General features: G+C 38.8%; 3 protein-coding genes across 3 annotated transcripts in view; 1 reads left to right on the top strand and 2 right to left on the bottom strand.

Annotated features, from left to right (window-relative positions):
* The window catches only part of AGPS (alkylglycerone phosphate synthase), a 73,552-nt gene extending 71,832 nt beyond the window's left edge, over positions 1-1,720 (bottom strand). The window contains exon 1 of the mRNA XM_089494730.1: positions 1,563-1,720. Within this exon, the coding sequence (XP_089350856.1) occupies positions 1,563-1,720 (158 nt within the window). The remainder of the gene's footprint in view (positions 1-1,562) is intronic.
* A 40,307-nt stretch (positions 1,721-42,027) lies between these two features.
* Positions 42,028-52,008, top strand: LOC149285992 (nuclear factor erythroid 2-related factor 2-like). Its single transcript, XM_089494681.1, has 5 exons — positions 42,028-42,069; positions 48,578-48,850; positions 48,941-49,033; positions 50,011-50,190; positions 50,830-52,008. The coding sequence occupies exons 1-5, from the start codon at positions 42,028-42,030 to the stop codon at positions 52,006-52,008; spliced, it is 1,767 nt and encodes a 588-aa protein (XP_089350807.1).
* An 8,479-nt stretch (positions 52,009-60,487) lies between these two features.
* Positions 60,488-64,570, bottom strand: LOC149285991 (heterogeneous nuclear ribonucleoprotein A3 homolog 1-like). Its single transcript, XM_089494696.1, has 11 exons — positions 64,550-64,570; positions 63,746-63,769; positions 63,334-63,456; positions 63,022-63,168; positions 62,731-62,941; positions 62,017-62,106; positions 61,833-61,925; positions 61,334-61,405; positions 61,102-61,246; positions 60,616-60,728; positions 60,488-60,537 (listed from the first exon to the last, which is right to left on the bottom strand). The coding sequence occupies exons 1-11, from the start codon at positions 64,568-64,570 to the stop codon at positions 60,488-60,490; spliced, it is 1,089 nt and encodes a 362-aa protein (XP_089350822.1).
* Positions 64,571-72,089: the final 7,519 nt, after the last annotated feature.

Genomic DNA, 72,089 nt, shown 5'->3' with positions numbered 1-72,089 from the left:
AAGGAATCCTGAGGGAACGCATGAGACCTTCTTGCACAAGAAGCTCATTGTGGTTGTCCCTTAATAATGCATGAAGTAATGCATGAAATGTCTCATTTCATCTTAAACCATCTGCAAACAAAGGCTTTATAAAACTATATAATATATACACACACAATACATAATGTAACACTACCATTGCTACTATTACACTATAATGAATTGGATGGTTCTCCATAAATGGTGACCGTCGATATGGTTTTCATTTTGGGTTTATTCACAACAGGAAGAGTTGTGTTTTCAGTTCCTTCGCTTTACTTTTATAAAAGGCCACCACAGGCAAGAAGTGCTGAGCTGGCCCTGCATAATGTACAATTTAATAGGTGAGAAGATTAAAGCAAGGGAGAACCCATTAAACAAAACACATAAGTTATGCCATATTTTCATTATATGCAAGGTGTGCCAAGGTTTAATGTTGTTTGCTTAAAGGCAAAAGACGACCTGTTCATAGGGTAACGTATCACTGTAAAAACACTTGGTTTTTGTCTGAAACGTTACTATCATTTACCACCTACACAGAGGGATTATTACATCTCCGAACCCCTGAAACCACACGTGGGCAATCATTTGGAACGACAAAGCAGCTCTTAACATATAATATCGCCCTGAGTGTTTGTCAAACCACAAAATCTACAATCAAAACACTGGGCAGGCAATTAAACAATGTGTCTGTTTCAATGTCAATCAATAAACGAAATGTCTCAGAATCACTTAAAAAGAGGACAAAAAACCTTTATACTGCCTATTAAAGAGATACCAAGATACAAAAAGAAACACGCTAAATTGTTAATAAATAAATGGTGCAGGCGTCCTAGAAAGCGGTTCTCGGACAGCTCAATCCGTTGGGATAACGTTTGCTAATTCAAACGTCTAATGACTGTAATAAAATTAATGGAATCTCAAAGAAATAATTGCTCTGAGATTAGGACCCCGTTTTTACACTTTCTTGTTTTTTTCCATACTCTCACACATGCCCGTTACACGGTTATTTTTACACACATGGAACCTTATTACACATGCTTAAAAAAATTGACACTTAGTAGCAAAACGCTTACTGATGATATGTCAATAGGGCGTAAACGTGTGCTAAACATCTGAGGGACGGGTATTCAGCGAGCGCCGTTACTTTGAAAAACTCCCTTTAATATAAAACAATAATTATGTCATAAATAAGTGTGAAGTGGCAGCAGCTGATGGGGTCAATGTTTCCTTCCAGAGTAACATTATAATTTAGTGAAACTGTTCACTCAGATTGTCACTGAGCATGGCTGTTCTGCTATGGTGGATGTGACACTCATTAGAGATGTTTGTGTGGAGCCAGAGGTTCGGACCTGAAAGTTGACAGTTCCCTGCACGTTACAGTAGAGCCTCCGTGTGCATGACGTTGTATGACCACAAGGCAGTCTCGGGCGGTACATCTTGCCGGTGCAACCTGATGCTCATGTGGGTCAGATACCACCTCTGCCCAGAACCGCACCCAGACCCCTTGCCCCACACCCAGCTGCCCATATTGCGCCACCTACCGCTTCTTAGGGATGGCGCCTGAAGCAACGGGTGCTTTCGGGGCCTTGCACTCGTTGGAAGTGAGGTTGGCCGCGGCTTCAGGCTGCAAATGACCAGTGATAATCCTCAGCCTTCGCTGTGAACAAATGGACATCGGGGAACCCTGGGCAGCCGCCATGCTTCCGTGTTATGAGGCAGAGGGGGGCCTGAGGGAGAGGTCACAACGTGGGTATTCTGCTGCGTCCCGGCATGCACCGCGACCCCATTACCTAGCAACCGGAGAACGCTGCTTCTCTCTGCTCTTCCTAGTTCACCTGCTCCGAGGCAAGGAGGGTTTTGTGGATGCGTCCCCCTGATGGATTTACTCTAGAATATAGCAAATAACAGTTCCGTTCGGTGCACTGCTTCAAAAACACGCAGTCGTTTCGTTCCGATACCATATTATTATATAAATGTAAAAAAACTCCATTTTTTTGGAATGTCTGTGATGATGTGACAGCTTCCTTTAAACACACTTAAAGGCGCGTAAATCTTTGACACACCTTAACCACTTCTCCAACGGTCTGGCCATCGCAGTCATTATACAATTTAAACAACTTTTATAAATATTACAAGCGAAAACCACAGATAATTACAATATTATGTTTAGTAGACAACCTCAAGAAATACCTGCCAAAAAACGAAAAATGGCTTGGGTTATGCAATGGAATAATGATTGCTTTGTAAACATGCAAAAAGCTGCAGTCCCAAAACACCGTTAGCCAGCCTTTAACCTCTTCAGTACTGGGGTTTCAGAACCAAAGGACCGAAATATTTTCATCATTTTTACCATATGTTTGTTAAAGCATGATTCCGCTTTTCCAAAATAGTGCCTCTTTTACAATAATAGCAATACATAAAACATAATAATTATTAGTGATAATAGATTTTAAAAACAAGCAATAGTAAAACAGTATAAGTCCATGCTTTACGTTATTTTTACTTATAGTGGAAGTGGTAAAGAGCACTTTTGAAGGGAAAAAAATATATATTTGTTTCTCTTTATTTTATTTAACATTTTTTTTTGCACTGTTCCCAATGCAGTATGGTTCAAGGTCCCTTTGGGGATCTCTCATATATTTTTCATGCCCCATCCACTGGAACGCTCTTCTCCGCTTATCAAACTCCTCTGTGTCTCTAGTCCTTCAAAAAGACCCACTTTTTCAGGGATGCCCATCACCTGACAGGTAAACTTCCATCCACCCACCTACCACTGCCTTATCTTCAAAGCCTCAGTCCTGCTATCAGTCTAGACACTCTGAGGAAGCCTATTTAGTTTGCAGGCCCAAGACATAATGCCGCCTGGGGCGAAGTTTAAAATCCCCCCCCCATTATCTACCCTTCCTCTGCTGCCCCCCCATTATCTACCCTTCCTCTTAGGCCCCCCCGTTATCTACCCTTCCCCTGCCGGCCCCCGTTATCTACCCTTCCTCTGCCGACCCCTGTTATCTACCCTTCTTCTCCCTCCCTATTATCTACCCTTACTCCCCCCCCCTTTGTACTTACCTTTCAGCAGTCCTGCGGCGAGTCTCCCTGCTCGGTCTCGGTGCCGGCTTGTAATGCTGAGTGTCGGAAATGACGTCATCTTCCGGCGCTCTGCATTACAAGCCGGCACCGAGACCGAGCTAGAGGGCTCACAGAGGAGAGAGGGGCGCCGAGCGGGTACTGACAACTTGGTAAGCGAAAACCACTCGGCGCCCCCTCTCGCTCTTCCGCTTTAAAAAAGGGCTTGGGGCCGCAAAGTGCCGCCCCTTCAAAAGTGCCGCCTGGAGCAATTGCCCCACTCTGCTCCATTGTAGGGCCGGCCCTGTTAGTAGGTGAAACGCGTATGTATATATATATATTTTTACTGACCTTTTAATGGTTTTTAACCAGAAAGCTGAAAATAAATAAGTTTTTTTAAAACATCTGACCTGGGATCACTATATCCTTGGTGGGGATCATTCCACCTACGCCAGAAGGTGTGAGCAATCCATTTATAGGTCACCATATTGCAAGCGCATAGTGAACTGTTTTTATTTTTTTTCATTCATTTTATATATACAGAAGGCACTATGTCTATTTCTGTTTAACTTTTCATGTGCACCTCATGCTGAGAACAAAAGAAAGAACAGCACAGGACTGCTGTTAAAGACATTCCCAGGCGAGGATTGTATCGCCCATACAAGTATTGTGGGACTAATTGCTAAAGTCCCTGAAAAATGCGAGTACCCATTCTTTAACTCTTTACCACACGGTGCCAGCCACATATTATACTACTGTGATTTTCAAGTTATTTATCAAGCCAAGAAGAGGAAACCTTGGCGAGTGGGCTGCTGCTATTTATAGGACTTTGATTTCACTAAAGTGCACTTTAGGACATTTTATTTTGTCCAAGTGTACTTAAGGACATTTTATTTACTGTTCTTAGCGCTCTTACCTTCTTATTTTTTGCTGCTATCAGTCTATACTTATGACCAGCGATATTATTTATTTCATTAGTGATTACAACAAGATACATTAGGTGGCTAGTCTATCATAAACGTTGGCACTTTTACCTCTTGTTTAATATACCCCATCTAGATTGCTAGACTATAAACGTGTTTGAGCAGGTCCCTCTTACCTTTTATTACTGTAAATCCAAATTGTTATATTCTGCACTACTTGATGTGTGCTGGTTACCCATTGTACAGTGCTGTAGGATGGCACTATATAAATCAATAAATAATAATAATCCGCAAAGTTCAGAAAATTATCTAAGAGACAAAAACAACGACCAATACCAGAATGGCTTAACACCATATAACTTCCTTAAGGTGTTTTTATTTGAAATCCTGAGCATACCAGGTTATGAGGTGCAGGTGGTTATTGTCACCGTAACCCCCTGAGGCTGAGAACACATGAGGACTATTCCCGACGCTGAACCCTCCATTGGTACCCCGGGATTGATGCCGTTCCCTCGGGATCACCCCGAAATAGTGACTCTTTGTTAGGTGGGCATTGCTGGCCAAAGAACTATATGGAGGCACCTGGCTGTCTGGTAGTTGATGGGATTAGACCCCTAATCCTATCATGTTGGGTGCAGAAATATCTGTTCTGTCTTCAATAAACCGAGTTCTGTTTGTACCCTAAACTAAGTCTTGGCTAGCAGAGCTACTCGGTACGAGTACAACTAATAGTCCACTCTTTCACTATATCCAAATCGCAAGGTACAAAATGGAAAGTCCAAAATACAAGTTTCAATAGACAAGGAAAAAGTCCCACACACTTACAGGACAGCAATTTAAATTGGTAAAAAGCAGTTTCCCAAAAAACATGGCAACCTTTATTACATCATATATGCCGAAAAAAGTGATTGCTGGTAGGGGTCCTCAGGTTCTTTCGTTAGCAAGCAAGTACATACAGGAGTGGGGTAAAGTTTTCATAGGGAACTTAAGGATATGCTTATGTTCAGTAGATAATGAATCCATAATAATGTATTATTTTATTATTTAAAAGTATGATGTAATTAATATAAAAAATTAAAATAAATGGCTGCATAGAAATAATGTACCTGTCTCCAGGATCAGTAACTGTCAACCAACAGGTGTCAGCTTTTCTCTACCTATTGTATTTCTTTAACCTGGGGAAATGTCCAACTTGTTTAAGCACGGATCCTTATTGTAACATGTCTAAAATAACATTAAATGAAATGCCTCTTATATGTCTTTACTATCAGTAGTCCAAGCAACAAAAACAACATAATGACCGCTTTAAATGTAACAGTTTCACTGACATTCACATTAAGACCGATTGCAGCCACTATCACCAACCTTCCCATTTATACATCTGGTAACTATCAACAGATTATAGACTTTTGAGAAGCCATAACAGTATGTAAAATCATATATAAAAGTAGCGGTTTTAAAAACCAATGGTATTTCAAAGTGACCCCAAACTTTTGAATGGCAATGTGTAAATATAGATATATAAATATAAAAACAATGTCATTGTTATGCCAGTCTTAAGCTATGCAATATTAAAATATTAAAGTATAAAATTGATTAATGTTGCTTGGATGGCTTCAAAATGTCATGGTATTCACTCAGAATAGTTGTTGTCTACACCAATTTTTCATGGTTATGGTCATTTCCCTTTTAAGTTATACCATCCATTCTTTGCTTTCTGTTGCTATCCTGTTTATCGTAAATAGTATGGTACAGATGTTTTCTATCTGCTAATGCCTTAACATTAAAGATTCATAAGTACATATATTAAAAGAAAGTATGTTTATTTGATGCACTTCTTTTTATTCCATTGGCTGTAGTTCGTAACAGCTGAGTTCTAAGTATTGCTAAAGGGCCCACCAGGGTGACATAAAACTTTTTTATACCTACACTTAATATTGCAGTTCTGTAGCTTGGTAAATAGCTTGTATCTTAATTTCATATTAATTATAGATCATGCTTTCATGTTTATTACATATGGTTCATTGTTTAAATCCATGTGTGTTTCCCTTTCACCATTTTATTTCATGACTGGTTTACAAGAATATTTATGTACTGTAAACAATGGCATATTTTAGTGCTGTAGGTCCAGAGATGGACCCCTCTGCCACGTTATATGAAACAGTCCTCCATAGTTTCCTTTAGCCCACCGCTGCATCCCATTAAAAGTGTCATATCCTGGTGCCAAATAGTAAGAGTAGGGTTGGTAGGTGGCACTGCTTTGCCTTAAGGGAAGCTCCAAAGATAAATACCCCACTGACGATAACGTTGTAGGGAATGAGACACAACAGACCTAAATAAATAGGTTGGCAATTTTAGCTTTGACATATTGTTATGGTGCATTTTCCTTAACTCATCATGTGTTTGCAGCATCTTTGCAAATCACTTCCAATTGGGTGTATTCATAGAAGCAGGAGTTTGCATGAGACTTGAACATTTGACCCAGAGCTCTCCCTCTTCCGGTGAGTGGCTTCATGGAGTCGTGGGTCAGTCGTGTGTTTAGGGGCTAACCCCAGTGTTTAGAAGGGAACTGTGTGTGGTGTCGGTGGAAAGTAGGGAGGGGGAGTAGGTGGACCAAACAATTTCCCAGCTGGGAAAAAGCAAGCAGGACTTTACCCTGGCCTCCTAGTCGAACCTAGAGAATTCCAAGGTATGACTATAAAGGGCCATCCCTAGCATACTTATAATGAATGAGTGGTTGACATGGCTTAATACATCTTGAACTATGCATTACACAGCTCAGCTCTTCTTTCAGGATAAATGTGTCTGGTTCCCAATTTATAGTGTATAATGGAGTGAACAGAGTGGCCCATGGAGCAGTGGGCTGATTCCCTACTGGAACTGCCATCCTATACACAATTATCCTAGGCCAGAGTATGCCACTGGCCTGGTAGGTGAGTAGGAGAATTGTTCTTTCATCTCTTTGCCATCACTTTACATTCTGATGGGCCAACTCCAGTGAGCTTTAGCTTCAAGAATATTTTGGATAGCCTTGTATAAGGCATATTTAAATCAGAATCAACTGGTGGACTTTTCATTTACACGCTTCAAGCACTTTGGGTGCATGGACCAAATGTGAGTGCATTCTTTACTGGTGACATTAATTCTTTACCCGGATATTGCACTATTTTAAGTTTATTTTTTAGAGTCAACGAAGATTATTAAAGACATTATTGCATTCAACTTGGATGGTTCTGAATCATCTATTCCACTTGTGAGTGCAACACTTTACCCTTTTTTTTTTCCTTATATGTACCTGCGCCCCATAATTTTTTGGTTGGTTTATATTTAAATCAGTGAGAGATATTAAATGTCACCCCCATCAGGAAATGTGGAAAATTAGCTGAATTTGGTTGTCTACAGAGTTGTTACTTTCATCTAAAAAATACTACCACTGAAAAGATATCTGCATATATTAAAATACCACTGTTTATGGGACATTGGCTGTGTGACTAATTTTACTAATCCCAGGGATTATTTAAGGATGGAAAGTATTCAAATAACAGATGCTGCTCTATATTTTTTGTTATTTGAACATTTGTTCTAAATCTAAATTCTAAGTCTTAAAAGCTGTGGAGAGTGCATACAATTTAAGACTCTCCTCTTCAAAGACGCCAATATTTATGTGGGAAAAAATTAAGAAATTGAATAGCAGCCCATCTGTTGGGGTCTTTTAAGAAACATCCACATAAATTTGAAGTATGAGACTATTTTCGGATATTGTAAACTGTAAATCATAATTTCTCCAAGGATAATGAATGATATCACATTTATTATGTTTTAAGTTAAATGTAAAACAGTTGAAGAAAGGGAAGCGTTGCTCGTTTCTCGAAAATCCTGCATTAGATCCTGTGTCTAGTTTCAGCAACTGTCATGTGATATGAGCAGCACAGCAAAGCCTGATCTGTTCTGGTCTTTAGAGTGAGCTGTTGGTAGCTGTTTTATTAGAAAGATTTTTTTTAAAAGGGCAAAAAAACAATATTTAGTTAGATGGCCTGTATTTAGATACACTTATGTATACAGGCAGACAATCTTTAATGTATATATTTAATTGAAAACTATTAATAAAAGTGGCACGCTATATAATTAATATTAGGCATATTATTATCGTCCAGATGTTTTATTCAGGGATCAGTATTGTGGACTGTTTGCTTTACTGATCCCTGCTTTAACTCTGTTGGCCCACTTGCCTTAGGCCTGTCTTGCAGGCCTCCTCAATTGGGCTTGTCACCCTACCTCCACAGCCCTCCTGCCTTTGGCCTGTCTGCCTGGCTGGCGGCGGCGGCAGAAGGAGAGATTGCAACTAGGCATGTCCTGGACAGATCATGTGTGGACAATCTTCATGATGTATGCTCCAGATCAGAAAGTATTCTATCAATTCCTTTGGAAGTTTGAGACATTCTGAATTGAAGATTTCCCAGTATCCCTAACAGAATGAGAATTATGTGTCCTGCCTGAAGAAGATTCAAGAGCTCAGACAATTTCTCAGCAGAGACTCTGTTCTTCTGTGGAGTCTGTATATGGCCATTTCCCTTCAAGTAGTCAAGGTCCGACATGTGCTGGACATACAGTAGATTAGATGATATTTGTGCTAATCTAAGCTTGTTGTACTGATCAACATTGACAACATCTCAAATGTTTCTGTCAAATATCAGATGTCCTTCAGAAGAGCTTTGAATAGGTCTTTACCCAGCTACCCTGAAGATACAGATACTACACTAGTGCCTTTTCCAGAGACCATGCTAGTATTACATGTTTAAGAAGTGGCTTTCTCTAGGAATTTGTTGAACGCAACCTAGAAGAACTATTTTGTTCTGTCTCAGCTAACCTCGACACCATTTGAATCTCTGATTTTCTTAAGACTTTACTCCTAGCTCTCATTCTGGCTAGGAGAGTAGGATGATTTCTAGCCCTCTCCATTAAGAACGGTACTTCCTGGTGGTTATGTCTCAAGTATTCCATTCTCTACCTGAATCAGATTATTTACCAATATTGTCCCATTCCATGGATTGAGAAGGAATTCCACTGTTAGATGTGTGCCCTAGTTAAGGACCACTATTGCCAGTTGTATTATGTTGATGATTCCAAAGCTTACACAGACTGGAAAGTAACCTCCTCCTGAACGATGTGCTGACTGAAATCTTGACTGGTTTGGTAAAGCAGTTCTTTTGGAAGAATCTGCTAGACTCTTTTGGCCAGAGTTTTCTCTGGCAGAAGTTTCCTGTTTGGTTTGAGTTCTGCTGTCAGTGATTTTGTTCCTTCCCTGGTGCTTTGTTTTATCTCCTACTAAATGCTACTGGGAATGGAAATAGAAATTCTTACCTGAGAATTTATTTTCCTTGTAATTTCCCGGTAGAACAACAAAGTTTTGTATTGAAGTTCTGAGTTTGGCTTTCTTATTCACTGAGGCTAAGGGAGGCTTTAGAATTTCCTGCTCTACCTGGATAGGTGGCGCTATCTCCTATTACATGCTATTGGAAGGTAAGAATTTTTGGTTCTCAATATAATATTTTACACATATTCAGATGCATGGCTGTATGGTCACAAGAGACTGGCCCGCTTCTCCTTCTTACCAGTATTATTATTTGATTGTAGAAAAGCTGATGAACCTCTAGAAAAAAACATAACAATAATGTAATAATATAATAACATAGATCAGCTGGTGCACAGTGTACGGAAATTGGTATACAAACTAAACTGTAGAAAAAAAAAATATTGTTCTTTTTGTATGTGCCATAATCAGTTGTATAAACAGCTATAAATATGCTACAACTTAGCATAAAAAGTCAGGATACAACCCCACTCCTAGCCACACCTCTTACCAAACCGACACAAACAAAAGTGTTTGACATTCCAGAGTTATGAATTTACCTGGTAACTGTGGCTTCAACCAGTAGATCTGACCCCAGGGCATAACAGTATATAGGCTTATAAATATAACTTACAGCTGGGTCAGAGCAGAGCAGGGCAAGTTGTGCATCCCAACACTAGTACACATGCAAAAAACTTGCACTTCAAAACTGTACTTACTAAAAAATCCCTGTGACAAGTCTGAAGGAGCAGGACCAAAGGTGCCGTAATCAAATAGTGAGCAGAGCTATCCTACAAGAGCATCAAGGACATCAAGGTACATAACAAGAACACTTGGCAAAATGCACCACAATGACCAGAAACGAGATGGCGTGCAGTATTAAAAAAATTGACGCTGCTGATACAAAGAGAATATGAACATTAACTGCAAGTGGTAAAATTTGCTTGTTACTTTGTAGATCTTTGTGTGGATACCCAAAATGCTTTTTTTAACCAATAGTTCTAGCTGGAAACATGGTGGATAAATTCAAATATAGAATGCAAATACATACAGTGGTAAGATTGTCATCATGCAACTGTGATCGGTCACAAATGTCTTTCACGTTTGTCCTGCACCTTTAAATAGAAATTGGTCAGCTTATCACTGGAACAATCACCTCCAATGACCTCGATCAGTCAGGGAAAGTTGTGACCACAAATAAACTTTGAACACAAAAACATGTTCAAGCTGGTTTCAAACATCTGAAACAGTGCTACAAGGATAAAGCTTACCTCAATGAGGGAGGTAAATGATTGCTATAGGAGGATAATGCCAGCTGGATTTCTTTTTTTGTTTGTATAACTTTTTGAGGTGCGGCTTTCAGAAACATAATTGAGGGTTGCCGAGCCATTCCTTCACTTTGCAAAGTTAAAAAAAATATGGGAAAAACCACACCTTCAAAAATACCTTCTTATGTACAGTTAATCTGCATTTTAATTACATCTTGAATAAAAGCATCTAACTTGTGCCAACAAATATTTTGGATCATGTGGAAAATTAGATATATACCAAGGTGGCATCTGAAGTTGAAAACCCACAAGCAAACATATAATGACTGAGACAATTACTAGTTAGATAAATATACATTGTTAGCTGCTTTACATATCATTTACTTCTGTAAACAGTCTGGTTACATCACCTATTAACTAGTTCAAGCATGAGCTAAAGAGTTTGATAATAATATATATATGAATATGATCTGAAAAATCAAAATTCTTGCATGATCAATCAATTAGGATATTTATTTTATACTAATTACACTCCAGCAGTTTGTCACTCAGTATATGTTTTATTGAGGTGCATATATTGCTAATTACTTTTTGTTTTCTTTATCTTGGGATCTAATATAGGCATTTAACAGGTAGTCTGTATTTCATTTAATTTTTTTAAACATTTGAATTGCTCAGAACAGCGCCTTTTTATGTTCAAAGAATTGGTACAGGGGTGGCTGCGGGAGGCGGGGCTTGCTGGGCGCCAGATTTAAAATTCAGAACTTCTCAGCGGAGGCACCCTGTTGTGGTCCTGGTATTCTGTGTTTGGAATTAGAAATTTGTGTTTTCTGATATTGACCCTTGGCTACCCTGCCTACTCTTCTGCCTAGTGATTCTGTTCCTGTATTACCCTACCTACGTACTGTAGCTGGCTTGTCTGACTACCTGCGCTGTGTACCATCCGCTGGCTTGTGCGACAGCTGTGTCTGACCATCCTTTCCGCATTAACCCCTGGCATACTGTGTTCTCCATCAGTGATTCCAGCCTGCTTGTTACCTACACAGGTTTCTGGATCTCTCTTTGCATTGCACTCAGTACTGAACTCTAACTCTCTCTCTCAGGGTTACATGGAAACACGGTTAAAATCTGGTAGGTCTCATAGCAAAATCACGCATTTAAATGTATGCAAAGATGGCTAGGAGCATGTTAGAGTATTTCTCTTTACATTGTTGATGTGTTGGTTGAGATTTGTTTATTGTTTTTGCCTAGCTGTGCTCCATTGTGGTTTATGATTTCATGAGCCAGACAGTAAAAGCTGAGCTTACTGAGCTGTTCTGGAGTTAAACGAGTTTCTATTTCTGCTCTCAAACTGGAGTGTGGGGCAGGGGTGCCTAATATTTCATAGAAATTGTGATGTAAACTAAACAAAACTAGTGGGCCATGTATACTAAGTCCAAAAGATTCAGAAGTAAAATTATACTTTTTAAGCAGTCAGCAGAACATGTGAAATTAGAAGAGAAAAGGTTAATCCTGGAGTAATAAAAATGGTTCTTATTAATAAATTGTTCCAAAAGAACTACTACTATCTGTAGATCCTGACCTGGAGAGGCACTGTACTCAGAAGGATGGGCTGTTACAGTAGGTTGGCATTACACAAACCTGGTGTTCGATGTAACAACCAGGCAAATAGAGCTAGTTACATTTCAAAAAGGTGAAACTAATCAAAATTGTATGTTTGTATGTATATTTTAAATATAAAACAGGGGAGTTAATATAAAAAATATAAAACACTGCGCCCATGTAGAAAAGCAGCACAAGCTTCACTAGTGCCCCTCAAATAGGAGAAAAATATACAAAATGGAAAAGTGAAAATGTGCGTTAAAAATATGCTCAGTAAATAATGTCCAACAGTAAAAACATTCTATGCAAAATATAAAGTAGACACAAGATGAAACATGTTGTGGGAGAGCATCAGGGACATTCTATTCCGAATTCTAGTACTGTTTGCTCTATACTGAGATGGCTTGAAGGACTTAGGAGTAGGGACCTGGGTGACCCATTGTTTTTAAATGAAGCAAGACTGGTGTAGTGTGACATCTCATATTTGATACATAAACTGAGACGTGATCAAAGGGGAAGGGATATTGTGAGCAGAGTGAGTGCAATACATATTTTCTTAATAAATGCCAATTTTTATACAGACCATACTACAATATGTACTTTATTCTGTTTTTGCTTATGAGATTCTGATCCTTAGTCAAGGAGAACTGATTTTGCTACAAAAGCTGAGATAAGTTTGAAGTGTCTAATATATATATTTCGCACGGAGTGGTTATACTGTTTGACATTTTTTATTTTCCATTAAGTATATTATAAATATAATTCAGAAGGCAAAAATGCATACAAATATGTAAAATTGACATTGGTTTCCCTCACTATAAATGCTTCTTGTAGGTTAAAAGTGAAGTATGGTGACATGTAGTACCAATAGCCCTTGGGCAAATCTTTGCATGAGGAAGAAGGACCGCAAACTCTTTTTTTAGAACAGACTGAGGCATGTAAAATTGCTTAAATACACTGTAGATTTAACATAATTTAATATACTTGAAAAATGTAATTCTATTATACAAAATCGACAGACATGGTCTAACTTCAAACTTTCTTGGAATGGCATGATTGCCGACTTTTAAAATTAGGACCTTCCTGAAAATTCACTTATATTTTCAAAACAATCCCCTTTAAAATCCCTACACTCGTGTAAATTCAATTTCAAACTAACATTCATTAGTTTACTCTTTTGAGGCAACACAATAGGGTGGTAGATTACTAGTCCACTGTCCTTGATCAAATAGTTTTTTAACATAGTAGACAGGAAACAATCTGATGGGTTGATTTATAAAATTCTATGATTTTTCTAGCCAGTATAGATGACATTTTTTGGACTGCTAAGCATGTATATCTAAGCCTGTATTAGCCACTTCAGAGCCACTCCCAAGGTTACCATATAACTCAGTACAAAGAGCTGAGACACCTCACACCTAATGTTTCTCTTCCCCATTGGCATTTGGGTTCAAGACCTTAGGGGACCTATTCCAAGACACTTCAAACTAATATCCTAATGTATTGGTTTAGTTTTTTTTCATTATTTATATAAACACTGTTGTTTGTCCCAGAATTCATATCTTCCTATAATAACCTGCGGTGGTTTAGGAACTTTGTACGCAGGTTCCTTGTATTTCACAAGTTATATTCCCCTGTTGTAGTTAATTTCACAAAGGATGAAGAAGCTCTCCTTATATGGTTGCATGGGAAAAAAGAGATACAAATGACAGTTGTTTAGGAAGATTGGGTGGATTCCATATACAAATGATCAAAGGTCTTTTAAACCAGAGTTTAACTAGAGTTAGATAACCAAATACTCTTAACGTTAAACCATACTCCAGATAGACTCCATGTCTATTTTTTCTATAATTTCCAAAATACTCTGGATAGGAAGGTGGTCAAAAGAAAACACTTGTACGCATATTTTGTCCATGCTTGAAGATTCGACCTCTCTGGAAGTCAGTGACCAATTTGATAATTTAGTTATCTAAAATCCAAGTTGCTTCTAAACCAGAGATAGGATTACTACCAGACCACATCGATAAGAAAATTTTCTAACTGATAGGATATATATATTGTTAGCAACTAAGATTACAATTGCCCTTCCATGAAGACAAGCCCTAAACCCCACAGAAGTCAGAGAGATAATCACCAACATAAAACAAGTAAGCACTTATGATAAAGTACATGTAGAGTGCTTTGGCAAATGTAAGTAACGTCATATAATATCAGAGCTAGTGGCTGAGAGCCCTTATTTAGAGACTTAAAAACCTTTAAGGACAAAGGCTTTAACATATATCATTGTTATTTTTTGTTATACCCTAGATGATTATTTTCATTATCTTGATGCTATTTTGTTTTCTCTGGATATATATATATATACAGTATATAGTATAGAGTTACCTTCTATATTATACCATATGAGATGTGTTCTGTGTTAAACGAAGGTTTATGAAATGTGTACACTACAGTATATCAAACTGTAGGCTTAGAGTACAGTTTTTATTGCCGCATATATTGCCCATTTTAACCTATTGTATAAGTGCATCTTGATCTTTATTGACTTGAAAACTGAAAAAGTAAAATGATTTAAAAAAAAAATAATTGTGACTTCTGGTTCACTTATTTTGGCCTAAATAACCTCCAATCCCTCCACCACTTTGAACTTGTGGCAGGATGAGGGGTCCCTAACAGTACTTAGGTCCTGGAAACTTTCCTTTTTTTTTACTATGTAGAAAAGACAGAGATTAATCTTAATGGTTAGTATGGTTTGTTTTTAGGTGTTACTGATTTGATTCAGTTTCCTAGTATTTTAATGACCACGGCACAACAAAGCTTGACAGGAAGCTGATGCAATGGTGGCAACAAAGGGCTAAAGTTAAAGTGTAAGCTATGCAAACCTTTGAAACTCGTGAGTTAATCGCCATAAAAACATTTACTGTAAAACATTATCTACTCTTTACCATTCAGTGTTAACAATTGTGTAGTCCTTATTAGCTCAGTAACACTAGACTTTGATTCTTACAGCTTGTGCAATGACAACAAAGTAATTAATTATACCTACTAAAGGTAATAGTTCCTTACAGACTAATTTGTATATACTTTTTAAGGATATTTATCTTATAGAATTTCATTTTTTATTTAGATGTAGTCCATGAAACTAGTACAGGCTGTCCATCAATGCTTTTATTCATTAGATGACATTAAGCGTCCCATTAAGCTTTATTGGCTGCCTGCACACTGCATGTGTTACATGACCCCGTTGCATTCCCCTTTTTTTTAAGAAGTTTGGATCGGTACTACAGGCACTCTCTTCCCCACAAACATAGACTTTGAAATTGCAGCTTAATTAAATAAGATTTTATACAGTGCACAAACAAAGCTTGCTTGCAATACTGAGACTCCCTAGAGCTACTGTTCACATTCCTTGATAGTCTAACAAAATGACCATTGTGGTATTCCCATGCCATGGCCTCCAGTCATTGAGAATCTGGAACCACGCAGGAACACAAGGAAAGAATGATCTTTGACATCTATAATAAGTTCATCAATAGCCACTTTTCTCTCTTTAAAATCTTTCCACCCACTCAGCCTCTTCCTTATCTAAGGTGACTTAGTAATAACATTAGGATTGCCTCAGAACAGCAATGTTTACTTCATAAGTTTTGTTTTTTGTCACTGGGCATTCCATTAAACCTAAGTTAACATGTATTTTGTCTTTGTTTTTTTTACTGATTGTCTTACAATCTCGGCAGACCAATAGATATCATCTTAACGATTGTTGATGTTTGACTCAATCGCTTGTATATATTGCTCATCTCTGATATCTGGTTTGGTCTCTGGCCACACATCACATTAGGCTCAACATTTAAGTAGAATGGCAAAGCAGCAATGACCTTCCAGTTCCTTGCATCTAGACACAGAGTGCTCTGATCTCCCTCTACTCACCATATGTGAAATATGGATAGAGAAGGAAAGAACAGAAAACAAGAAGCGGCAAGTCCTAATATATTTGGTCATGGGATCCTCAGAGATTTTACTCTGTTACTAAAGTCAAATGTTTCCCAGTTTCTGACTCTGAAGCTGCGTTAAACAGTGAACAACTTTGGAATAGGTCCACATAATTTTCTTACCTCAATAAAATATAGAGATCGATTTAGTTTAATTATTAACTTTTTGAATGCTTGTTTTTTAACATGTACAATATTAAAACTTGGTAAACCATATTGACCATATTAAATCTGTACAATGTGATTATAAAGTACAAGTTTATAAATCAGCAATCTAAAACTCAGGTGAACTTTGATGACCTGTTGTTCTAGGCTGAACCATATGCTCAAAGAGTAGAATTGCAACATTGTAGCACAACTAGTAATTCCATTATGACATAATAGATTTAATCTTCATCTTTTTGAGCCTTATAAAGTTATTGTATTGTCCTGATGGAAGGCTACTCTTTTTCCCTTGTGCATTCATGCTAATCTAGTGTGCTTCTCCTCAATGTGCCAGTTACAAGATAGTTCTCTGATCTCCCCACCAAAAAAAACAACCCGGTGGGTTTAGTGTGCATATCTAAATTAGGTCCTTCATTAATTTGTTAATTACTCATTCATGTTTATGTAGTTGTGTGACTAAGTGTTTTTTTTTGTTCTAAAAGTCAATCAAAACCCTCCATTATTTACAAAATTATATATGTTATGATCGTTAATAATAAATGTTGGGACAGAATTTCAAATGAATGATCTCCTGTGCAGCATCAGGAAGATGCCCCTGCATCAAGTCAAGATGTACAGTTATGTCCTGAAATATTTTTTATGGAAGTACCTGAAAACAGCTTGGCTAGATTCAGCAGTATCATAATAAATACTGCATGTAAAGAGTATAATTTTGGATTATTTCATTATTTGTAAAATGTTAGGCTTTACAGTATGTTTATTACTTTTTTCTATTTTGGGGCCACTGTAAATGGAATAGGCTGAGTCTATAAAAAAGCCTCACGCTTAATTAATACACTTAGAACTTAACATGACTATTTAGCATTATTTTAATGGGGAAAAATGTTGGTGTCCTCTACTGACCCCATTTACTTATTTCCAAGTAACAAGCAGTTTAGTGAATAGACCTCTCAATCCACAACTCTCATTTACAATAGTTTATCAAAAGGGCTGGGCCTCCACATTTACAGTAATGTCTTCCACCCAATGCTACCCCTGTAAACTTACCTGGGGTCCATAGTTGTGCTCCATAGTCTGTGTTGTGCACAGCAGGAGATCTTCTCATCACATATTTGTCTTCCCTACCCATGGTATTTCAACCTATTCCATCATGTCCTTTCTATGAGTGAAGGCACCACAGCATCATGTCATTAAGGCCTTAACTAGCCATCAAACACAAGGTAAATCCTTGTTGGACAGTGCCCTTTTGTGTCTCCCATTTATTATTGCTACTTATGGCAAATCCATTTAATGAGAGCAGCAATAAAGCAGCCAACGCATATTTGGCAAACAACATTCAAAATGTAATTTTACTTTACAAAAATACCATTTTCCATAAACTAGAATCTCCATTTTTATGTATTGCAGAAGAAGGAAAGTGGTGCAAGATTTTACATGAGATATGAGATTTACATACGAGATGAATAGTGGAAAAAGTCTACATGCCTTGAGGAAATGTAATGCACTGCTTTATGTATTACATGTTAAGAACATTAACACACCCATGTTTACCTAATACATTAATGTTGTAGATAACCGTAGATAATAAAACCATAGATAGTAGCACTGCCTTGATTTGCTGTTTATTGTAGGCAGCCTTGCTAGATAAAATTAGTTACAGCCTAAGGGTAGTTGTAGGTTATGATTTTGACTTTAACAGGAAATGAGAAAAGGGTTGGAGGGGGAAATATATCAAAGAAAATTTGATCACAGTTGGCAGTCGGCCTATTTTGGACAATATATGAATGTTCTCACTCCATCTATGCACATGATGAAGTCTGTGACTAGTTGACACAGGCACTGAAATTTTAAAGGGTGGCATCTCCAATGTGCAGGAACCTATATTTGTTCTAGGCTTTATTGCTGATTAAAGCAAAACTACTCACATCAAATGCCAATAGCTACCCTCCCTACCTGAAGAGCTTGCCCTGACATATAGTAAAAAGCTGAGATAGCTGAAGACCGGATATGCACAACGTACATTGAATTCACTTGTACAAAGCAATAATATTTAGGTGCTTGCTTTTTTTCTATCAGGTATGTTAAACAAATAGCCTTTAGAAGGTCATCTGAAGGTTTCACAAAAACAACACAAAGACTAAAGGCAAAAACCTGTCTTTGTGTGACATGCCCCTTGTGAGTTCCTGGCCCAAAAAATGTTAATGATGCAAAATGTACATAATTAAATATTTTTAGAAAAGGTTTGGGCATTCATACTGCCAGAGCCGGCCTTGGGTGTTCTGGCGCCCTGTGCGGACTACTCCTCTGGCGCCCCCCCCATCCCAAAAAAAGAAAGGAGTAAAAACTTGTAACAAAACTCCCCTTTCTCACTATCTATCCCCCTGTATCACTATCTACCACCTCTGCCCATTCTCACTGCCCCCTCCTCTGCCCCTTCCCCTTACCTTGTTGAGTCCTGCGGTGGGAGCGGGAGGCGTCCGTCTTCCCGTGGTGCGTGCTTCACAGCTGAGCGCTGGAATATTCTGGCGCTGAGCATGAAACACAGTACCGCGATGGAGTCACGGAGAGTGAGGGTCGCCGAGCAGTTGCTGAAAACTTCACAAGCGACCGCTCGGCGCCCCTGCCCTGGACATAAATGAAAACATTGGGGGTTTTTTTGTTTGTTTTAACTTTATTTAACATCCTCCATGTTAAATAAAGTTAAACATTTTTTATTTAACATGGAGGATGTTAAATAAAGTAAAAAAAAACAAAACAAAAAACCCCCCCGATGTTTTAATTTAGGTACAGAGGGGGCGGCAGCGGACCCAGCGGCGGCGGACCGCGGGGCGGCGCCCCCTGGAGTGTGGCGCCCTGTGTAAGAAATTATGACCCTCTTACAGGGTTATTCTTTTAGGGAATGTGTGACGAATAAAGCACAAATACAAGCGCATAGAAAAATGTATATTGATATTGAACTAGGCTACTGTTACAGGTTATAAAACATATAACATACAGAAAACATTTGATAATAATACAAAACAAAAGGGATACTTAAGCACATTCTTGGGAAACCTCTCTCAGCTCACAGGCTTCTCCCGAACGCCATCTTGCGCAGCTTCGTTCTGAGTCTCCTGACCCAGGACATTTCTGTTTGCTGCGCTCTCCTTTCTCAGACTCTCTTTTCTCCCTCTTCTTTCTCTCTTACTCTTCTTTCTCCGACTCTTCTTTCTCTCAGACTCTCCTTTTCTCAGACTGCTCCTTTCTCTCTTACTCAGACTCTTCTTTCTATTGCAGCCCCTAACTAGTCATCCCAGAATTCCTTGTACCTCCCAGAAAGTGGTTCACCCAACCCCTCTTTTCAGACATTTCCTGTATGACCCAATTATGGAGGAGACAGGTAGTCTATGCAAACATGCACACAGTTATGTTAATATACATCGGCTTCAGTTGTCTGACCCCCTGTGGGGTATCCCACCTCTGTTGGAGCCTTTGTTCCAAACCCTTTGTAATGCATTACTATGCAAATTACCTTACATTGTAAAACCAGATATCTCACCTTATAGAAACCCAAATCGTCCCCAAAACATTATGCAATAAATGTAATGTCCCATTTTAAAGGCACCCTTCATTTCTTACAGTCCCCACCTAGAGGGCGAATGACTCACATAGAAAATGAGCCCTCTCAAATAAATAAATGAGTACATTTACCACGTGTGGTTTGAAAGATTGTATGTTTTCACTGAGACACGAGTGACCTGACTACCACAGATATTTAAAATTTAGGGTACTGTAAGGCATATTTTATCCAAATCATAGAGGCACTCACAGTTATCATTTTTCACTAATAGTTTGAATTCCTTCAGCCATATCTTTAACCTTCCATTACCCTCTCAGACTTGGCATCACTGCAACCATTTGTGTTCACTCCCATCACTCTCAGGTACCTGTGCCACCAACACTGCTCCCACCATAGCTTCCTTTAACCCTCGAATTGCATGCCTTGTTCTAGGCCTCTGACCTCTGCCCACCGTGACATCTGGTGTATTTTCACACCAACAGCATTCCCTTTGCTGTTCACTTACACAGTGTATTGAAGAGACCACACCAGAGAGAAACTCTGTTTATTGAATGCGTGTAGAGGTGATACTCGTGAAGGTGTTTGCGCACGTTTACTGAAACCTGTATAACTGGAGTGGGTTTGTGCTTCAGCCCTTGAAGGTGTTTGATAATTTGTTAATTCGCCCATGGCTTCTGGAAATTAAAAGATAATCTACACAGAAAGTGTGTATTGTTATCTTGCCCAAATTACTAGTGGTTCTCTTATCCTTCTTGTCTCAGCATTAATATCTGGCTTTACAGATCTAAAACATTGTAAACACATAAAATACACAAAACATACAGTACATACAGTACATAACAGATACTAAAATACTAAGACTTCCTCACAACAACAGTAACCATGTGGTATCTTCAGCATCCACTTTGAGAATGTTAATTTTAAACAATCTCTATGAAGATGGAGAGAGAACAAAAAGGAGATTGAATGTTACCATTACATTCACAATGTCTTGGCAGAATGCAATCTATATAAAATAAAATATAAAAAGTCTGTTGCCATTCAGAAATATGAATAAAAATCAGATTGAGGCTATATTTTGTTTGTAACCAAAAATTAAAACAAAACAAAAATCTAGAGCAGCAAAAATATATACTGCTGAAGACCAACAATAATGTTACATAATCACATCTCTCCACTGTGATCAAAACATAAACCCCATATTGGCAACAATTCACCTAATCTATGATTTTAAATGTATTTAATCCAGCAACAAACAAAAATTAAGGTATCTGTAGCTGGCAGTGCAGGCGTCCTAAACTAATAAAACAAAAATCATTTGAAATTTTGCCCACCTGACTGTACTGAACAAATTTAGAGGCTTATCCTTAAGAAAAATAAAAATAGATATTAAGGTCCTCTATTAATATTTTGAATTTCCTGCAAGAAATCACACGTGTTAATGTCCCGATCTCCTCACAGGTTTGTCTCCTTTCTTTTTTCCTTTTTCATTTAGTATCGTCTCTTTGTCTGAAAAACAAAACTTTAAACAAATAGATTAGCATCAACAACAAATAGAATGTTACAACAACAAATCTAGAAGAGCACACTAGTTTTCTTCTGATTTAGCTATCTTTTTGTTTCCTAGCATTTCTTTTATTCTGGACACTTCTGTCTTTACAATGTCCAGTTCCTTCATATACACCGTTACTTTACACTGTAGCTCATTTTTCTCTTTTTCTACTCTTTCTTTCTGTGCCTTAATAACATGGTAGGGAACCCAGGGCTTCATGTAGTCTTTTCTAACACCATTACCTCTTCCCTGAGATCCCCACCTAGTATAATTAAAACAATTCTTATCTCCCTGCCTCCAGCTATCAACCATGGGTCTTTCCTGAACATGGTGTTCTTTGGCAGAGCGAGAGTGGCAATTTCTGGCAAAATGTCCTACTTTACCACAAGCAAAACATTTAAAGGCTTCCCTTTTACCTATGGGTCCTTGATTGTTTTGGAGCCTCGTTTGATATAACTGTCTCTGAAGCGATGGGCTTAATACAGACACAGGCTTTGCAATCATTTTGCTGTGATTTCGGATGACTTTATGATTAGCATTATTGTGCTTCTCATCTAAACCTTGCCCATCTATTTCATTCACATCATCATTTTTTAACACTTTGACTGCAGCCACAACATCATTTCTTTTCTGTAGCTGTACATTTAAGGTGTTACCATTAGCTGTGCAATGCACACGATCAGCCTCCCTCTTACTGCAAGTTGCCAGGGTCCTAATCTCCCCCTCTGCATCCCTCAGCCTCTGAGTAAGCCGCTCATTTGCACTACGCAATTCCTCATTTTCCTGCAAAGTCTGCTGGTTGCTTACACATAAAGCTGCAGCATTCTGTGCAAAAATCTTATACTTTTCAAGTTCAATGTTCAAACTTACAACTTTTGCTTCCAAAAGTTCTTTTTGCTCTTTCATTGATTTGTACTGCTCCGCTATCCAACGGGCAGCAAAATCCAGAACAGTTTTCCCCTTTGATTTGGATAATTTCTTTTCATAAATTGCCTTGGCCACATACTCCTGAGCTTGGAACCATGGATCTGAGGTTCCTACTATATACTGAATAATACCATCGGGGTTTGTGGCCCTAGCAACCTTTTTCAATAAACCCTCCATCATTAACAAAGCAGAATTCACTGAAATTTGTATATGCAAAACCCGAACACTATCCCAATTCAACACACAATATATACACTTATAAATATACTCATAAATCACACTAAATCCCTCCTGGCTGGCTCGCCAATATGTAAGAAATTATGACCCTCTTACAGGGTTATTCTTTTAGGGAATGTGTGACGAATAAAGCACAAATACAAGCGCATAGAAAAATGTATATTGATATTGAACTAGGCTACTGTTACAGGTTATAAAACATATAACATACAGAAAACATTTGATAATAATACAAAACAAAAGGGATACTTAAGCACATTCTTGGGAAACCTCTCTCAGCTCACAGGCTTCTCCCGAACGCCATCTTGCGCAGCTTCGTTCTGAGTCTCCTGACCCAGGACATTTCTGTTTGCTGCGCTCTCCTTTCTCAGACTCTCTTTTCTCCCTCTTCTTTCTCTCTTACTCTTCTTTCTCCGACTCTTCTTTCTCTCAGACTCTCCTTTTCTCAGACTGCTCCTTTCTCTCTTACTCAGACTCTTCTTTCTATTGCAGCCCCTAACTAGTCATCCCAGAATTCCTTGTACCTCCCAGAAAGTGGTTCACCCAACCCCTCTTTTCAGACATTTCCTGTATGACCCAATTATGGAGGAGACAGGTAGTCTATGCAAACATGCACACAGTTATGTTAATATACATCGGCTTCAGTTGTCTGACCCCCTGTGGGGTATCCCACCTCTGTTGGAGCCTTTGTTCCAAACCCTTTGTAATGCATTACTATGGAAATTACCTTACATTGTAAAACCAGATATCTCACCTTATAGAAACCCAAATCGTCCCCAAAACATTATGCAATAAATGTAATGTCCCATTTTAAAGGCACCCTTAATTTCTTACACCTGTGCGGTCGCACAGGTCGCACACCCCAAAGACCGGCCCGGCATACTGCATTAAACTACAAAAGGGTTCAATTCGGCAGAGGCCGGTCTTTGAGGTTTAAGTATAAATATTCATCACAGTGAGAAAAAAATTTGATTTGAAGAATTTAAAAATTTTTTATATAAAAATAGGACTGTTTAGAGCAGTGTAGGCAGTTGAGACAGGACTGGTGATATTTATCTCCCCTGAGGTAGATGGCCGTCACGGTATCCAACTGGTCGTGCTCAGGGATTAACTAGACGTGTGCTGGCTCCATGATCAGGACCTCTGCAGCTTGTGCCTCACTTTTGCTGTTTTATCTACCTCTACCTTGTTTTACTGCCTGCAAGTTAAATCTTAATTTGAAAATATAAACAACACTAAAACCTTTTGGGGTTTAAATAATGACATTATTCTAACTGTAAGACATATTTGTGCCTAAACATACAATTTATACTAATTTTAATACAAACAACATTTTTTTTTAATTAAATGTTACTATGTAAGGAGAAAATGCTAATGAAATTGTACATATTCATCTGCAATAGTATCTTGATTGCAGTGGCGACTCTAGAAACAATATATAGGGGGGGCACACAAGATACCACAGTCAAACTGGGGGGGCATTAATAATTTCCACCATTAAATCATACCACTGAAAAAACACACACACACACATATATATATATATATATATATATTGCCAAACTTAATGTGCTATGGAATGATACTTTTGTTATTGGACAATACAATACTTGATCATTCAACATGGGAAGCCCGAAGCCACAATTTAGTACGACTAATCCTTGAAATCCTTTAAACAACACAATACCTTAACTTTTCCACTAAATGATTTCAGGGCCTAATATTAGTCCCTGCTGCCGATATATATATAAATTACCCTTCTGCCGATAGCAGGCATAGATCAACACATTAACACACAAACCCATCTTTGCATGTATAGATCAATTGAAATTCACTTGTGATCTCAGCACTGAAGGTATATATCAAATAAACAGAATCAGACATACAAATCCTGTATTTGCAGGTATACAATAATAATATATGAAATGTAGCATTGCAGGTATAGATCAAATCAATACATGGAAACAGCATTGCAGGTATTAATCAACTGAACAAGACATACAAACCCTGTATTTGCAGGTATACATAAATAATGTATGGAAACAAAGCATAGCAGATATGGATCTACAGAAGAACACACAAACCAAGCTTTGCAGGTACAGATCAATTGGAATTCACAAACACATTAACTCATGCTCTCCCTCATTCAGACAATTCATCCATTTTAAGAAACTACACCCCTTGGAGCTTCAAATGAGGGGCTACATGTATTTCTAGGACAAAAGTTGAGTGCACAAATAATGATGGAATATGTCGCTTTGGCTTGAAAATATGTTTTTTCTAACCATAACGACATGTTCATTTGTGTCTTGCGCACTCCAGGTTTGTACTAGAAACACATGCAGCCCCTCATTTGATGCGCCAAGGGATGTCGTTTTTGCAAATGTGTACTTTTTGTGCCATAATTTAACTTCCTACATGAGCAGTAATGCCATGTCAAGGCTTCAACCCTAATTACTGATCATTCACACGCCTTTCATATCTCCATTCACTCACAGAAGCACACGCCATTCTTTCCATACATTTACTCACAGTAGCACACACCATTCTTTCCCCTTACAATCCCAAAGAAATGATGGTAAAAGGAGAAAAAAAAATCACTTTTACAGCAAAAATAAGTTTTGCCGTAAAAATGCAAGGCGCTCCAGGGATGATATGGTTACTCACGTACCGCACAGGCTAAATGGCTGATTTTAATAATATTTGCAGTTCATCAGGATTTCAAAAATTGCCTCCGTCTACCGTTGGCTAAATTTAACCCCATGATCAAAGGGATCATAGGATTAAAAATTAGTATCGGCCATTTTTAAAAAGGGAATGTGACTTTTTATAGCTATATGATCGCTGTGGTAACATTGGCTACCACAGTGATCATTTAGCTAGAATACTTAAACTTTTTTTTTTTTAAAGTTAAACTACTTTATGTTTAAATCATTTAATTTGGGGGTCTCTAGGCAATTTTGATCTTTTTTTATCTGCCTTAAGAGACCCCCAAATCATTTTTTTTAAATTTGTATTTTTTTTAACTTAATATTTTTTATTCTTTTTTTACAATCTATATACCGTTGGAAAGGTGAGGCGATTACCTTTCCAATGGTACATGTTGGGGGTATGTAGCTGCTTAGATGCCTGAGATACAGGCATCTAAGCAGCATGCCCCCATACCTCTTTAACTGACAATTGTCAGTTGTTAATAAAGTTGCGCGGTGACGTCATCGCGTCATTGCGCGAGACGTCACCGGGCAGATCGGGTGGCCCCGGTGATGCCCTTCAGTGTGAGGGGCAGATCGCCGGGGTAGGTGGTGATGGAGGTCCACAGACCTCCATCAAGGTAAGATAGTGCTAGTGACGGCATGGTGCCGTCGTTAGCACCTGACTGGGACTGCTAGCGACTGCACCATGCCGTCGTTAGCAGTCAAGGACTGTCCTGGGTGGTTTCAAATTCGGCGGGGGGGCAACAGGGGGGGCAAGGAATAACCTAGGGGGGGCAATTGCCCCCCCTTGCCTCCCTGTAGCGACGCCACTGCTTGATTGTCAACTCAGCTCATAGCCACTGGTAGAATGCAATCATAATTCCTCTTACAGGATCAAGAGCATATTCTTTGAGCAGCCATAAGGGATAAATGACATTTGAAGCGTGATGTAAGAAGGCAGGATGTGAGGTGTGTAATTATAAATCTAGTCTGTCAGCTCACTATTGAATGATAGCAAGCATGCTGCAATGTGATGTGTTTACTTGTGAATGATTTATAATATTTATCTTTAGAGCAAAGATAAGAAATCATATAACTGCTGAACCTAGCCAAGCTGTGTTCAAGTCTATTTACTCTAAAGAATGTGTTTGGTAAGCACAATGATAACGCAAGCCAACCTTGAAAGGAGAAAAGAGAAATCTGCTAATATCAATGTGAACTTTGACATGCAGGTAAACTGGTTTGTGAAAGGTGTTGCAACAATCTGTACCTTAAACTGCAGTTAAAGTTAAAGCGGTTGTTGCAAAATATTAATTGCACTCTTTAGTATGTTGAGGAAAAAACCTTATAGAATGTGTCGTGTAGTTCTTTCCTGAATGCTTAATTACATAAAAATAGCAGAGAAACTTTTAAGAAGCTATTTCTGTTTCTATGGAAGCAACCTGTCAGGGCTTACCTTTGTGTTATGTGACAATGAGGTTCTCAGCAAAAATCATGAATTTTACTTCACTAAGAATTGTTTCTGGGAAGGGACTGGACATCAACCGTAATTAGGACTTTATTATTAATTCAATAATTTCCCCAGGTGGCACTTTTGACCGGCTGTTTGTTTGGGATAGATTCCGCAAATCCATCTGCACTGTTCTTGCCTCCTGGTTTTTTTTCCATTTCTCTGTGAACCTGGCCTCCCAGTGCACTTCTGCATAAAGGCTGAGCCACAGCGACAGCAGGGGCTCAAAGCAGAAATTTTGGGGCCCTTATAGAACAAATCGTCTGGGCCCCCATACCACCAGGATTTTCTCTTCTACTCTATTTTAGTGTCAAAGATGGCACAGACAGGCTGTTTGGGGGGCAAATAGGACACATGGAGGCTGTCTGGGGGCACAGAACATCTGTTTGGGGGCAATGGTGGCACAGACAAGATGTTTGTATAATTAATCATTATATAGCAAAATGGATGTGGCGTGGGTTGGGTAGGTGTGGTTTTGGTGGGAGGAGGCAGCATTTCATTCTTGGACTCAAGCCGCATAATGTCTTCAGCCAGCCCTGGATAGAACATTGAAATAGTTGTATGTATCAACATTTGCCTAACACCGTGCAACAGATGTGTTAAAAAGTTGTTTGTATATGCAATCCTTACTTCCTCCATTATGAGCAGGTTCATGGTACAAAAATATTAACAATATGCTTTATTAAAGGACTTATCGCTCAGTAGCTGGTTAAATGCTCACATTTGCAGCCAACATTAGATTTGATAAGAATCATGTTATAATAAGTTGTAATTAAATTAAACCTCGTCAAAATATTTCCTTCAATAGTGAATATTTTAAATTATATATATATATATATATATATATTTATATATATATATATATAAAACCAAAAGGATATGGATACCTGGCCATCACACCTAAATGAGCCTGTTGCACGTTCCATTCCAAAACCATGGACATTAACATGGAGTTGCCTTCCCCCTCCTTTTGTGGTTATAACAGCCTCCACTCTTCTGGGAAGGCTTTTCTCAAGATTTTGGAGTGTCTCTGTGGGAATTTGTGGCCATTCACCTAAAAGAGCAATCATGAGGTCAGGCACTCATATTGGGGAAAAAAAGGTCTGGCTTGTAGCCCACATTTAAATTAATCCCAAAGATTTTCAATTGGGTTAAGGTCACTGCTCTGTGCAGGCCACTTGAGTTCCTCCTCAGCAAATTCATCAAACCATGTTTATTGACCTTGCTTTTTACACAGTAGCACAATACTTCTGGAACAGGAACTTGCCTTCCCTAAACTAGTGCCACAAAGTTAGAAGTATACAATTGTGTTAAAGGTCTTTGTATACTGTAGCATTAACATTACCCTTCACTGTAACTAAGAAGCCCAAACCCTGAAAACCCACATTTGTCCATCAGACTTCCAGATAGTGAAGCGTGATTCATTACTCCAGAGAACACGTTTCACTGTGGTGTGACTTAAGTCCAGTGGGGGTGTGCTTCGGCTTGTGTGCAGCTGCTTAGCCATGGAAACCCTTTCATGAAGCTCAGCCCATCTTTCAACTGATGGCCTTTTAAATTATATAGTGAATTCAGGGAGTTGAAAAGACAATCATCCTTGCCAACCCCTGCTTTAGTGAAAACAATGCAATCTCTGGGCTGCTCAGGTCCATACCTGAGAACCCATTAGGGTTAGGGATTTCCCAAATGAGTCTCAGTCTGAATGACCAGATTCTTTAGCGCACACAGTCTGGAGATGATTAATTCATTTATATGATCTGATTTAAGGATAACTGAGCATTCAATCTCCTGCTTTCCTTGTTGGCGGATCACAGTTGAAATCAATTCTTTAATGGAGTTTACTTAATTCATAATATATTTACTTCCTGGTGAATACGTTTTTAGGATGATTTGGTTATCACTCATTAAAATATAATCTTGTGATTTTCATTAAAATGGGTAATATTTGAAGAAGTACCGTATTTGCTCGATTATAAGACAAGGTTTTTTCCAGAGCAAATGCTCTGAAAAACACCCTCATCTTATAATCGGGGTCGTCTTATAATCAGACTTCAAATAGGTCTGACTATGAGACTAAGATCCAGATCCCCCGCAGCGCTGCAGGGGACCTGGATCCTCCCATCTTATGCCCCCCCCAACTCACCGGTGCTTCTGAGTCCCCGGTGTGTTGTCCGGGCAGCGGGTAGATGTCAACGCGATTCGCGTACACAACTTCCGCTGCAGCCGGAAGGAGGTACAGTTAGCAGCGGGGGTTGTCTGCGTCCATCACGCAGACCTTCCCCGGCTGTCAGAGATCAGAGTTCCCCGTGATTCCAGGTGTGCCAACAAGGAACATTTGGAAAGTATACCAGATGTGCCTTTCTTTCTCAATCACATATTTTTATTTCTTAATGTTAAAGGAAGAGAGAGTTATAAAGAGAGAGATGTAAAATCAGATTACAAACTACCAAATTGTGACATATATTTCAACACAGCAGTAATTAGACATACAAATGTATTAAAATGAGCAATTTCATAATACAAAACAATTTATTTCATAAGATTAACAGTAACTTTAATAAAATAACCACCCATTTTCTGCCACCTTTCATTGTAGAGGAAGATTGGTTACAAATATTTTTTCAATGGACAAGACCTAGCAATGTTTCTACAAACTATATTGAAAAACAACACTGTGCAATATTGTGTAGTATACATCACCATGTTCTTGTTTTGTATTCTGCCTTTTCAGATCCTATCATGTTAAATGTACTAAGAGTATATAGTATCTGATTGGTAGAAAGCTGAATGCCTTGAGCATCTGCGGTTATAATGGATCTTCAGTGATTATGCTGAACCACTGACCCTGAATCATGTTTTCCAGAAACCAAGTCTTACTTCAGATTTGCTTAGTTTTATTACTCAATGTCAGGGTAAATAAAATCAATAAAATGAACTTGTCTTGTCCATCTGCATAACCATTTCGGCAGTATTAAACTGCATATGTTTTATTATTTTCAATTATATATTGTACAGCCTGTAACACTTTTCATATTTTTCACGTTTCAGTGTTTTATAAATGCTTACTACATGTGTTTTCCCTATAAAGACTAAGCAATTTGATTTTTTCTTTGAATCCCACAAATTTCTCCACATTGACTTTTTGGTACGTCATTACCACAGCTTTACTTTTTTATTTCCATTGAGGCTATGTAGTTCTCAATGTTATTTCAATATTGATAGCAAGCGACCTGTGCTTTTCTGGTTTCTCTCATTATCTTTTAATTAGGTTACCAGCAGATGGACTCCATCCTCACTACGCAGCCAGGATAATGTCTATAATGAGTGCTAAACCAGTTTTGTTCTACGTTCACATAATGTATATTCACATTCCCTGTCTTAGATTATATAGAAAAGTTGAATGTAAGGGAAATTACCCATTGTTTTTTAATTTACATTAAATAAATGCATCATTGTAATACATGACTTGCCATATCTTTGAAATGATACTTTCTATAGAATTTAGTGTTTATATATCATTTGTCTAGGTCTAGCTGAGTTACAGATGGTGTTAACGGTATGAGTGTGGCATGGTTAATAAAGAAGAAACCTGTATTGGTTGGATGAACTGCATAGAAGCTTCCAAACACCCATTGATCTTTCTTCAGGAATATCTTAAAATTCAAAATAACCAGTATAGGATGGCTAAATAACTACAGTGATTTTGAACTGATTTGATATGGCATTTAGGGAAATACACATTGGCATTCTAAAATAATCAATGTATGATGTAACAAGCTTATATGTTTGCGGACATGTTTGTTACTTTGAAGGTGTTCAAGTGTTTAGAAAGATACTATGGATATTTCACTAACTATTCCTGCATATGCCAAAGAAAAACCCAGTGGTGGCTGGTTCCTGCATCCAGAAGAAATATGCCTCACATTTCAGACCCATATTGCAGCCAATCAGAGGGGCCACAGCCTCCCTGCTCCCTTACTGAGCCCAGTACACCAGTAGTAACCCCCTGAGGGTGGCCCGGGGCTGTGATGCGGGCACTATTAATAATATACCATGTCGAGGCCAGTGTTTTTCCTCCCCTAGTGGGGAGTGGACATAATAGTGCCTGCTTTGTGCGTAAATGCTGGATTACAAGGAACCAGCTGTGGCAGGTTGTTCAAACTGTGCTTGAGATTGTACAAATATGATTAAACATACTTGTTTGTAATATAAACATTATAAAAAAGTAAAATTAAGTAAGATATTTCATAAACATATTTAATGGTACTTAGCAATTTAAACTGTATATACGTATATATAGTACTGTGCAAAAGTTTTAGTTAGGTGTCGAAAAATACTGTTTCGAAAAACAAGACATGTGAATAGAATGCAAAGTGAGTGGACAGAGAAAAATCTAAATCTTCTAGGTACACTTGCACACATTTTTAAGGAACTTGGCAGGTAGGTAGTTTCAAACATCTTGGCGAACTAACCATAGTTCCTCTGTAGGTTTAGGCACCTTAGTTGCTTCTCTCTCTTCATATAATCCCTGACAGACTCGATAATGTTGAGATTAGGGCTCTGTGGAGGTCATCATTAAAGCTGATGACATGTTATATGTAGAGTAAAAGTTTTGTAGTAAAATAACATCTAAACTAAGATTTTTCTTCATTATTAAGCACTTTGGTCTTGATTGTTCCAATTTACAAAGTGAAGCACATTGGGGTTATTTGTGACAAATAAGCAGCTAAGTACATACCTCCCAACTGTCCCTGTTTAGGAAGGACAGTGATTCTTTTGCACCTAAATTCATCTGTCTCATTCTTGACAAAATGTTTACAGTAATACCAGAAAATGTGCTTCTAAACTACATTGTGCCAAAGTATTTTTATTCAATTACACAAATAGTTATTAAGTAACGAAGTTGCAAATTTTTTCTCCCTGTAAAACATTGTACTTGTTATGTGGAGCCAGCTGGTTTTCTTGTGTGCGCATCCCACTCGCCATGATGGGCTAATCAGTTAATGCAGTAGTAATTTTACACATGTGCAAATGAAGAGATTGATGCACAACTACAAAAATCATACATCTACCCACTAGAGTAAAGTAAACAGGAAACAAGTAAATGAAACAAGTATAAACATAAATCATAACAGGGCCAGTTGACTAGACATATTAGATGAATCCCATTCTGTTTTCCGGCAGGATCATGCCAGAGTAATAAGCTCATTATAAGGATGAATTTCCAGGGTTAACAGCTGAAGGACATAATCATTTTTCAATGTATGCATGGGACATCATTGTTGTCTTCATCCATGAAAACAGGAAAAGAAGCCCATACAATTCTTGAGCATTAATCAAAATTGAAGTGATAGGTGATAGCAACTGGACCAGTTGTACAGCATGCAGTATTCATGGAACAGAAGAAAGAAGTCACAATTATAAAATACGATCTAGTTCAGTCAGTTATTAAAGTATCAGGAACACCCTTGTGTAAAGTATAAACACTGGGCCTATGAAAAATAGTTACAACAAAGTAAAAGGTTATTGAGTATTATTTTAAAGCAACAGAGCTCCAAAGGTCTATAGGTTCTGCGTAACCTCCAACACAGATCCCAGCAGCAGCAGTTTACAAAAGAGTCTACATACCCCCAATATTTTGCATGTTGGAATTAGGACATTTGTGTCCAGAGTGTGGGCGCAACCAGAGCTTCCACCTGGAAAAGTAAGCTTGTAACATGTGGCCATGTGGGAGGTACAATGAACAACTCCATAGATTTTATAGCTTCCTAGGCCAGCTAGGATAAATTGGTGGATACCTTGAACTGGCCCATGACCCTTATAAGCGGGACAGCGTCTGTGGGAAAAAAAAAAAAAAAAAAAAAAAAGACTGTTGTGAGGTACGAGTCTAGATTGTTGGCTGGACAGACCTCCACCTCCCGTGCACTGAGGTCAGGCCCGGACTGGCCATCGGGCACACCGGGCATTTTCCCGGTCGGCCGGGCGGCCCAGGGCCGGATAGACGTAGGGGCTGATGGAGCTGCAGCTCCAGGCCCCTACCTTAAAATAGGCCCAGTCAGGGCCGGACTGACTGGGCCTATGCGGCCGCATTATCGCAGGGAATAAGGGGCACCTGCCCCTTAAGCCCGCAGAAACTGCGACCGGGTCCGCCACTCTAGGGGCCCGGGCAGCCCCAACCAGGGCCGGCCTTAGGGGTGCGCGGCCGCACAGGGCTTAAATTAAAACATCGGGGGGGGGGTTTGTTTACTTTATTTAACATCCTTCACGTTAAATAAAGTTTGTTTAACTTTATTTAACATGGAGGATGTTAAATAAAGTTTAAAAAAAAACAAAAAAACCCCCGATGTTTTAATTTAAGCCCTGTGCGGCCGCTCACCCCTAAGGCCGGCCCTGGTTGGGGCTGCCTGGCCCCCTAGAGTGGCGGACCCGGTCGCAGTTGCTGCTTACTCCGGCAACAAGGTAAGTAGGGTGAGGGAAGGGGGTGCAGTGAGAAGGGGCAGAGGGGGGAGAGGGGTTAGATAGAAAGGGGGAGAGGGGATAGTGAGAGGGGGTACATATTGAGAAATGGGGAAGGGGGTACATAATGATAAGGGGGAACATAGTTAGAAGGGGCAGATAAGAAGGGGATGGGGAGAGGGGGTAGCGTGAATGCGTACAAGAATGAATGAAATGTGTGAATGAATTGTGTGAATGCGTACGAGAATTAATTAATTAATGTGTGGATGAATAGGTTGAATGATTTGTGAGACTGTATTAATGAATATGTGTTAATGATTTGTGTGAACGAGTGAGTAAGTGTTTGTGTCTATCATGAATGTTTAAGTGATTTGGGGAAATGCAAAGATGGTACATGAAGTGCGGGCTTTAACAATAAATAAATAAATAAAAATGGGCTGCTCAGTCTTAAATGCCCGGGCCTATTTTTTGTCCCAGTCCGGGCCTGACTGAGGTATTATTGGACTTGAGGGCATGGAAAAGCTTGCGCCGGGCCCTTTCAGATGACAGAAATACAAGCATTAAAATCTGCCTGCTAAGGAGGTAGTGCGTTCTAACTTCCTTGAAATTGTATAGGAAATAAAAAACTCCATATAGGTAAGAAAAAAATATACATGATGTTTATGTGGCAGATTTTAGTCAGTAAATGATCACTGCTGGCCTAAGAGCCTTTCATCAGTCAACAGAAATAGGTCCAAAATATTTTAGATGTGTATATGTGGGATATGAGAGTTCAGATTCTGCACGTATGTTTAACTCACTGGTTTAACTGAATTAGCTACCGAGTTTATAGTTGGATTAACTAAATCGCTGCTAAAGATTGCATTAAATTATATTTTAACCAGTTAATCAGCACAGTTTGTTTTGGAAATGTCATTGAAGACTTCTATATCTTCTTAATGAATTTGTTGTCACAGTAAATGTATCATAGATTTATAAAGCAATAACACACAACTCTAGGCCTTGAGCGCTGACAGCAGGCTAGCAATCCTGTGCATAATTACCTCAAAACTAATAGTTTAATGAATGCTGGAATATTAAAAAAGTGTTGTCTGTTTGCAGAACGGTAAGGACTGGAGAGTCTACCACTGTTCTAAAGGCTCTTTCCTGTCTGAATTAAATTTTGTAAAATCAATTTCCATCTTTTGATGATTGAATTATTAATTATTGAACCAAATTCAGTATATATTTTTTTCATACAAAAAATAACTGCATTAAAGATGGCCTTATCCCTAAATGAATGTTTATATGTTTATACATTTATTATTTTTTACATCTACATAGTTATACTTTCTATGGAAAAATAATGTGTTTACAAAAAATAATTTTATAATACTTATAATCATTGCACAAATGAGAAGTCTGAACTTGTAGTTAAAGTCTATATAAAACTAAGCCCCACTCCTCTTTTCATTCTCAATTGCACTTAAACATACACCGTGGTTCCAGTTCCCTTGAGGCACTTTACTCAAATGCAGCTCCTCCTTTGCACAAGGGATTATCTTGCTTCTTAATGCGGGATGTCTTGGCACGAAATGGTTTGTTATTATGTACAGTGACGTAATGTGATATAGCTTCTGTAACCACAGTACTCTTGCTTGAAGGAGAATGTCATAATACTCGCTTAAAACAATGTAATTTCCCCATACAAAATAGATTTACAAACACAGGAACACTTAAAGTGTTGTGTTTCCCTTTGGACTACGAGACCTTTAAAAAGTGGTGTATAAGGAGCAGTTACATACCATATTAAAAAAATAAAAAAATAAGCACTTAATACAATCGAAAGATAATGAGAATATAAGGTTGACTGCTTTTTTGCCTTTAAGACCATTTAAGCCATTCTTACTATTTGTGGATAATCTAATTAATTTTGCCAATTTTAGCACATGCCTTATGTGAAGGGTTTAATATGAAAAATGATCAGAATTACTATAAGTATATTTTACATGATGTTCTAGGTTTCTACATTTTACATGTTGATGTGATTCTGTATATCATTTGGAAATGGTGCGTACAGCCAAAGGTTGCTGGGGAATGATGTAAATTCAAAAACAAAACATTGCTGTGCACCTGAAGTTTGCCAAAGAGCACCTTGCACTCTTCAACGCTACTAGGAAAATGTTTTGTGGACTAATGAAACCTAGGTGAAATTGATTGGGAAGAAAATTCAGAAATACCTACCGTATATTCCGGCGTATAAGACGACTGGGCGTATAAGACGACCCCCAACTTTTCCAGTTCAAATATAGAGTTTGGACTATACTCGCCGTATAAGACTACCCCTCTACTCAGCGTACAACAACCAGCCAATCACGGCAAGCGATGTACCTTACCGGTGATTGGCTGGTTGTTATACAGACATATACATACATACACTGCCCTTACACACACACATATATATATATATATATATATATATATATATATATATATATATATATATCTATCTATCTATCTACACATACTAATATACGCCTGTCAATACATACACATTTATACACTGCCCTCACCACACACCCCTGCCTTTACACACACACACGTATATACATATATATATATATATATACACAGACACACACACATGTATATATATATATATACACACACACACACATATGTGTATATATATATACACATACATACACACACACGTATATATACACACATATATATATATATACACACACACACACACACGTATGTATATGTGTGTATATATATATATATATATATATATATATATATATATATATATATATATACACACACCAGCTTACAAACACACTGACCATCTCACACCAACATACATACACTGCACTCACACCCCTTTCTCCCCATCTCTTACCTTTCTCATCTTCTATCTTCTTTCTTCCATCCAGTTGTGGGAGCGCGAGGTCTGTCATGTCAGACCTCTGCTTTACTGCTCCCTCATCACTACGCGCCGGTAATTGATGCCGAGCGCCGGGACATGACGTCATCACCGCACTTGGCATCAATAGCCGGCGTGTAGTGATTAGGGAGCAGGGAAGCCGAGGTCTGAAGTGCCAGACCTCGAGCTCCCTAATGTCGGGCTAGTTAGAGGGAGGTCGTGATCTCCCCAACCAGCCCTGCTGATCAGGGCTAGTTGGGGAGATCACGATCTTGCACCTACCTCGGCGTGGCCCTGAAGACCGGCCCAGGGGAGGCGGCTTCTCCACTCGCCCCTCCCCTAGAGATTTGTGGCTTCGTGGGACTCTCCGGCTGGGTAAGTATTCGGTAATCGGTTAGTACCCGGCGTATAAGACGACCCCCGACTTTTAAGAAGATTTTCTGGGGTTAAAAAGTCGTCTTATACGCCGGAATATACGGTATGGATTAAAAAGGGCATCGCATACTAACATGAAAACATCATCCCAATGGTGAAGTAGAATGGAGGAAGTATCATAATTTAGCGCTGCCTTGCTTCCTCGGGGTCTGGACAGCATGCCATCACTAAGGAGACAAAGAATTCCCAAGTTTATCGAGTTTATCATACAGTATAATGTCAGGATGGCTGTCCGTCAATCAGTAGAAGTTATGTGATGCAGCAGGACAATGACCCTAAGCATCTAAGTAAATCTACAGAATTGCCTAAAAAAAGAAAATCCACCTTTTGGAATGGCCCAGCGTTATGGAATCTGCTAGCGCTATATAAACAAATGTATTATAATTCCTCAAGAGAGTTGAAGGTCTGATCTGCAGCTACCAGAAGTGCTTGTTTGAGGTTGTTGCTGCCAAAAGAGGTTGGACCAGTTATTAAATCCATGGGATCACTTTCTTTTTTCACTAGCACTGTAAATGTTTATTGGGTGTGTTCAATAAAGACATGAAAGATTATCATTGTTTGTGTGTTATTAGATTAACCCCTTCAATCCCCTATAGACGTACTGGGATGTCCAAAAACCGCCTATTAAGAAACCCCTATGGACGTCCCGGTACGTCCAGCCCTTCTTGCAGCGTCAGGGACACATCCCTGCCGCTGCGCGGGAGATCAGGCTGTCTGCCCTGCGGGGATATCCTGCCCTCCGATGAGGCACAGAGAAGCTGCGATCTCAGTGTGATCGGTGCAGGGGGATCGCGTGGAGGGGAGTGAGAAACCATGTCTCTCACCCGTCCTGAAACAGAAAAGCTGAAAAAAAAATGTTAATTTATTTAAAAAATAATATTAAAAAAATCATTAAAATATTAATATAAATAATACTAAAAAAAATTTATAATGTGAGCTGTGATGTCATTGTGACATCACTGGCATGTTCAGGAGGTCCCTAGGAGGACCTCTATCCATTTCTGTGTAAAAAAAAATATATAAAAAAATACAAAAAAAAAATGTAAAAAAAATTAAAAAATATATAAAAAAAGATAATAAAAAAACCTTACTTCCCATTGCCCTAGCATAACATCTAGCCAGTATAACCCTCCTGCCCCCGTTCACAACCCCCAAACCCGTTAAGCCATAGGCATAAAAAATTGTACACCTTATAGTATGCTCCCTGGTGCTGGGAAAGTCTGGAAAATCTGTATAAATTAGGTATTTCTGAAATCAGGACACCTGAATTGATAACCTTGGAGGGGATTTTCCATCACTTTACCTAATTTCGTGAGGATTCAGAGGGAAAATATAAAAAAAAAAATAGTTTTTTTTTTTCTAATCTTCGCTAGTTTTTAGTAAATTTCTCATTCTAAATTTTCAGCTAATCATCCAACTATGGTATCAAACGAAAGCTCTATCTCTCCTTGAAAAAACAATATATAGTTTACATATACATACCGCAAAAATGGCAAAATTACTCCGGGCTTTGAGGTACCAAAAACCCCATCAATACTTGTGACTTATAAGATGTAGATCAAATCACATTTAATGTAGAGAACCAGATAATTCCAACAGGTTCATTTACTTTTTCTTGCAACTATATACAGATGTGTGAAAAAAGCACACCCTCTTTGAATTGTTTGGTTTTACATATCAGGACATAATAGCAATCCTCTCGTCCAGAGCAGGTCTAAAAATTAGGTAAGTTGCAATAAGCAATGACATGCTGTTTGGGGGCAAACAGTGGCCCAGGCAGGCTGTTTGCAAAGATGTAACTGGGAAGCTGTCTGGAGGCAGCGATGGCACAGACAAGGTATTTGGGGCAAAGATGGACCAGACAAGCAGTTTTGTGCAAAGATGGCACAGACAAGCAGCGGAGGTTGTCTGCGTACATCGCTGCCAGAGAGGAGAACCCAGGTTCCCTGCAGCGCTGCTGGGGGAACCTCCTCGCTGGTGAACTGGATCATAGTCTTATAGTCAGACTTCTATTTGAGGTCGGATTATAAATTGACCCTGAATATAAGACAAGGGATATTTTTCAGAGCATTTGCTCTTTTAAAAACCTCACCTTATATTTTAGCAAATACGGTACTTTAGGGTTTAAGGGTACCAACATGTGCAGCGTGCCCAAAACGGAACCATGAAATATGGTGCTGGAATTTAATTATTTCCGGGGGTGGTTTTCATTCCCAGTCTGGCCCTGGTCCTTCTCCATGGTACGACAGTTTTTGCCACTTAGTGGTTGTTTGAAGAAGTCAATCAGCTTCAGGTTCCCATTTAAATAAATGGCACGTACCATACATGTGCACAGGGGTCTGAACAAACTCCTGCTTGCAGCGTTTACCGATGCAGGGGGATGGATAGAGTGTCACATTAATTAAATTTGATTTACAAAAAAAATCATTACAACATCTACTGCATTTGAGGAGTATATATGTACACATTGTTCTTAGCAGTTGATTAAAGTTCTTTACACACACACACACATATATATATATATATATTTACACACACATTATGTTCATATTGTCTAAACCTGTCATAATTTAGCAACCCTGCTCTATTCACGCCCTAAATCTGACATATTGGTTGACACATGGCAAATATTTGACATAGTACATACAGTTTTCCACTTCTAGTACGGACATGTACAAAGTTTACTGATATGATTTCTCACCACTTTACTTAATTTTTTTTTTGTGAACTAATAATAAGGTGTTATTGTGAACAGCATCCTGTAATCATTTTGGTTGATGCTATACAATGTATGCAATCCTTAGAGTACCCAGTTTACTCTGATACAACAAATCCCTACACGGTAAGTTACAGATACACATGAGAAACACTAGATTGAAACATTGCAACATTTTTGCTTTTGCATTTGAAATGCAACAGGACCAGAATAAGGACATTGCTCTTTGTGTATGCACACAGTGTTGCAGACATATATACAGTAGACCCAGAGGTACCGGGAGCTTCTAATAACTCTCTAACTTAGCTCATTCATAGCTTACTTTACTGACAAATATTAGGAATCATTGTCCCTTTAAAGGATGTGATTTTGGATAAGGATATTCCTTTTATCAAATCTCCCAAAAATGTGTATTGTGAATGAGAGAGAAATCAGTATCATTTGGAGTAATCAAGCAAGTTCAGCCCACCTAAAGTAGGTGGGAATAACTGTTCTTATATCCTACCTCTTCTGTTCTTATATCCTACCTCTTCTGTTCTTCTAAGTTTCAACTTAACTCATAGACCACAATCTATAGCTAAGTATTAAAATTGTTGAGCTGGGGTATACGAAATCTTTGAGTGTCAAGTCTTGCAGTAGATGCATTCCACTTAAAGCTCAGCATTAATATTGCAGGGCGGATGTCACGTTGATATAGATACTCACAAATTACTAATGCAATCTTCAGATTCCAATGTGGCCCATGTTGGATGAAGTTCAGTTTCCTCAGCCAAAACATTTTTATAACTTCTTTTTAATACTTGCACCCCAGTGTTTCAGTGCAAGTGGACCTCCTGGCAGGGTACTGAGTTACTTCTCTGCATGGGGTATTATATGATCAACGCAATCCGACAAAGGCCAGAGGATAAAGCACATACAGTACAATGTTTTTTTCAGTTCTACTCAATAAGACATATTGTCATGATAGGAAGAATATCTCAAGGTCGTATGGATCATTACATTGTGTTAAGTTCTGCTTTGAGCACATAAAAGAAAATCCTCACTTACAGTAGGGATTTGATTCACCCTGATTATGTTGTGGCTTCTTCTAGTATAAAGTAGCTAATAAGGTGGCGGTTTAATTTTCACTCCTTCATAGAACACAGAGCATACAGGTCTATTTCAGGAATACGCTCTGTATATGCAAGAAAGACATGAGAAAGCTCCTAAGGAGAGAACGTTAACAAGAAGTACACAAGAACCCACCCGATCAAATTTAGCACTGAACAATTTGTATTTTGCATAGGAAGAAAAATGAATTATACATGGTTTTTAAGATATAATTCTGTCCAAAGACTATACATATATTTTGACTCCTGTGTCACACTTCTCAAAACCAGTTGAAAATAACATGATTAGGAACCTTTAATTGTAGGATACCATGGAAAAAGTCTTCAGGAACAATAGGGTAAAGGTAACATTTTTTTACTGCTGATCACAGAAAACGAGCAGGTTAGTCGGGTTCAAGTGAGTTCGTTACACCGAAATATAATTTACATTAGGTGAACGGAATTTTTAGAATGTTTTGATTTTCTTAAACTTGTAGACTGTAGTCTCAGGAGTTTGCCTGTCTCTATTGCAAAAATGTGGCACAGAATAAGTAAACTTTCTCAGTTATACTGGTTCAACCTTCCCATCTGTGCATGGGGACTAACGCCTATCGTATTAACCATGCGGCATTCCTTTTCAGGTTTGCCTCGTGATAATTTTTTCTTAACCCTGCCTGTTTACTTTCATTAGCTTTTGTTTGATGACCACATTTTGGAAATTAGGTCAGCTGCTGGTATATTTAGCGTATGAGGCACCGGATCCTGCTTTGAGTAAATTCCTCCATAGTACATTTCCACATCATCTGGGCTTGACGCTGTACCTAGCACTGTACACGAACTTCCCCACTCTTATTACATTCAGCCATGTTGAGAAAGAGCAGTTCTGGACTAGGGTTGTAAATGTGGAACATTCGTCATGTGGATTCCATTGGTATCCATGGTGATTGCTTCCTATTCAGAACCACCAGAATTTCACTTTACCCATTGGACCCATTATATGTGGCTGGTACAAACAGACCATAAGTTTACACTTTGATAGATAGATAGATAGATAGATAGATAGATAGATAGATAGATAGATAGATAGATAGATAGATAGATAGATAGATAGATAGACAGACAGACAGACAGACAGACAGATAGATAGATAGATATAAAATGAATCTAAAATGGTTACAGTCCAGTTTAAATAAAACTATTCCCATTCAAACATAGAGAGTACAGCAACGGGAAGCATTTGTTCTTACACAGACTACCTAAGAGTTAAAATAAAGGGGTGTGGACGAAGGGTGATGGGAGAATATGTCTTACAGTAAACGTTATCGTAGTCTATGTTGTCATGGCAATGTGGGCAGGGCCTGCGTATTCCACCTTCGGATAGGCTGACATTAGAGGTTTGCTATACGACCGTACTTTCCTGTCACATTACTTGGGACGTCCGCAGGCTGTTGCCGTCGAGGCCGGGTAGAGCGAGTGGGATTTGGGCGTCCAGATACACCAAGACGGACATACCGCTAATATATCCGACAGGAGCCACCCGGCCAGGGTCAGGGGCCAACATGACGGAGATTGCCTTACCTCTCTCACAGCAGTCACAACAGGTAAGGTAACGCCCAACGTGGACGGCGAGAGCTGCCACCTGCCCTGCTGCCACCCTTTGACTAATGGTGGGGAGAGGGAAAAGGTCTCGAAGAGTAAGGGGGTCTCGCGGGAGGCTGTGCTTTGGCACTGACACCCTGACAGTCCCCTGAGATTACCCTCCCCCACCTCTGTAGCTCTTACACAAGAGCTGTGCATGTGATCATTAGATCTGGTGATCTGAGCACGGGCGGTGGGAGGAGATCTTAACACTTCCGTGACCACGGGGGTTCTTTGGTACCCATAGCGTTCGGGAAGATTGGTTAAAATAAAGCTTGGAGATATAAGAATGAATGTATGTGCGACATTCTAATGTGAAACCGGGTATCGCCATCACTGCTCACAGAGAAGCTAAATTCAGCACCGAGTAACCAGGAACTTTTCTTTCTACTTTGAACCTCCGATATTAGGGTCTCGTGTAATAAATAGATATATCCTATACATTGAACCACCGATGTGTTTAGAAATACTGAATCTCTAAAGGTTCATCGTGATCACGGCCCCAATGTAATAAGGATGGATGGGTTACAGCTGATTTCCAGGCCAGTTATCTCATTTCCCAGAATTTGTCCCAGAAGTGGGTGTTTTGGGGTATTTCGAGTTTGTGGAATGTGAACAGTAAGACTTTATTGGGACAGACTGAGATGGAAATCGCAACAACTGGCTAAAAAATGGCAACATTCTAGAGATTTCTGTTCCAGCGCCATTTAAATGAACCCTTGTTTGTCCTCCAATGTCACTTGGTCACCATTAAAATACTCCTGTTTTACTGGCCGGACTCTGTTTGCACGCTCTATCCTTGCGGTCACCGGGGTTCTCTTTACAGGGTTCATTGATCACATACCGGGATTAGTGTTTCATGTATGGAACATGCTTTTTTTTGATTGTAGGTGTCATTTATTGTTCTTTTCTTGAGTGTAACGTCATTATTTAGACTTTGAGTGATAATAACTTATTAAGTCATTGAGCGCCTGCTGGTGTGTTTAATGCCCAGCAAAGAACTGTTAGCATGTGGGAACAGTGCCCTCCTAGGACTTTTACTCCAATAAGTGGCACAAATAAGATTAGCTCTGCCTGCCCATTGTGTTGCGCTAATCAATAGGTTGCTTTTGTGTAAATAAGCCAATAATATTGATGTCCTGTAGGTAATATTTGCCTTCTGTCATGAATGCAGAGTTGCGATTATCATAATATTGGGTAAATTAATATGTAGGTTGGCTTTGACAAATATATAACCTGGGTACATGATTTCTTTATCTTAACCTCCCTGTGACTTTGAGCCTTGCAGGGAGTGGTTGGTCTAAGAGAATTGCCAAAAAAGATAAGATAGAAAAAAAATTTACATTTTAGTCTGTGCGCTAAAAGGAACATGACTGCAACTGGCTGCTATTTGACAAACACATCCTAGGGGGATTTGTATAACATTGATGTAAGATGTTACGTATCCCTCTTGTGCCTTTGGTGCAGCTTTAGGACATTATTTGCTCTTCATGTGTAGAGGATTGATTGCTGGATCATATTTACTATGAACTCCGATATAAATGGTGGTTAAGATGACAAAGTGCTGTGCATCATGTTAGCTGATTGTGTTTGGAGTGCCAAGGTCTATACCATATGGTTTGTCAGGGATGGCTAACACTGATCACCTTGAGTATTCTGTAAAATAGGCTCAGTTACACTCACCGATTGAGCTCAGACATTTTATCACAAAGTTCCTCCAGTAGAGCTGAAGATATAAAAGCCATGAACGCAAAAAGTTGAGATGCAGAAATGTTTCCAAGGACAAGCATGGCGAGCGTGTGCATTCATGTCTGTTAGCTGTGACTTTCTCTGCTGGTTTTACTGTGATTGAGATACCATTTCATAAATGTCTGTCCTCATATGTCCTTAAAACAATGACAATACCTGCAGTATATGTGAGCTCTCGTCATGTGTATAGTCTGATTTCAGGGAGAAAACATAAATAGGTGCCAAACGTGATAGAATGTGAACGTAAACATTATATACGGTTAACATGCTTTTAATGTAAATAGGGACCAAAAATGCCCAATTTGTCCAGTCTGACAGCAGACTTGTGCATTGGCTCTCCCTACAGCACCAAGAAGTGCTCATCATTCACTACACCGGTCATCTAGGAGCTCGACACAACGCAGACCTCTGAACCCACAGCTCCTTCATTTTTATACTTTGCTTAATGAGAAAAGGTGTGGGTGGTATAGAGAGAATTTAATGTAATTTTGTAGCAATTTTCTTTTTTTTTTTCCCTTTTACATGGATTAAAAATCCTCTAAAGTAATCAGAAATTTTTTCATCTAGAAGCAAACATAAAATAAAGCAAACTTAACCTTACAACATTATCCAGAAGCATGGAAAATGCATTAGAGTGTTGGCATAATTGTTTTCAAAGCACATCAAGTAAGAAACCTGGAATGAAAAGTTCTTGTGTGTATCTTGAGCGTCGCTGAGAGCCGTGGTTGGATGTAGACAATCCCTTTGAAGGATCCCTGTGCGTGCGAGCGTGCGAGGGGGCGCTTATGGTCTCAGTGCACAGCAGGGACTTGTTGGAACTGCTGGGAAGATTGCGCAACCAGTCCTGTGAACTTCCTCTCCACTCCCTCCTGGAAAGGCAACTTTTTTTTCGTTTTCTTTTTTTCCCCTTTTATTAAAGTTTCCCCACTCAGAATTCCACAACCACAGCTGCCAACATTTTCACAAATGTTCCACTTGTGGAAGCTGTTTCTACTTCCATCCACTTTGACTTGCAGCTCCACTATACGTGGGATAAGGCAGTTTGCTCAGCCTGTATTAACAAATGTCACCTGTCACATTTTATACTTCTGTGTTTCTGAGATTCTCTTTTAGAGATAAAATGTAACAAAGGCTGCGGATCGTCTTTAAACGTCATTTGTTGGGGCAGTATGATTATTATTATTTAATGACTTATGTAGCGTCATATTCCGCAGGGCTGTACAATGGGTATGAGCCTTTCAATAATGGGTTATTTCATGGTTGCAAATACGTATGCCCTGATTTTAAATGTTCACTTTTCCAGAAAAGTGAGAAAAAAGGTAGGCTCTTTTTAATTTCCTGTCTTGGGCAGATAATATTGGTTGAAGTATTTGATAAGCCTTAGTGATGTCACATAAAACATATTTTAAGGCAGTAAACAACATCGCACAGGATATTGTAGGAGCTGAATATGCCATATAATGCATCCCTAAAATGCTGAATTTCTTAAATGAATATCAAAGCATATTATTTCTCTAGGTTGCATTGTAAACATAGGATGTATTTGTTTATTTGGTGCAATTACATTTGTATTTACATCTCTTAAAGATATATTTCCTTTTAAAGGAAGGTCACAAAATAAAGGAGGGACATGGACTTTTAATGCATGTTAATTGCCTTCGTATGTCAAAATATTTTTCAATTTATTATACTTTATAAATGACCGCTTACACTGCCCAACCCGAATCGGTTGCATTTAATATAGTCTTTTTAATATTTATAATGGATTGTCAAAACCATCATTGTGGACGTTGCCCATTCTTGTCTGCGCCAGTAAAACTGGAAATGCCTGCTTTTCTTTAAAGGAACTGTTATGGGTATTTATTTTCTAAATAAAACTTTCTTTGAGCAACTCTATAGAGAATTCTATTCCATTGTCCCATTGAGATGAAACATTAAGCCACTGCTTAACAAAACCCAAGGGCCAGGCTGCCATGGTGACTAGGAAATGCATCCTGGTGCTGGGGGTTTTACCTGCTGGACACGCAAATTGGCTCTATAGAGCTGGTTTTGCATCCAGCTACTGGCTTATTCTAGGAATTGGGAGCTCGGTGTCATCTTGTTACCCCATAGGAGTAGCATGACATTTCCCGGATTGTTTGTCTGGTTCCTGCGTAAGGGACAGTCTACTGGCCCTGACTCTCCTACTATAGGAGAATGTGTACTTTAATGCATTCTTCCAAAACAAATAAATAAAGCTGGAAACAGAATTTGTAGCCATGCTGCAAAGCTGCTTCTTCCTAGATGATCCAACATCTCTTCCCACTGATTGGCTGCTTGAAGCTTTCCATCAGTGGCAAGAAAGTGCTTCCATTGAAATCAATGGGAAGGCTTTACACATGCGCACCGGGGTCTTAACAGACCCTCTCTACGCAATGTTGACCAGAGCCAGTACTGGTGGTGATTACATTATGTGCAGGGAGGAAGCTGGGAGGGCGGTAAAAGAGGATAAATGGATAAATGCACTTTTCAAAAGAAATCTATATGGGTCACCCCACAAAACATAACTATGCATTCAATACTAACAGCAATAAAACCTACATTTTGCAGCCTTACGCTGTCTGAATTTCTTGCCAGTTGTGGCCAGTCGCTTGCAGTTGAAATCAGTGGGACATCTTCTTGCAAATGCATTCGGCCCCCTGGAACTCTCATGTACCCCACACTGGAACCGGCTGGTGGAAGGTATACCATGAGTGCGCCCTGCTGAACAGGAGATGCATTCTGCATCATTATTCATAGAAGGGAGTTTTAAAAAATCCCTCCACGGGGAAAAAGTTAATTTATTGGTGACAATATGTGTCAATGGTGCTGGGGAAAGAGAGTAACACAACTCAAGGTAAAGATAGTGGTGTGTGGAAGAGCACTTCACTCCTCAATGCAGGATTGAACTAATCTCAAAAACCAGGTACTTTTTTAGTGATCCCCCAAGTTTATGTGCTCTGTTATGCTAATGCCTAAAAGTTTCTGTCTAGCTTTGCCTATGATTACTATAATGTAACACTTGATGGTTCAGGTTCATCCCCTGAGGTTCCAAACCCAACATTATTTGCGGTAAATGTGGTTATCATTGTGAGCACAACGTTGCAGAATGCCCATCAGTATGCAATTACACATAATGTACCAGAATGTGTAGCTGATGTGAAGTGTGCAAGGGTTTAGAATAAAATTATTAGGGTAACTTCTAAAACATTTTGTACCACTGAACACACGCATTATCTCTCATGTTCTATCAAAGACACACTTCTATTCTTTAAGACACTTATGGCATAGAAGACAAGTTAGAGCCAAGTTTATTTATTGTTTTACATAGCGCCATCATATTCCACAGCGCTGCACAAGGTTCAGGGACAAACAGATCTGGTTCATAATCGTATGGGTTATAAGAATGTATATATATCTGCTTATTTTGTTTAGTCCTTACCTGGACACCATATTGGTTGGTGGGCCACTTACAATCCGATTTTATTTTATTTTATTTTTTTGTGACCTTTCCTGTTTGTGCGCATTATTCAGAATATGATCCTCTCTCTGTTGCTAGCAAGTAGCGTGTAGGAATGTGCACTATCTTGCTTGGCAAGGACAAGTCCAGCCTGTGAATTATGTGTTTTATGCAGTAGAGCTTAATAGTTCTGCGCCCAACCCAATCTATTTTAGTAATTGGAGACCTTTTCAACTTCTGGTATCCCCTCTCCAAATCAGTGGTAATGGTTTTGGCATTGTTTGTTATAAAACAAGAAAAAACATTGGAAATAGGATAATCTCCAGACATTTCACGCAGGTGTATAGACTGTAAGAAACACAATGATAACAAACACAATGATGTGTCCGTGTGACCCAGTGAATAATATAGTGGGAGAAAAAGAAATGTACTTCTTCACAAAAAAACAAAATACAGCCGTAAGGGGAACTTTCGAAGGTTATGCACAACCATTGGATTACTCATCCCTTTACACTTCCGCAACATGGTTTATTTAAATTGTCGGGCATTAGGAGGAAATATTAATTTCCAAGTTACACAATTTATGTATTTTTTTTTTTTCTCTTCCAGTTCTCTGAAAAAGTACAGCACAATTTTGGTTTGTTTTAAGTTTTAAAACTGGTTATAATGATGTGGTGTCAAGTCCAAGCACACATGGGTGTAGAAAGTACCTTTGTTGCCTACTATTAAAATTGTTTAGTAAGCAGTCCCAAGCCATGACCGACAATTTGGTTGCACAGTTTTGGTTGTGTGAACGTTTTGAGTGAGCTTGGTTAAAATACTTGTGTTTATTTGCCATCCGTTGGCTACAATGAATGCTATGGAAAGTCTTGGGTGAGGTAAGGATACATCGCTGATTAAACGTACAGTTCACTAGGAGTAGGTGTTTCATTCTCTCAAAGGTTTGTTTCACAGACATGTTATTGGAGCAGCCGGTCTCTTATATGTAGCAGTAAATAAAAACTGCAAAGAAGTCACATACAGACATATAAATGTAGCAAACCAGACAGACAGTAGAAATGTGATATCTCCACCAATAAAAAGCGTGTTTTCTTTTACTTCTATTATGAGTTTAAAGCATAGCCATTTGTTCTTATTTGTGCAAATAAATGTGGACTTGAATCAAATGGAACACATATTACCCCTGATTAATTTTGTGTGAAAAACTATAGAATAGACTCATTTTCTCTTACTGTTTTTTGTAGGATATGGATCTGATTGATATCCTTTGGAAACAAGACATTGACCTTGGTGTGGGCCGTGAGGTTTTTGACTACCACCAAAGACAGAAAGAATATGAACTGGAGAAACAGAAGAAGCTTGAAAAGGAAAGACTAGAGCAGCTGCAGAAGGAACAGGAACAAGCTTTATACACCCATCTGCAATTAGATGAGGAGACCGGGGAATTCATTCCCATCCAGCACCCGGCACCGGTTCAGCCAGCAGTATCCACACAAGCGCTTACCAATTCCATGCAGGTAATACGGGTTTTTTTATTAATTCTTGAAGGAATTGCTCCCTAAACAGATCTTGGCATTAATACCTTACTTTTGTTTTTCTCTACGTAGAGTAAAGATAGCACAGGAACAGTAACTGCCTTGTCCTCGGAGGATTTCATAAATCTTTTGACCGATACATTCCCCTTTGTCGTAGAGAATGTTGTAAGTACTGACGAAACGACAAATGTTTTATTCTGCCTTACTAAATATAATGGAGTTTTTGCTTAAATATTGACATTGGCTATTCTTTATATGTTCCTGGGAATTTGTTTTTTACACATGTAATCATTTTTTGAAAATCACACTGAATAGTTGGATGGATGAATGGAGTACGTATGAATGTACGCGAGTTAATAAGTGTGTGACTTCACTTGAATAGCAACCCCGGGCCAGAAGGGATCAGCCCTTTCGCTGATTTTCGCTGCTCAAACACTACACTGAGCTGGTTTTTATAATGAAGTAATTTCCTACATAACCTCATAACATTCATGAGTGTGATTAAGACTGAGGCATTGTGTTTACCCCAAGGCTGTATTAAAAGGAGCATGTGTCTAGTAAGACTGATACATATGTTAAAACACAAAAGAACACTGTTTTAAACTAACTTTTACACTAGCAATACAAATGTGGTGGAAGTTCCACTTTTAGTTTTGAACCTAATCGTTTTGGTGTAATTATAGGGGTAGCAAATTGCTGCCGTTTTCCAGGGGAGCTTGATTTTCGGCATCTCCTGTAGCCGTGATGTACCGCAGAAGCAGGGGAACCTCTGCTCTCCTGCCGGCCCATGAGTTGGTAGAGATCGAAGGAGGAGCCTTACGGCATAATGACCAGCAGCATTTTCTGACCTTGGCCGCATAGGCCTAGGGTGGTTGGTCCAGGAAGGACAGACACTATGCCACAAAGCCAAAGGGCATATGAGCCTGTTGGGCAGAAGTAAAGGATGACTGCTACAGCTGAATCCCATGGTTGGTTGAGGCACTGCCCTGGATCAGGCCTGAATGCATTGCCAATTATAACCCAGCGCTGTGAGTTTGTTCACTCCGGTCCAGAGTGCATGGTTTACTATTGTAATATTACCAATGAAAAGTTATAAGAAGTGATTTAACAGTTTACCAAAATTATTGTTGTATTGTCCACAGGTACCTAGTGCAGAATACCAAACGTGGGTTCCCAATCCTCAAATAGAAACCAACCCGAACTTCCTGTATACAACAGAAAACTCTGAAGCAGCTCATTTGCAGAACACAACTGCTGATGGAGAGAGCTTACAAGAAATGGAACAGGCCTGGGAAGAATTAATGTCTATAGCAGAAATGAAGGTAACGTTATTAACTCGCCAAAGCCACGACAAGCTGACTAATATTTAGAAGTCAACAAAAGCCCAAATTTAACAGCAGAGCTTTATGGAAGATAGTAGTCTGTAGTCTTCTGTCATTCAACTGTACTGGCATGTCAGCCATGAAACCCGATGTATAATTGCAACTCCCGTGTGTTTTGCCATCCTGTGAGGTTTAGTTATAGAGATGCAATTACAAACCCAACAATTGGTGTACAGTGCTTCAATCTCTTGGGTGCTGATCTCTGTTTCAACAAATCCAAGAGTAAGAAAACAGCAGCTGCATGATAGCAGTCAGCTTGATTACATCATCTAACATATTTACAATACATTATGCAGGTTCTTACCTTCTTTCATGAACATATCGCTGTAATTGGACCTGGATAATGTATGATTTGGGTAATAATAATAAAAAAAAAAAAAAAAATCATCATAACAACGAATGTGCCCCGTCAATTTCCAAATTTGGGGTTGTCCGATGGAATAAGTCCCAATAGGCTTGGAGCTACATTATATGTTTATTGTCCCTTGCAAGTATCAACTCAGTAACAAACGTTTTAAATGTTTTGTTTGCATTTATGTTCCTAAAGTAACATTTCCCCCCATTTTTATTACCCTACAGTGTTTAAACAACGACCTTGATGGTATGGTCGATCTAAGCATGTACTCAAATCCAGAATACCCGGTGCTGGCAGAGACTTCCAATAACTACAGCATGTCCAATCCACAATCTGGTTTTGAAAAGCCAATTGACAACACCATTTCCACCTTTTCTGGCGAACTTGGGGGTTCATTCTCTACAAACATACCTGCAGTGAACACAAATGATTCCTTTAATTTTTGTGACGACCTGTTGACCCTCATTGACACAAAAGTAGCCAATGTTGTGCCTTTAGAAGACAGTTTAAACCAGTCTCTAAGCGAGTTTCTAAATGAAACCGTTGACATTACAGACTTATCATTGTGCAAAGCTTTTAACGGAAACAGTCCGCAAGAATTTGATTCTGATTCAGGAATTTCAGTCAATACAAGCCCCCGTATAACATCACCGGATCCATCCATGGGTTCTTCTCTTTACGGAGATGCTCATTATGGCTACAGTGATTCAGAAATGGATGACATTGAGAGCACACCTGGAAGTGTACAGCAAAATCCGCCAGAAAAAATTACACACACACTTTCAGAAGAGGCTTTCTATTCCCTTTCACCTTTAGTTCCACATGACATGAATTTATTTGAAACTGATGTTCTCAGCCCAACAACAAAAGAATTGCCCACTGAACCTGGTCACAACAAAACCCCATTTGCAAAGGACAAGTCTTTGAGTCGCATGGAAGCTCGTTTCAGTAGAGATGAGCAGAGAGCTAAAGCTCTCAATATACCATTCTCGGTTGAGAAAATTGTTAATCTACCGGTTGACGACTTCAACGCAATGATGTCCAAGCATCAGTTCAATGAAGCCCAGCTTGCCCTGATTAGAGATATACGCAGGCGCGGCAAGAATAAGGTAGCCGCTCAAAACTGCCGGAAGAGGAAAATGGAAAACATAGTAGAGTTGGAGAGTGACCTGGACAAGCTAAAATATGAAAAAGAGAAATTACTTGCAGAGAAAGGAGAATACAATAACAGCCTCCATCAACTGAAAAAACAGATTGGAAGCCTATACATGGAGGTCTTCGGCAAGTTACGCGATGACGAAGGAAAGCCATATTCCTCCAGTGAATATTCTCTACAGCAAACAAAAGATGGAAATATTTTCCTTGTCCCCAAAACAAAAAAACTTCAAATTAAAACAGAGTAGTGTTGATTTATGTTGGTTTCCTTTCTTTCCGTCTTATTCTGGGGTGGAATTCTTAGGGTCAGTGAACGGGACGTGCATAGCAGGTATCTCACTCACCACTAGCTTTCCGGTGCTGTAGCACTTACATATATGTGGGAAAAGACTTGTTTTGCAGTTTTATGCAGTTAATGAAAAGTATCTAGTTTTGCCAGCTGAAATGCTACTACATTTATTTTCATATTTCAAGATTTAATGATGTACAAAATTATTTAAAGAGCATGATGTCTTTAAAGAACTATCATATCCAAATACCACTTTGATTCTACTATAATAGGACTTGAACGCGTGGATTTGGGGTTAGAGCAGAAGCATGCTGCCAGAAACCACTAAAAAATTAACCCCTGTTGCCATCCTACTGGCACTTAAAAATAAGGCTTGGGCTATGCCAATAGTACCAATTTAAGTGCAGTCCTTAGATAAGCTTGTCATCTTTCCAATGCCTTTTGGAATATGCATGGGATTTATATCAAATGTGTGCAGTCTTTTTATACAAACTATACTTCCCGATGATAACCCTATTGTCATTCTAATTAACTGTAAATAGTGCAATACATATTTATATAAATGTATAAAATTCTTATTTTCTTTGTTACGAAATGTACCAAAATTACATTTACTACACAATTTGTTGAAAGAAGTTTGTTTTGCTCTTTTGTAGAAAAAGCTTTGCCTTAATTCTATCTTCATTTTTTGTATGTTCTCTTTTTAGCATCAATAAAATCTAAAATTTGGTATTGTAAGCCATGTACGTGGAGTTCATTGTACCCAAGATAAGCCTAACTGCATTGTTACTTATGGAACATTATTTCATAGAAAGAAAAAAAAAATAAAAAAATACAAAAGTAACCCGGTGCTTGTCTCTTGTCCAAAAAAAGCGAATGTCAAATCTTTCTTCCTCCTTAAGGAAATAGGAGTACATGACGTGTTGTGTGATGCATTCAGGCGGGAGGGTGGGGGTAAGAGGAAAAAAAAATATCCCAGATATCTGCCATCTGTAAAGAGCCCCCCCCATACTGTGCAAGTCATTACCTACTATATTCAGGGATGTTGCTTCATGTTTTCAACAGCAGCTCCAAACCTGTTAAAGAATTCTTAACCAAAGTGGTGTTTTAACATAGCTTGAAACACAATCTCTTACTGTATGTATGAGACAAGTACACTCCATGAAGAAACAAAGGCAAAAATTGTTTGTAGGTTGTCATTTATTTTTATTTATGCTATATTTACAAGAAGAATATTCATTGGAAAATTTACTTGAATTTAGGTACACCTTTTTGAAATGAGAAAAGTGTCAGGTTAAAGAAACAGGCTAATAAAGCCCCCATAACTGTTGAAAGATATTGAGCCAACCTTTAAGTCACCATGAAACCCAAAAATCATTCCGCAAGCCTGTGGGGCTGACGGGGCATTTGTTCAGGATGTCCTCAGAAGCCAGGTTACTTCTGAAGTACACCTGACCACGAGAACAGCCTGTGCTGACAAAGGGAAGACATAACGAAAAATGGCTGGAAGTCTTTAAGACTGGTACTTGCGTCCAGCATGTAAACACACCGCTGCAATCAAGAAAGTGAACGACTAAACTGTTTTTACAAGGCTGATAAATATCAAATTTGTAAGGGAATTACTAATTTCTATAAACGGCTATCCAATGAACATTTGTACCCTGTTTAAATAATTTAGAATTTAAGCAAAGCACACATACGATCATTCCACTATGCAGTAAAATAGTTCAAAAACTATCATATACCGTAAACTATTAACTCCCAAGGACCCAGAGCTCACTCCAGTTTCCATTGAGAAGATGAAATTCGGACACTTCACGAGATCCTTATCTTTCCCATCCCCAGAACCACTGTCCAGGGATGGACGACTAAGTGATTGTCCTCTTACAGTAGAAGATATGAAAAGTGTTTAACCCATTACAGCAATTCAAGTTTTTTTTTTTTTTAATGCATCTCAGTTATGAAAAGAAAAAAAGCAGGAATGGATTATATGATGAAAAATTCACTTAAAAAAAGCTGTTTGAATTTTAAATGTAACTGTCGAAAACCAGTATCTGACAGCAGATAACGACCTCATGCAGTTTTGTGGGAGGATGCGACAATAGCTGTCCGAATAGGGAACACATCTGAGAGAAGCTTAAGCGATATTTTGCGACTACAAATCTATCAGGGACTTGGACGTTCTAGTGGAAGACTGCTACTTTTTCTAATGCACTTCCAATGAAATGTTAGCTCTTCTGAATTAGTTATTTTTAACATCTGTAGGTTTAGATTTCAAATTCAGGTAAATAAAAGGGTATGAAGAAATTGGTTTACTTACTAAAGCAGCTGGCAGGAGAGTTGCACTTTCAACATGATGAGCTCTAGACTTGTGCTTTCTGATTTGTACAAATTCTAACTAAATTTGTAAATTTCATTTGTACAAATGCCTGAATTTGTACTTTGTTTCTTTGTCCAGTAACCCCTCCGCTGTCCCATTTGTGAACATGGCTTCAAGGAGCACTTCCGCAAGAGGCAGAGCCTCTGCACAAACCTCTCCCGATTGGAGGAATGGGGAGGAGGCTATCCCTGTAGAAGTTCTCCAAGAGGCTGGAATAATGCAGACAGATCCACTGAGAAAGAAGTGTAGAAACTTCTCCACAGACCCTTCTACATTCTGACCTGACGTAGGACTTCTGCAAAACGGCAGTACATCACCAATCCAGAGTAATGCAGATGGATATGCAGACAAAGAAGCGTTTCTACATTGCTTTCTGTGGCGCAGTCTCCATTATTCTGGCCCTTTTGAGTAAGTGCTCCGGTAGACCTGGATAACGAGCAGCGGACCAAAAATAAAAAATACCTTAGAAGCAAAGCTGCGGACAAGGAAACAGGGATACAGAAGCAGCTAGCAGAGAAGGCCGGAAAGACAATGAGAGCGATCGACAACAAAATTAGTTTCCGTATCGAAAGAGGCCTTTGAATTTCAGCTCAACCAAAAAGGCAGGAACCAGTTGTCCAAAAATGAATGGACCAAAAAAAACAAAAATTGGTCGGCGTTGTTTTTGCTCCATGTGCAAGTCTGTGTTCATTACGCAATTATACAGGGTCAAGCAAAACCTTTCGCATTAGACCAGGGCTACACAACTAAAGTCCAGAAAAATCCACACTCAAGTAACGTTACTCAAGATGGAATATCCAAAAATTGTGACTTGTTTGCAGCACTCAAGGACTGGAGTCATACAGCCCAGCATTAGGTGTTCACTGAGGTACCAATGTTCCAATTTTAGGATCTTAACTTTTAAAGCATGTACATTTTACAGGCTATACTATGTGGACTTTTTATCCATCTTGAGTGATAACAGTTTTATTCACTAAGCTAGGTTAGGACTTTTGGATCACTGCAAGAACAAGTTTAGTAAACTAATGCAGTAGAGATATAGTTAATATGGTGTATTTACAAAAAGCACTCTACATCATTTGTGCATATACAGCTAGTCCTCACATCACCTATTGCAGATTCCCCGCGTCTTTCTTTGTCCATGTCTTTGAATCAGGCCTCCCGGAGGACTTAAAAAAAAAAAACAAGGCGGAGTTTCTCCAATCAAGAGGATATTCTGAGGAGCTCGGTCTTGTAGCGGAAGTGTGCCGGATGCCTGATTCTAACACAAGCACCAAGAAAGAAATATGACCCAAGGAGAAGTGGATGAAGACAGAAGACTTCACAAGAAGATCGGAAGTGGGGCTGCAGGAAAGGTGACAGGGACAATGAGGTGGTCGTGGAGAAGGCAAGAAGACATTGAGAGCCTGAGTGTTACTCAAGTACTAGCTGTATATGTGCAGAGATCCATATATTACAGAAAGGAGAAGTGTTCTACAAGTTTATAGTAATTCTCTCTGGTTCTAGGCCACTGGCACACTATATGTGGAATATCACCAACATTATCAGCTAATACTTTACCCCTTAAAACCTTCAGGTCATTTCATGAAGAACATCATGACAGCATGGAGCAATCCAGACTATTTAAAAGGTTTACCCCATGTTCTCAATAAACAGTGCTCCATCCGTTGTGAATGCTGCTGATCAGGTTGCCAGCTGTCTGGTCCCTGGTGCCATGCAGGGGATCAGATGTTATGGCAAAGCCAGCCACTGCATATAAAATCAATAAAATACCCCAGAAGCAAAACATAACACCCTAAATGTTTAAGAAATTGGCTGATAAGAGCGATGGAAGTTGTGGCCAACAAAAATGCATGCACGAGAAAAAGGAAAACTGGCATTCTTTAGATAAAAAAAAATAAAAATACAAAGGTTGTGAAAATGTATTTAACCATTTTCTGTGTTGTCGTGAGTGTCAATATGCTGCTAGTGAAATACCCTGGGGTTGTCTTCTCTACAAATATATATACTTTAGCGAGGGGGATTTTGAGCTGGTGGGCTGCTAATCAGTCCTATATAAGACATACAGGCCTTTACAAAATAAAATAAAGTTTGGGCAAAGAAACTGGCATGTTCCATTTTGTGCCACATAACTTTCAGAAAAACACACAAAACAATCTATCCATGTTTTCTCAAATGCAAGACACTTGCATTCATATATTTTGTGGTATTTTGGTCAACTGAACTGGTCTGAATACAATTTTCAAAGTAAAACATTAGAAAAACTATTCATTTTAATGTGTTATTCATACTACAAACCATATAAAAATCAAAAGAATGCTATATCTCGAAAACAACAATTTATATTGTGCGTGTATAAAAATGCTGAAGTCTCAGGTATTTGGGCACAAAACACCCTCACAGTAAGGAAGGGGTTAATCACGGGAGAACCACTACTCAAGTGTAGTTTAAACCTTCACAAAAATCTACTTACCCGCAGGCAGCACTGCTGAGAGAAGTCTCTCCTTCCAAACCCTCGGGCATCAGTCGCCTCCTGCAAATGGAAAGGTAATTACTTTCACAATTCAAATATGACTTTCTTTTGGGTAGAGAATGAAAGCACACCTTACCTATGCTCAAGACCCCTGCTTTCAGGTCTCACTGCTAGTCCTATTGGTTTTTGGTCACACCTGTAGTAGCTATCATTCTAGAAGACTCCAATAGATGTTGCACTCTTGCTAGACTGTCTTCGTTATTTCAGCTGTAACTAGCCTTGGGAAAGCTGCTCACTACCAGTATAGTTGCTGCCGTTACATCTCAGGAACTTGAAGCTGTTGCTGTAACGCCTTTATTAATGCTGACTGGTTCCATACTGTAAAGGCTGCAGGAGGTCCTGTGCTAGAGAAGTCTCATTTAATCATCCTGTGTGTATGGGGGGGGGGATGTTGTAATTCTCTTAAATTCCGCATGAAGTTAAACACTCGAGCTAAGGCTCTTTTATAAGCAGAAGCAAGCAAGGCTTTAATCCATCAAATATGTATCCTTTATGTTATTGGGAGAATGTAATAATTCTCATTTGAATAGGTTTTATGCAGGATTTGTCACTTTAATCACCACACAGCTAATAACTACAAAATTACAGTGCCTCACATATCTTGATAAAAGGGTGTGTATCGCGTTAGTCGTTGAGAAAACTGGAGAAAAGTAGTTAAGATACCATTTATTGGCTGAGAGTTTAATTGCGAGCTTTCGAGACCAAGTTGTTAGGTGCCTTCCAATCATTAATGCCTGAGGAAGGGAACTTGGTCTCTAACGCTCGCAATTAAACTCAGCCAATAAATGGTATCATTTTAACTATATTTTTAACATATCTTGGCAATTATAAAGATGATTTAAATAAGTTGAGTTTGACCACAAACTGAGAATTCTCCAAAAAAAACCAGGATGTAATATTTGGGATTATTTCCAAAAGGTGTGCTTACCAGTTAGCACATGAGCCACCTGCTCAGCCCACACAGCCACAACGCTGTGCATTGCATGAAAGATCAAGAAAGGTTTTACGTTGTACTGGAAAAGGGGCAAAACAAGAAAACTAGAACCAAACAGTATTTACTGTACCATTAACAAAACCAAAATACATTGACAGTTTTAACTTGTTTTCCAAGTTATTTGATATTTAGGAAACACTTTTCCAAAACAAATGAACTAGGCAAGTATTCTATAGAAAAGTAGCAATACTTAAAGTATCTAAACGCTGCACACAACATGTGAAGCACAATATAGGTCTATTGATTACACATTACAATTGATAAGATACACAGGCGGCACTAATGTGTCTCCCAAACACTGCAGTTCCCTTCCTATTCAACTCATCTCACTAAATGAAATCCTATTAACCATGTACTTCGAAAAAAAAATTGTTCCTCTGCCAAATATATTTTTTGGGTTCTGTGAGGGACGCTTCATAGATTGTAACATTGAAGGCATCCACACCTGTAGTGTGTTTTTTGTTGTGAACCAGTAATGTGTAAAAACAAAAATAAAGCTGGCCTTTGAAAGTCCATAAGGGATATTGTGATGTAACTTATGGCACCCCATGGACCCAAGTGGCATTAGATTCAACATGCCACCGAAATCTGCTGTATTCAGCCGATTCACAGGTATCTTTACAAGAAATTTCCACCTGTCGCTAAAGTTAGAGTTTAACGGAAGAATTTAAGGCACAGCATTCAGAAAAATAAAATCATTTTGTTTTAGACTATACTAATTTTGATTTCTTTGTGTATGAACCAAAGCAAACCGTGTTTCATTGCAGAACCTGGCTTTATCTAAATTAATCACCACAATCCTTACATAAAGCGCTGCGGAATCTGCCGGCGCTTTATAAATGTAATCACAATTTGATTGTGTGTATAGAAGACTTTTCCAGTAGTTCTCAGTCATTCTATTTCAATGTAGGAATCATGAGCCGGAATACCACATACTTATGATCTGTGCTTTGGGTTATAGGTTGGTAACTTACAGGGATCAACAAGTGTGGTATAATAAAATGTTTTACTCTTTAGTAAACTGTTCCACTGGCTTACAAGACAGTTTATTTACTGTCAAATGCATTATCTGTAAGCTTTGCTCAAGAATTCTTCCATGAATTTAGAATATATACCAAATGGGCAAACATTTCATTTCTTTCTCACCCATTTATAAAATCCAGCAATCCCAATTTTTACTACACTTCCAATAAAAAAAAAGAATTCATATCTGCCACTGATCATGCATTTAGTCACATGACCAAAAGGCATGGACTCCTTTGAGGGGGAAGGAAAAAAAAAAAAGCTGCTATAGGCACAAGACTTTGGTATAAAGGAGAAAACATTGATTTTATTACATGGAAGAATTGAGCCCTGAAGAACATGGGGGGGGGGAGGAGCAAGCTTACAGATCAAAACTAGTTTATTTAGTAGAAAACATACAGGCGAATGGCGTTCGTTTTTTTCACTTGGCTCAAAAAAAAACAAAAAAACCCCGTCTTTCAACTGCCAAAGTAGTTTGCATCACAACTTAAGGGATAACAGAAATAAGACTTTAATAAGGCAGACATACTGTGCCTACTATGTGACAAGCACAAAAAAACCCCCAAACAGTAGCAAAGGCCTAAATCAACATGTCACAACAGGACAGCGGGCAGTTGATCCTAGTGTTTTAACACGCAATCCACTAAATTTGATATGCAATTACAGGAGAGGAAAAGAGTTTCCCTCAGCAGATTCATTCAATGACTTCCAAGTCACATAACAGTGTGCAGTCAATTAGTACTATTAAAAAAAAAAAGTATACAAAATACTCGTTTTAACATTTAATATAGCTATTGACACACTGATCTTTCACTATAGCGAAAAGGCACAATGCACTCATTTCATACAGACCTAGATGACTGACGCGCGATACTACTGTAGTTCACAAATCTGATTCTTGTAACTTTATATACAGCACGGTTTCATAAACCTTACAACACTAACTCCAACTTAATAAAATAAAAAAGCATGTTTATTTTGGTTGAGCAACACCTTAAGCCCTGATTAATTGTTGAAACACTGAACTACACAAATTGTTTAAAAGTTAAAAATTCCTTAATTCTTTATTCCTGATACGAAGAGCACAAATTTACAGGGCAATATACCTGATGTAATGGGAGAATGGGAGACACTACAACAGATAAGGGGGGGAAAAAAAATAACTCAGGAATGTACATCTAAATCATGACTACATTGCATTAATTATCAGCTGCACTCTTTGCAAACTGTGGCTATGACAGTTCTGAACAAAAGCCTCCTGTATAAGCTGTGGTAACTTTTCTGACTATGGATCATCACGCCTCCTGTGGTAGATTTTACAGTTCCTCTAATGCACATGGACGACTGTCTCAAAGTAACCTGCAGCTTTCCTGACAACTCCTCGCTCTCTTGCTAAGAACTGTAGCCTGTTGAATAATATAGGACAAGAAAGTTATTACTCAGTTGAACCTTAAACCAGTCCGTAGCACAAAGAAAAAAATTGAGATTAATCACCTTTGTTGCGAGTCCTAAAACCTTCTGCTTCCATAGCTACTGCCACCTCCAGAGCCATAGCCACCTAAAAATGAAAACATGTTTAATACGAGCATGTTCAGGAACCTTTACTTGTCAAGTCTAGTGAAGAAGCTTAACATACCACCATAGGGGCCGCTGCTGCTTCCAGAGCTCCTTCCACTGAAGCTTCCACCACCCTTCATAGGTCCATAGTTAGACTGCTGCTGGCCACCATAATTTCCAAAGTCATTATAGCTTCCTGAAATGACAAATGCGTGAGGATGACAACATACAACCGAAGAAGGTAGAATTCAACAGGACATTCTAGATTACCTTTACGTGGCAGTCTATTGCCCCACACAAAGGATGCTTTAATTAAGTAGCAGCATTTGGCAAGAGCAAAGATGAATTCCACACTTTAAAATGTCAGCTAGTAACCACTTCATTTAAGGCAGTATTGCAAAGGAACTATAGGAGCATGCACTATGTAATGCATATGTACCTATGATGCTTAATACTGCATACATTACCAATACCTAATAGTCTATTTTCATAATATGGCTTTGCAGAATATTCAAATTTCTGAATTTGGATTTCTGGAGCTCCTCAGAGACATTTTGTCAGGAACTTACCACCTCCAAAGTTTCCACCTTCATTGTAGCCATCATATCCGCCACCACTTCCACTGCCATATCCACTGCCCTGGCTTCCATACCCTGGACTACCACCATAACCTCTACCACCATAGCCAGGTCCGCCGCCATAGCTAGCACCTAAGTAAAGAACAAATATTAGCCTGGTACAATTAACTGTTTATACAAATAAAATCCATATCATGTCTACATCCATAACATACTCACCATCACTGCCAAAGCCATTGTATCCATCACCGCCACCACCATAACCACCTCTACCACCACCACTGTAACCACCTGTGGAAGAATGTTATGCAGGACATTTAGACACTGATTTTTTTTCACGATAGGAATACAAAATGCCCCTAAACAAGCATATAAAAGCCATATACAGAACACAGGTCAGTACAACACAACTAAACTGACTCAACTAAAATAATATATATACAGCATAACAGAGCTACACATAATGTGAACCGTAATAACCATATGAAATGTTAGAGCTGTGATGGGGCTGAAGACAAAGGACCTCAGCTTTTCTGCAAGAATGCATCTGTTGGGAAAGGGTCCCCCATCATTCTACTGTAGTAGCTATGCAATGAATCATGATTTACATTATATTGATTAGTGCACTGGATATATTGGATGTGTGCTTAGTATGGAAAAAAGCATTCGCATATGACATGTACTAAAAACCTGTATACGAGTTTAAATATTACTATACCTCTGCTTCCAAATCCCCCTCTGCCAAAGTTACCACTGCCTCCATAATTTCCACCACCCCTGCCCATGAAGTTACTTCCTCCGCCACCACGGCCTAATAAAGAAAATTCAAAAGAACACAGTTGAATTATTTCATCATGTAAATACTCTTTCCCCGTGCCTTAATCCAACAACAAGTAACATACCTCTCTGTGAGCTGGCAGCCTGCATCTCTTGTTTAGAAAGGGCCTTCTTCACTTCACAATTATGTCCATTAATTGTGTGGTATTTCTGAACTATAAAACAAAAAAAAAATCTTCAGTATACTTTTCTAAATGCTAGTAGTCGAACATTCCCCAAAGGATCATTTTGTTTAGTAATGGGTTGGATCAGTGGATACAGATATTAACTTTTTTATATATAGACAGGTGTATTGAGCCTCACTTATTTGTCCTCACTACCAAGTTATCAAATGCTGCTTTGTTATCACATTTAAATTAACATAGTAACATAGTTCATAAGGTTGAAAAAAAGACCAAAGTCCATCAAGTTCAACCTATATACATATTGTGTCCCTACTGTGTTGATCCAGAGGAAGGCAAAAAACCCTTATGAAGCAGATGCTAATTGCCCCATACCAGGGGGAAAATTCCTTCCCGACTCCAAATATGGCAATCAGAATAAATCCCTGGATCAACGTTCTGTCCCTATTAATCTAATATCCATAACTTGTAATATTATTGCTTTCAAGAAACACGTCCAGGCTCCTTTTGAACTCTTTTATTGAGTTTACCATCACCACTTCCTCTGGCAGAGAGTTCCATAATCTCACCGCTCTTACTGTAAAATTGTACAGTTTAAAATAACACAACAGCATCTTATAGTAAGGATATGTTTAAACATGTATAGCCGACACTTACCAACAATTTTATCAACGGTATCATGATCATCAAAGGTAACAAACGCAAAGCCCCTTTTCTTGCCACTCTGTCTATCTTCCATAACTTCAATGGTTTCAATCTTGCCGTAAGTCTCAAAGTAATCTTTCAAATGGTATTCTTCTGTGTCTTCTTTAATGCCACCCACAAATATCTTTTTCACAGTCAAATGCGCACCGGGCCTAACGGAATCCTAAAATAAATCTTGTTTGAATATCCAAAAGAGGAGGACTTCCCTTAAAAAAATAAAATAAAGCCTATAAATCTGCTTACTTCTCTGGAAACTGCTCGTTTTGGCTCCACCACACGACCATCAACCTTATGCGGTCGAGCAGCCATAGCAGCATCTACTTCTTCTACACATGAATAGGTGACAAAGCCAAAGCCCCTGGAGCGCTTTGTCTGTGGATCTCTCATTACCTAAACAAAAAAAACCAAAAAAAACTGTTGAAGTTGTGAAGGGTTGCCAGAAGTGAACTTTACTAATAAAAAATATATATATATATACACATATATATATATATATATATATACACACACACATTTTTTACACATACAGGCAGTGAGAAAAAAAACAAAACCTACCACACAATCTGTTAGCTTTCCCCATTGTTCAAAGTGTTCCCTCAAGCTGTCATCTGTTGTTTCAAAGCTCAAGCCTCCAATAAACAGCTTCCTCAGCTGTTCAGGCTCCTTAGGCTCATGGCCCTGCAAAAACATACAGCTATTTACAACCCTACACACAGTTTATAAATGACACGCATTACATTGTGCATAGCTAAGTGATTATAAATAATAAAGGACCAAAGGAAACCACCTGGGCAATAACAGCACAAAATACCTTAACTTTCATGAATTCATTTAAGATGAAACACCCAGAAGGAAGAGAAACTAAGCTATGCAGTACAGTGCTTTATGGGCCTCCCCGTATACACATGCAGGGTATAAGGTTGGCTACATTCTATAAGAGACCATTCATAAAGTGAATCATAGTTACCTGATCCTCTGAGCTCCATTCATCCTGAGAAAAATATACAAAACATGTTTTTACTATATACACACGAGAAAATTAACATTTATTTAAATTCAGGATATTCCGTAATTTACATATAATGCGAAATCCGTCTCAAAGATATAGGCTATACATATACTTAACGTTAAACCTCATGATCGTAAACCCCCCCCCCAAAAAAAAAAACCGCTGGCATTTAACAGTTTTGAAATGAGGGAGTGAAACATGATCGCGTAGTAGTAGTAGTAGGAGCAGTAATAGTAAACAAAAATCCCAACGCTAGCCCGAGCGCCTTTCGTTAGGCGTTTATGTACGGCATGGTTAACACGCAGGGTCTTATCTGCCTAAAATCACACGTTCTGCGCCAAAATTCACCCCCTTTCAAAATACGGCGTTAGTGGGACCGCAGCACTAAACCTGGCGATATTTCAGCGGCTCCCATTTTCTCTAGGCCTTGTTTCCTGTTGGCGGCCATTTGAGGCCTTAGCCGCAGAGGGGGAGGGGCTTTAGGTCCTCACGGAGTAGGCCTAGCTCGGCGGGACCACGCGAAAAAGAAAGGATAAGTAAGCCACTGCATTCCTTACTCATAGGGCTCGTAAAGGCCCTGCTGTGGCTGTAAAGACAGCTGCAACCCCAAACCCGCACGATACCCATCGAGGCCGGCTACACTTCCCACGAGCTATCCTCAAAACCCACCTGCTCCGGTTATCATGCTCGCTCCCACAGCCGGTAACAACCTAAATCAGCACAGAACGGAGTTGAAATTCCACAAACCGAACGACCACTTACCTCCATTCCTCCGCGAGGCATTTAGCTACGTTCACTCGGTGTTAGCGCCAAGAAAGAAGAGCGAGGTTGAAGGAAGGCGCGTTCGCCTCTCACGTGAGACGTTCCTGGGCGTAAACCCCGCCTCTTGCCTTTCTTCCCAAATGATGGCCCCGCCCTAACATACGTCTTACGCTGCGGCGGCGCCATTTTGATTTTCCAGAAGTGGCGTGTTTAGTAGAGTCGTAATGGTTGAATTGTGGAGAAATTATTAATTTTTTTTTTTAAACCGTAGTCAAAGTGTTTGGATGACGCGGAGCGATAGCATACAGTCTCCTTATACTTTTTATAACGTAAGGGGTGCTTTCCCCCTCTCTTTCCAGGGCACATGTGATATACACGACTCTATATAGCGTAGGTACCGAGTCTCGTTAAAGTTCCGTGTCTTCTAGCAAGAAGATTTTCATCTATTTCGGGGGTTATAGAGGAAATATTACGGGATGTATGTCACTTTTTTCAAACTCCTGTTTCGCCCCCCCCCCCCCCAATATTGAGCATTCTGATTTTTGTCACAGATCCCGAAACCACCACATAAAACTATGTTACCAAAAAGAAAAGGTGCCTGGGTATGTCACTAGAACCATTTTGACACTTTTTAGGCAGCTATGTCATCATTAATCACTGGCAGTCAGTTTGCAGTAACTTTATTTTTTTCCTACTTGTTGCTCTTCTGTTGTAATTTTGCTTTGTATTTCTTGACCTAAGGGGTGACCGCAGAAAAGGTCCATTTTAAGTAGAGTTGTGCATTCGTATTTGGGAGAATATGTAAACGATCAAGAATGGTGTGTTTTCGTTGTTCAAAATGAATATGGCGGCGCATAAATGTACACAAAGACTCACGGCACGTTTTCACGTCGCACCCGCTGTTTCTTGAAAGAGGGACATTGACTGACTGAGCGGCATATCTGGGAAGTTCTTCGCGCTGGCTACCCGAAGCCTTCCTTTATGTGACTCGGCCAGGACTGCCAGCTGATGCTGGGGGCATTCCCGCTGATGTCACTGGGCGTTTCTGCTGACACCGCGAACACCCCCCAATTAAAGGGGAAATGGGTGGGGCATGTCAAGACCCCGTGACCCGGAGGATTCAGGTGTTGATCCGGAGAAGCGGTGCTTCACCCAGAAATCTCCGATTCAAACCCGGAGAGTTCCCAGGTATGCTGAGCGGATCAGCCCACTTTTGTGACCTCATGCATTTAATAACACATATTCAATTTAAAATTAGATAATTAATTAGATAACCAAACTGGTGAACTACTACTATCCTTAACCTTACATTAACTCTAAATCTTAACTTAGTTTGAGTTTTTGACCCACATTCTTCCATCTGCATACCTGTCAACAGTCCCGAATTTCCTGGGACAGTCCCATTTTTTGCAGTCCTTTCCTGTCAATTGGGGTTGTAGGTATTGTGAGGTGTCCCTCTCAAATATTTTAGTTTGTTTTGCAATTGTTCACATTATAGGTCACATTAAAGGTGGAACAAGTTCTGAAATGATTTATCTTTGTCTCATTCTTTAACATCACAAGAACCTGGCATTTTAACAGGGGTGTGTAGACTTTTTATATTCACTGTAATTACCCACAATTAAATCACCCACATCAAGCCATTTGTATATTTTTTATACAATATAATTTTTTAGAAACCTTTTTATTTTCTATTTTTCTGCGCTACTCTCTGGGATGACCCCAGGTATCTCTATTGGCAGTATCAACTGCAGGGTTCCCCAGCACAGTAATCACGGGGTTCCCTTGAACATCCTATGGGGAGCCCTCTGATTACACTTTGCTGCCCAATGACAGCTCTGTGATTGGGACTGCAGCATACAAGCTTGGAAACGTAGCTGCTGTGGCCTCTCCCCAAGTGGCCTTATAAGTGGCTATTTAAGAGTTACCCTGGAGTTAAACAGGAGGGAAACGACATACCACGTACCACTGCAGAAAGCGGCTACAACACCATCAGAACCAGATCCACACATCCCAATCCAAGTAGTCCTCTCCTATTGTCTCACTCAACCACCGACTAGATTTTAAGCTCACAAGAGCAGGGCCCTCTTCTCCTTTTGTACCAGTTATTGTATGTGTTTTTGTATGTGAAATTTGTTCTACTGATTGTAACAGCGCTGCGGAATCTGCCGCCGCTTTATAAATAAATGTAATACATTTGCACACCCTGAATAGGAGACCTGATCAGGGTCTAGGAGTCGTGTCACATTCAAACTGACAGGCCGGGGCCACAAATTTTGGACGCAACTGTCAGATGGGAGATATGTGATTGGTCCTCATTTTCTTGTGGCGTATCCCCTATGTCCATGGTCCTGAAGAGACTAAGGCTTCTAGCAGCCTAATACTCATGCACAATTTTAGAAAATTAACTAGTTTTTGGGGGATATGTAATATACATATTAGTTTGCTAAGTGCATCTTAATTCCTATGGAAGCAGCTATGTTGTACACATGGCTTCTCCATTTTGGCTTTCTTCTCGTTAAACCATGACACAGTGTGATATATCATGTATTGTTCATGTGAAGTTGTATTTGTCGGAAATGGGTATCTATTTTGGGGAAATTAGGGGTTTCCAGGTGCCAACCTTCGTCTAGGGATAAATTGTTTAAATTCACTTGGCTCAAATAATTACAAGAAAATGCTTCTTTGATAAGAAAATGGAGGGTTTAATAGTGCGATGAAGCCCATGAAAGGCTAACACACAAAGGGTTACATTGGTAATGAAGATGTATGGAAACAAGGACATAAGAGAGATGTAACTAACTGCAACAAGAATGTAAAAGATTGTAACAAGGTATTGGGGAGACACAATTCTTATAGGAACAACTACATCACGTTTACAGAGATCAAAAGGCTCAAACTAAACAAAAGCTTCAGGCTTCTTTTTACAGATCAGATCTCACATTATTTACAAACAGGCCCTACTGCTTTCGCAGACAATGCAGCACACTATTTACAGTTGTACATTTGCCTTTTAATGTGGGCTTCAGGAGACTACATTTGTATTTAAATTAAGGTCTCCGCCTTTCCTTTCTGTGCGCTCGGAAATCAGCTGGCCAAATGTTGTTTAGTTAAGTCAGAACACTTTAATTCCTTTTACACCCATATTACTAATATATATTTTTAACATACATATGTTATCATGCTCTCTAAGGTGTCTGACATAGTCTGCATGCTACCTCCACAGTATTTACCTAATTTGTATACCTGCTAAGAATTGTTATTATGTCCTGATATGTAAGAATGCAAAAAAACAGAATGTTGCAGAATCTTGTAATACCTTTTTTATTGGACTAACAGTATTTAAAATAATAGACTAGCTTTTGACTTGATAAAGGGAGGACTCCCGAAAGCTCGTCTATTATTTTAAATACTGTTAGTCCAATAAAAAAGGTATTACAAGATTCTGCAACATTCTGTTTTTTTGCATTCTTATACACTGGACTAATACGGCTACCCCAAACTACAGTCCTGATATGTAAAACTATAGAATTCAAAGAAAGTGTATGTTCTTTTGCACACGACTGTATGTATAGATAGATGATAGATAAGTATATTACAGTATATATATATATATATATATATATATATCTTGCCATATAATGTAATATCACACTAACTGATATTGTAAAGGGGTATAAAATCTTATTGTTAGGGCAAGTTCTTTTTTTCTCTTTATTCTCCATAGTTTCAAGAACCTTGAACCTACAGCACCAAGTTGCATTGTTTCATCATCTGTCATCCACTGGTCCTGTATATATACTTTGTTCAATAAATACATCTAAAAGGTGTTGTGATTTTGTCCTATGTTGGGTCAGAGAGACATTTAAATATTCCTGCAAAACAAAACAAACATCTAACAAACAACCTCTTACAATCCAATAGTTTTAATTCATGCCTGCTTATGCCCAGAATTCCAGTCAGCCAATATCTGTGTTTTATAGGAACTGTAGAATGCTACAATATTTTAATATACATGCTCCAGGATTGCAATCACATTTTCATGACATTTATTATAACTGGTAAAACAAAGCTTATCAAAGGGCCCTCGCAAAACCACCCTCCTACAGGACGAAACATTATCTCCCTTTATGAGGTTGCCTTTCCTCATATTCTCCTACCAGGCCATCAGACTACTATTGGTATATCTTTTGTTCCTGTACCTTGAAACAATGACCAACTTTATTTGCTGATTGTTACATGAATTTGTGCCACTGACTTGTTTACCCTGTGTTCTCGTTTTATTTTTATAATGCAAATATTACATCTTTATATAATCTATATAAAATCTCTGCATGTGTAGGTACAGATGTGAAGTAACCCACATCTTAAATATGTGCTTACTTGTAACAGTATGGGTTGGTAGCTGGTTAATTAGAGCATAAGCCTCAAAGATAAATCTGCACACTATTTTAATAAGCTGGTTCCTGATTCAATTGGTAGCAGTATAAATTTTTGACTTGTGCTGAATTGATATATCAACGTGTCTAACTAAAAAAAGTCATATTTTAAAAGAGTTGTTTAGTCACATTTTTTTTAGTGTATTCAATCATGCTTAACGTCTAGGTCAAATAGTGAGGGACTGTGTTAAAAAATGCTGAATATTACAAATATATATGGCAATATATAACAGGGTGACATGTTTGCCTGTAGGATATACATCATTTGAGTTTGCCATATTTTCTCTATTGTACTATTAATCATTCCATATGCCTGGTGAAAAGCTCTAGTAGTAAATGAAATAGTGTACATGCCGTAGTTAGGTTTTTCTTAAAATTTTGATTTGAAAATAATATGATCTAGTATCATTAGAAATTGTTGTGCGGAATTTTGGTTTCTGTTTTATTTTTACTTTTGTAATGTCTATTGCCATTTTACACTAACTAAATTTTACTAACATGGGTCAGAAAAATAAATTCTGATACACACATATATTAAACACACCAGGGCTATAACCTGATATGGTTGATGGTAAGGAATTAGGTCAGAATGAATACCAGGAATTATTCAGCTGTCTGTTCCGTTCAGGTTGGCTACCTACACGGCAGGGAATGCCGTCATGTGCTCTATGACATTAAGGTATTGGAGATTAATTGTGCCATATAACAAGCCATTATTTTTAGGGACAGTCTGGCAACTTTGGAGTTTATGGTTATCCATATCTTTCCCTGCAACCCAGTCAGAGCTTCATGGGTCCTCTTATGCATGTAAATACCACCTCTAAGCTTACATGTTGAGGATGTATATCCCTTTAAAGTGCATCAGGTGCAAAATGAACAAAACATATCTACCACTTATGTTTAGTAAGATATCATATGCTGAACCATTGATTCATTAAGATATAAAAAGTCAAGCATGTTACCACAAGTCATTGTTGCTTATACATCTGTGTTTTTATTAGACTTGTGCATTCGTATTCATACGAATTGCAAATTAACCAAATTTAGATAAATTCCCCAAAGCCAGAAAACAAGGCCAGACCCCCGGGACAAATAGCTCAGAATTTGTAATCCAAAATCCAAGGGGTCACATTCACTCACACTCTCTCTCACTGTCAGTCTTGTTCATTCACACTCTCTAAATGTTTTTTCCTTACCTTGACGACCACTTCTGTATCCACATCTTGTTACACATTTTCTTCCTCATCTACTATCTTCTCACTTCGCTTTTCATCTCTCTTCAATATTCAGTCTACTATCTTCGTCCCTATCTCCACGTATATAACACGTCAGGAACTTCCACCAAAATGGTGGTGCTTGCACTGCTGCCCTCCCCCCAGTTAGAGAAGAGGACATCACTGGCCGCACCATCATTTTGCCCTCATTTGAAATGAGGGCAATATGGCGACGGGTCCGGTAAAGTCCTCACCCTGATCCTTTAATTGGGGGAGAAGACATCAGCGAAAGCACAATCATTTTGTCCTAACGTGAACTGAGGGCAATATGGTGGCGCGTTCATTGATGTAATCTCCTCCAATTGGGGGATCTAAACTCGTGGCATATTCTGGACTAGGCTGGCCGTTCCAGGGGGCTGTACCACCACTGTGGCATAATTAAATGGCAGATTGCCTCCCTGGCACTCCACTCCTTCATATGTTTAGTTGGAGACCTTGTTACCAACTCATATACATAATGGAGCACTATGCCTAGCCACCACGGACTCCATAATGATCCTACTCTGCACATCACCACTTTAAAATGCATGCGTTGCTATGACATAATATCGCTGTGCTCTGAATACAAGACAGCTGCTGCAGAGGAAACTGGTGGAGGATACAAGATTGACCTAAACCAAGTCCTGAAAACCAAGTCCTGAAAACCAAGTCCTGGTGATCAGCAACAAGTGAAAGCTTCTTTTGAAAAGGTCATAGGTGCGCCAAGTTTTATGGAAATAATACATTTAGTATTTCTAACAAACATTCTGACTTCATATGATTTACACATATTATTTTCTCATAAATAAATCAATGTAATAGTTAATAGTTTAATTAATACATATCATTGCAGTAAATTAGTTGTTGACTATTTAATAAGTACAGGTAAAACAATCTAATCTAAAATCCTTAAAACTGTATCTTGTTCATAAGCTAAAAACGGTAGAATAATTGTAAAGCTATTTTGTGTAAGATTTGTTTTTCCCGCTTTGGATGTATAAACGTTTGAGAGAATAGGAAACATAAGAAACCTTTTATTCTTATCTTTATTTTCTGGTGTAACAAAATGATACATTAATTACAAACCACTACTACTTCAACTGTACATGAAACAGTAATCTCTCACAGCAGAGAATCAAGTTCATGCCCTGAAGCATTTAGAAAATGGGAACATCTTTGGTAGGCAATCTTTCTAACTTTCATTAAGTATTTACTGAACTGGAAGCTGGAGAGCTCTCCAGAATGCAAAGTGGGATAGGGTCATTATTTATGCACATCCTATTGTACATAATTAAAAAGTATTCTGTATTCTGCAGATATAATTTGTGGAGAGTTATTGGGGTTGCCAAGCTATATACAGCAACTGTACAGTAGCCAGGATTCATACGACGTATTTTATAATAGGGTAGCACAGTCTACAAAACATAGCCAACTAATCACACTATCATGTTTAATGTGAGCGTAGAATATGAAAGTGGAGATACAGTGCCATAATTATTTTAAATGCTTGGTGTTTTCTGCTAAAATAATGTTTTGGACGCACTTCTTACGGAAATCAAGGACTCCATGGTAGAACAGCGTTTTGTTTGTTTTTCTGCATTTAAAAAAAAATAAGTTTGCTTGTCTTACCTCTTGGAGAAGCAGTGTTTAGAAATCACAGAGCTCTGATTCTTCCAGCAGAAGAAAAGTGCTATAATCAGTAAGATCAATTTTCAGTTTGAATTCACTGACTCCAATAAGATTCCTTGTTAAATAGGAAACCTTCAGATTGATTTCTGCTAGATTAAAAATGGGTAACAATGGAAGCAGTGAAGCAGTCTGAAATAAAAGGGGTTAATAGAGGGGATA

This window comes from Sceloporus occidentalis, unplaced genomic scaffold (assembly GCF_023333645.1).
Source record: "Sceloporus occidentalis isolate IW3139 unplaced genomic scaffold, rSceOcc1.0.p SCAF_74, whole genome shotgun sequence".
Classification (NCBI taxonomy): Eukaryota; Metazoa; Chordata; class Lepidosauria; order Squamata; family Phrynosomatidae; genus Sceloporus; species Sceloporus occidentalis.
This window is presented reverse-complemented; position numbering and strand designations above follow the sequence as displayed.

Excerpts from the sequence above, each read along its gene's own strand:
- LOC149285991 (XM_089494696.1), bottom strand. The coding sequence starts at position 64,570 with ATGCCTCGCGGAGGAATGGAG. Across the intron at positions 63,169-63,333 it reads GAAAGCTAACAGATTGTGTG|GTAATGAGAGATCCACAGAC; the intron begins GTAGGTTTTGTT and ends TTTTTTGTTTAG. Across the intron at positions 61,247-61,333 it reads CAATGGCTTTGGCAGTGATG|GTGCTAGCTATGGCGGCGGA; the intron begins GTGAGTATGTTA and ends TTCTTTACTTAG.
- LOC149285992 (XM_089494681.1), top strand. The coding sequence starts at position 42,028 with ATGACGGAGATTGCCTTACCTCTCTCACAGCAGTCACAACAG. Across the intron at positions 42,070-48,577 it reads TCTCACAGCAGTCACAACAG|GATATGGATCTGATTGATAT; the intron begins GTAAGGTAACGC and ends TGTTTTTTGTAG. Across the intron at positions 48,851-48,940 it reads CGCTTACCAATTCCATGCAG|AGTAAAGATAGCACAGGAAC; the intron begins GTAATACGGGTT and ends TTCTCTACGTAG.